Source organism: Chrysoperla carnea, chromosome 2 (assembly GCF_905475395.1).
Source record: "Chrysoperla carnea chromosome 2, inChrCarn1.1, whole genome shotgun sequence".
Classification (NCBI taxonomy): Eukaryota; Metazoa; Arthropoda; class Insecta; order Neuroptera; family Chrysopidae; genus Chrysoperla; species Chrysoperla carnea.
The window spans coordinates 4506142-4558887 of NC_058338.1; the positions used below are offsets into that span (position 1 = coordinate 4506142).

General features: G+C 29.6%; 6 protein-coding genes across 6 annotated transcripts; 1 reads left to right on the forward strand and 5 right to left on the reverse strand.

The window, feature by feature from the left end:
• Window positions 1-14844: 14844 nt before the first annotated feature.
• LOC123293647 (defensin-like) lies at window positions 14845-15265 on the reverse strand. The gene has a single exon (XM_044874528.1). The coding sequence runs from the start codon at window positions 15189-15191 to the stop codon at window positions 14973-14975; it is 219 nt and encodes a 72-aa protein (XP_044730463.1). The 5' UTR covers window positions 15192-15265; the 3' UTR covers window positions 14845-14972.
• A 2223-nt stretch (window positions 15266-17488) lies between these two features.
• LOC123293644 (defensin-like) lies at window positions 17489-18036 on the reverse strand. The gene has a single exon (XM_044874525.1). The coding sequence runs from the start codon at window positions 17955-17957 to the stop codon at window positions 17730-17732; it is 228 nt and encodes a 75-aa protein (XP_044730460.1). The 5' UTR covers window positions 17958-18036; the 3' UTR covers window positions 17489-17729.
• Window positions 18037-23205: 5169 nt separating this feature from the next.
• Window positions 23206-23561, reverse strand: LOC123293645 (defensin ARD1-like). The gene has a single exon (XM_044874526.1). The coding sequence runs from the start codon at window positions 23515-23517 to the stop codon at window positions 23293-23295; it is 225 nt and encodes a 74-aa protein (XP_044730461.1). The 5' UTR covers window positions 23518-23561; the 3' UTR covers window positions 23206-23292.
• A 2293-nt stretch (window positions 23562-25854) lies between these two features.
• LOC123293646 (defensin) lies at window positions 25855-26397 on the reverse strand. The gene has a single exon (XM_044874527.1). The coding sequence runs from the start codon at window positions 26254-26256 to the stop codon at window positions 26035-26037; it is 222 nt and encodes a 73-aa protein (XP_044730462.1). The 5' UTR covers window positions 26257-26397; the 3' UTR covers window positions 25855-26034.
• A 2685-nt stretch (window positions 26398-29082) lies between these two features.
• On the reverse strand, window positions 29083-34911 carry LOC123294249 (bromodomain-containing protein DDB_G0280777-like). Its single transcript, XM_044875368.1, has 2 exons — window positions 34879-34911; window positions 29083-30381 (listed from the first exon to the last, which is right to left on the reverse strand). Exons 1-2 carry the CDS (start codon window positions 34909-34911, stop codon window positions 29083-29085), a joined length of 1332 nt encoding a protein of 443 aa, XP_044731303.1.
• A 10258-nt stretch (window positions 34912-45169) lies between these two features.
• Window positions 45170-47668, forward strand: LOC123293640. The gene is made up of 4 exons (XM_044874520.1): window positions 45170-45236; window positions 45724-45873; window positions 46589-46750; window positions 47318-47668. Exons 1-4 carry the CDS (start codon window positions 45174-45176, stop codon window positions 47486-47488), a joined length of 546 nt encoding a protein of 181 aa, XP_044730455.1. The 5' UTR covers window positions 45170-45173; the 3' UTR covers window positions 47489-47668.
• The last annotated feature ends 5078 nt before the right edge of the window (window positions 47669-52746 follow it).

A 52746-nucleotide genomic window follows, 5' to 3' on the forward strand; every position in this document is an offset into this window, starting at 1 on the left:
TATTGTGGTAATTCATCTTTCACTTATTACTTACTTGCCATACACAATATTTCAAAAGTAACTGGACCATTTTTCAATGTCAATTAATTTTTTTTTATACCCTGTCTATGTAATATATATCAAGGTATACTAAGTTTAGTCCCGACGCTTAAAAACGTTGATGACACGAACTTAATTTTGGTATAGGTGTGCATAAAATCATTATTAATCCATTTTCGGTTGTCCGTCTATCCGTTTGTCTATGATCACGATAACTCAAAAACTAAAAGAGATACACTGTGGCACTGGTCACGCTGGTCAACTGGGTCTTGGGTTTGTAAGACCCATCTTGTAAACCGTTAGAGTAAACAGTTTGGCAACCATCTCGTTAACCATTTAAAATATATGAAGTAAGAACAGTTTTTATGGACGTTCTTATGTATAAGACAAAGAAAGTGTCTTCTAATAATGTCCGTAATCATATCATTTGATCTGTGTATACATGAACACTGCAAGTCAGTCTCGTGACTTGTATATCACTTGAAGTTACTTGAATACGATACAGTATTCATATATTTTAAATGGCTAACGAGATGGTTGCCGAACTGTATATAAAATATATCAAGGTATACTAAGTTTAGACTCAAGTTTGTAACGCTTAAAAATATTGATGCTGTGGGCAAAATTTTCTTATATGTGTTCCTAAAATCACGTAAAAAGTTCATTGCACTTAAAATCAAATCCCTGGTAGAAATGATTTGGAGCATCTGATAGGGTTTCGTTGAATTTGCCCGGTTTGATATTAGGGCCTGACTAACCAACCCGGCTATTTCCCTGACCAGAATGTAATGCGTTTTGGGATGGTCTTAGCTTAAATGACCGACCGGGGAAACTGCCGGGAAACAATTCAAACACCCGACCTGGCGGTTGTTCGTGTTCATGATCGGGAAGGAGCAAGAAATCCGACCGGGTAGTTAAATAATTACCTCGGCTGTTTACTCGAACAGAATGTAATGTGTTTTGAGAGGGTCTTAGCTCAAATGCCCGATCGGGAAAATAGTCAGAAAAAAATTCGAAGACCCGAACTGGTGGTTGTTCGGCTGCAGGATCAGCAAATGTACATGAGCCCAGACTAGGTTATTTAAAATTACCCTGGCTGTTTGCCCGACCAGATAACATATGTTATCAATAATAAATTCCAATTTTGAAGATTTCGTGAATCAATCTTAAAATGATTCCATGACTTTTGAGATACCTTGTGTAAAATGTACTCTGTGATGGTAAGGTAAACTTTACCTCAGCAGCATCTTTTTCAATTGTAATTTCATTTTATATAATTTTTACATGAAAAAAACCATATGGTACGTGAAAACTGTTTTATTTATACGCATATTAATTATATGTTTTAAATATTTTTATCTGTTTTGCAAAAATTATAAAAAAATTGTTTTTAAGACTTTCTTAATCTATGCAAAAAAATTAACCGCCTACGAAGTGGTTAATTAATAAATGTCTTTTAAAAATGTATTCTTCCATTATTCTTCTTAACGCTACTGGTAAAAATTTTTAAGTTTTCTTGCTCACCTATGGGGAAACTATCTTTTTCGGACGTCTCATAATTGATTTTTCGCCCGAAGAAAAACTTACATCGTTGTGACGTAATAATTATTTACGTATGTATTATATTTATACATAGGCTTTTATATTTTAACATTTCTACGTCAAGAACATAGCATACTTGGCCTTAATAACATTTGTAATCTATGAATTCCTTTTAAAATTGTATTCATTTTAATTAATTTACATTTAAGGAGATATGCAAGGATTGAATAATATTAGGGATTTCAATAAAACTTTATAAATACATTTTTTGATTAACAAAGTTTCCAAAAATCACAAAAAATTCCTAGGTCACTGGACTTTTTATTATTGTTTTACCATTCAAAGTTGGCTGAAAAAATGATGAATCATATATATTATCCTTTTCAATTGGATATTTCTATATCAAAAAAATCTAGAGAGTGTGATAAAAAAACTATCTAAAATATTTACACAATCTTGTAGTTTATAATAATACCATAAAAATATATGGTGGCCGATGATATAACAACAAAATTTTAATTTAATTATGAGTTCATGGAAGATCCATCATTTGATGAACAGAGACGACTATAGTTAGAGTATTGTTGATTGAAGAGCGATATCTATATTATCAAATTTATAAGCATTACTTGCACATAATATATCATATATTTTTGTAGTTGCGTGGTATTGTAAAGCTAAAAATAACTCATTACTTGACTACAAAACATGTATTTGATTCATATGTATGTACCGTGCAATAAACCAAAACTTATAACAATACTACTTTAGACGTTTATTTTAGACGTCGACAGTGTTGGTAGATTCTGGATTCTAGAAGATCTATTTGTAACTAATTTTTAAATAAAATAGAATACGCAGGAAATTGAAAGGTCGTGTGAGTGAAACATCAGATATATTACAATGAAACATGAAAAGAAAAAAAAAAAGTAAAAATATCACAGACAATCGGAAACATTTGAACAGAAGAAATACATCAATTTTATAATTTAAATTTTTTTCTCACAAGTCACATGGAGTAACAAAGACCGTGGGCTCAGAATGAAGCCAAAATTCGATTATTTTTTATGTTCCACTGGGAGGAGTAATAAGAACAAAGAAAAATGAGAATTTAATCGGCATTTGAGGGTCGCAAATATAGAACAGATTGATATTTTTTGTTGTCTGCCAAAAAATGGCAGGGTATTTACATTCTACTATTGTTTTAGGTATTGTGTTGTCAATAGGTTAGGTTAGGTTACAGTGGCTGTCCTGGTGTGGTACACACTAAGACCATGGGGTGCGTTGTGATACCAAAAAAGGGTTGGTCCATCCCCGGCCACTACTCTTTGAACCATTTTGAGCTGTTTATGAACAGCAAAAGTGCTTTGACGACAATGGACTTCAGCTCAGAGAGATCGTCAAAGAGAGGCTGGCTCAAATAAGTCCATCTCCTCGTGGCAAAAGCTGAACAGTGACAGAGAAGATGAGCAATCGTCTCCTCCTCCTTGACACTGTGCCAGCTCCTGCAATAGTCGTGATGCATTGTTAGGTTCAGGCATTCTATAACTTTCTTTCAAAAAAATATCTTTAAAAAAAAAAAAACATTTGAATAAATTTGACAATCGAGTCACGATTAAAAATCTCAATTTCAATTTCAATAGAGTTTCGATAATCGAAAAGCACATTGAAAAATTCTCTAGGCGGTTCATTAATTATTTTCAACTATAAGTTTGATAAAAGTCTTGTTATGACTGTTTGTCTTGCGCAAATAGATCTTGCTCTTGCAGAGTAAGATCCTGGTCGTGCAGAGTCGGATCTTGGTCCTAATTCATATAGATAGGGTCTTGGAATTAGTCTTGTCGAAGTGATACTGGGATTTTATCTTGAGAAACTCCCATGACCAATAAATAAATCACTAAAAATATCATCGAAATTTTGTTTCCTGATGGACTCACGGTTTTAAGTTCCCTTCTCAGCTAAATGTAAGCACTTTTTTTTTCAATTTGCAAATCATTAATTACAGAATTGATCCATATTTAAATACAAATATTATTGTATTCTTTATCATCATTATTATAATTATTAATGATGTTCGTCAAAGTATAATAATGGAGTTATGCTAATTATAAAATAATAAACTTAATAACATGCAGTGTTTTATTTTGAAAGTTTTTTTTTTAAACATTTTTTTTGTAAATTTATTTTATAACAAGTGAAAACTAACAATTGACTGAGTTAATTGTTGAAATACCATGCTGATGACCCAATCGTTCACTAATTCACTCTTAGATAGCCACATACATGTTTCTGATATTACCATATTAATACATACTAAAAAATGTACACCTAATTTGCGCCCTCGCGGGTAAACAGTGACGTTTACGAAAAAATGTTAAAAACAAAAGTTGTTCACTTTTTTATAAGAAACATTTTTTACATTTACACTTTTGTTCTATTTCTAACGGTTTACAAGATGGGGTAAAATTTCAACTTGATATCTCTTTTCGTTTTTTGAGTTATCGTGTTGACAGACAGACGGACAGATACCAAACACCTGTACCAAAATTTTGTTGGTAACATCAATATTTTCTAGCGTTACAATCTTGGGACTAAACATAATATACCTTGATATATTTCATATATTCGAATGGACCTTAAGGGTCGCACCAGACTCTGTCCACGGCTTATTTGCTTACATTTTGGCAGTAATTGGACTAATTTGGTTGTGTGATATTATATAAATGATGATGGTATAAACGGCGTAAAGACCAATTAAGTTAAACGTAGCATAATCATTTTTGAACGTCTTAAATTTTTCCTTTTGTAAAATTAATATTAATAAAAGTGCTAATTAATTTACTATCTAAATTATTTATAACATATTTTTTTAGAAATTTTATTTTTAACTACGAATTTTTAAATGTTCAAAATATTTGATCATATTAATTAAACTTTTATTTTATTTTAATGAGGGTAGACAATATTTGAAATTCAAAAATTGTAAAATAAATTAAGTTTTAGGATTAAAAAAATAAATTCTATAAAATTTTAAATTATTTCGCAAACCGTCTCATTTTTAGGATACTAACTGTACATATACGTTTACACTCATACAAAGCCGGATTCTTTAACTTTATGACTTATTAGAATCCGAAAAATATCATTTTGCTATATCACATCCAAAATTTTTCTCCAAGTATGTAATCCTACTAACTAGTCATTCTTTTCAAATTTGTGACCAAAATCAATCTAGATCTTATAGGTTTCAAGAGTGTGGAGTCCTGGTCCCGTAATGAAGCAAAAAAGTGATAGCTAGCGAAAAATTAACATCACAGCTGAAAATAATGACTCAAGATTAGTGGGTTTCAAAAAAATTCCAAAATGATCGGATCAAATTTGCTTGTATTACCAAAAAAATCAAATGTTGTCGAGCCTCCTTTGCAACGCCCTAGTTACGAACCTGCATGGACCCTTTGGAGATCATCGTGTCCATATGGGTCTATTTGGGAATCACAAGTCAAAGGCTACTTGAGTTAAGTCATATCATCAACCAGACAGTAATAATTTTCTCTTTATTCGCTCCGTGCGTGAGTTTCGTTTCCATGGTAACGTTACACTACTTTAATTATAGAATTGTATGGATGCATATATGTATATAATTGTATGGATTGCATTTAAGACTTACATTGAAAATTTAATATTATTGTCTCACAAATTTAAATAAATAATTATGATAATTTACATTTGAAAAATAATATTTGTGCAATTTGATTTCTTATTTTCACAATTTTGAATGCATTAAGTTTAATTAATTTGTGTTTTACAATATTTTTAATTTGACATTTCTATAACATTAACATGTAAAGAACTGCAAATTAGTAATAACAGCCCCTTTTAACGCCAAAATTTTTCACTGGAAGCGCTGGCATCGATTTTATTGTCCCTACCATGACTACGCACACAACGAATAGTATAAGTAATGAATCTTATAAACATTAAATAAAATATATCAAACTATAAATATTATAAAAGAATTATTCTATTACTATAATATCATCAATATAATATAAATTACATCATATCTATCTATATATAATACATTAATATATAAATTGTTATTTCATCAAATTGCGGAAGAATGTTTATTAAACTTATTTATTTTATATCTATTGTTTTATTTTTATTTTTTTAAATAAAACAAAAAATCAACAACATCATATTTATCACCAAGAAAACAATAGCAATCATCATCAATTCTATCAATCAGTAACATCATTTCTGTTTTATTTTATTTAATGTTCAATTTCTGAATAAATGAATGGGAAAATATCTTTCATTTATTTATCTTGTCTTTATACTTTTAATAATAGAATTGAAAAATTATATCACTTATCAATAATGTAGATATATTTATACCATACTAGAGTGATACCCACCCGCTTCGCTGGGTTTAAAAATAAAGATTGATAAAGATTGCTAAAAGTTACTTTAATATTCTGATTTCGAGTCATAAAAGCACATTTTTCTTTTAAAATATTAAAATTAAAAATCGTAATTTTTAAACTGTATATCACGTGATCTAAAACGCGGGCAAGCTTTGCTGTGATGTCATATCGGTATGATCCATAGACCATCAGTTAGTTCAGTGTAGACAGCTGGGTATAATATATCCATAGATAATAAGTATTTATATTTATTATAATCAGATGTCTATGAATATATCTGTCAAACTTATTTGTGTTATTTCGTATAATGATACCGATAATACGTCATCAAATTGGATGCCCACGTTTTTGACAGTTTAAAATTTAATTTAAGTTTTTGGCAAGAAAGCGTGTCTATTTTTCCGAAATAAATTTTTGGTGGCTTTTTATTAGCAAAATCAACATTTTGAGGTACTTTTTCAAGTGTTCGAAGTCATTTAATTTAAGTGATTTTGTTCCAATCTTAGGGATTTTAGGTGACCTCTTAGACTGTTTAGGAGAAAGTGGATGAGTCTATCTGGAAAGTGGATGAATCATTTCTGCTTTTTTATAATAGACAGTACACCAAATAAAGATTCTTTCACGGTTCTGAAAAGAATTTAGCCTTGAGAATATCAGAACACAAATTATTTTTTCTTAAAAATTTTTTCATAGAAGAAAATAATAAAAAAAAAGAGTTACTTTCACTCACACTAAGTTTAACTCGCCTATAATTTGTTTTTAAAGTGGACAATGTAAGACAAATTATATATAAAAAGGTATTATCAATACTTGTACGTGTAATTTACACGTATTTACAATATTTTTTTTTACATAACAGATGTTTGATAAATTTACAATAATCATTTAATAATGTTAAATTTTATTTCAAACAATTCAATATTACTAGATATTATAGAAAAAGTACAGTCTATTCCGTGAATAGAATGGTATAGATCAAATATTATAACGAAGACAAAAAAAAATTCGATAATCTTTCTTGTGGTTTGTTAAAAAAAAAAGCCTTCGACTACATAGTACATGCAAAAATGGCAGAAAGTTAACAAATGTCGAAAAAATATATTTATTTTTTGGATTTATGTTCCTTATAGCACGTTATCATGTTTTTTGCTGGTCGTTGGGAAGTAAAACTAGGAAACTAAAACCTTTTTTTAATCGACTCTGTCAATTTAGATTTTTTATCCAAAGTTTATGTTTTTCATTCAAAAAAATAAGTTGCGAGTTATCAGAAGAAGTTAGACAAAATAGACATAATTTAAAGTAAGAACAAGGAAATTTTATGTTATGTCATATTATATATCTTGATCAAGCCAAATGAAGGTAATGTACGCACATATTGGGTTGACTTCTAAATCAGAAGTATGTCTTTTTTAAACTAATATTACAATTAATTCATAAAGTATAGAGTTAAAGTAACTTTCATATTTAATTCTTGAAACAAGAAAACAAGTATTGGACTTCTTAAATTAATACTTTTCAGAATTACCAATGCAAACAGTATCGTGAGAGAAAAAATGAAAATATTTAACCTTAAATTGCCAATGCATAGAAACGCACAGAGACAGACGAACAGCAAATCGAAAACGGACTCATAAGGTGATTTGATTAACACCTGTAGCAAAATTTTGTTGTAGTATCAATATTTTCAAGAGCTACAAACTTAGTATACGAACTAAACTTAGTATACCTTGATATATTTCATATACATAGTATAAAAATTTACTGATGAGGAAGGCTCATTCATAATGTTTAACTAGTATGATTATTATATCAAATAATAAGTAATTTTTTTTTTAATATAAATTTTTACCAAAATAATATTTATAAGAGTACTATACGTAGTTGATGGGAAGCGACGTGGACCATGATTTAAATAAATTACTAAATTGGGGAAAAAATATTAGAAATTAACATGTTAAAATTATTTATTAAATAAATGGGTACATTATTTATAAAAAAAAAAGATAAATTATAAAAATAAATTACTTTTGAAATGGATTTCCGTAACTTTTGCCATTAATTTATGAAAAATTCTTACTTTTCTGATAACTCCGCTCACATCAATTGTAAAATTTGGCCTCTGTTATTGGCGTTTGTCAGAAAAACGGAGGTTAAACCCCATTATTTATTATTATTATAAAAAATTTTCAATCTAATCCGGTAATTCACATTCATATGAATAAAAAATAAAAAAAAAATATTAAATGATATGATTGCATGTGCAATACACATTTCCTCTTTGTTTTATACATAAGAACGTCCATAAAAACTCTTCTTACTTCATATATTATAAATGGTTAACGAGATAGTTTCCAAGTTGTATATAAGAAGTTTTGGAAACACAGTATTGATATATGAAACAGTTATGTAGTATAGTATTAAATAAAAATTATACCTCATTTCACTACAATACTTTTAGAGCGCATATAATCCAATTTTTTTTGATAATATCGTCACAAGACAATGTTCTTCCATGCAAACTACCATTTAATTCTATTGAGGAAAAGATATTAGCATAAAGAACTTCACGCTAGCTTCTTTAATATAACTAGTTCTTATATAAAACTCTGTGATAGTAAAAGTTTATTAAGAATTAAAATAATCGGATATTTGGACATTTTTTCCCATACGAAAAATTGTCAACCCAGATAAATAAGTATATATATAAAATTTATGAACAAAATATTAAATTAATTGAATTTTTTTTTTTAATATCAATAAATCAAAATCTCAAATCAACAAATAATGATTAAGTACTAATTAAAAACATATAAATATAATAATTACAAGGTATCAAATTACCTACTACGAAAAACATGTATATAGTGTTTCAAACAGACCCTCCTAAAATTTTTTTAGACCTGTTGATCTGTAGAACACACTGAAATCCATAAAAATTTAATCAGCTTATTTTAATTATACCATGTATATATGAAATATACATAGTATATTAAGTTTAGTCCCAAGTTTGTAACGCTTAAAAATAATGATGCTAGGAAAAAAATTTTGTCATAGGTGTTCATAAAATCACCTAATTAGTCCATTTCCGGTTGTCCGTCCGGCCGTCCGTCCGTCTGTGGACACGATAACTCAAATACGAAAAAAGATATCAAGCTGAAATTTTTACAACGTACTCAGGACGTAAAAAGTGAGGTCAAGTTCGTAAATGAGCATTATAGGTCAATTGGGTCTTGGGTCTGTAGGACCCATCTTGTAAACCGTTAGAGATAGAACAAAAGTTTAAATGTAAAAAATATTCCTTATAAAAAATTAAACAACTTTTGTTTGAAACATTTTTTCGTAAATATCACTGTTTACCCGTGAGGGCGCCAATTAGGCGAAAATTTTATAATATGTACTATACTTGATTATCAGTTATGTATGTGTCACATGTTTGTATGTGTAATGTGATAAAGAAATCAACACTGACTATGCATGGTATTTCAACAATTAACGAGTCAATTGTTTGTTTTCACTTGTTTTAATTTAATTATCAGTTCAACTTCTTTTGAATAAAAGTGTCTCTATTTGAATAAAAAATATATTGATAATTACATAGAATCATAATAAGATATTAAAATAATATAAACAAAAAAATTAAAATATATCATGACAGACAGACCCGCATGCAGAGAGGCGGTTATCATGTTTGTAAAGTGATTTTAATATTCACACATTATATTATTTGATAATTTAAAAATATAATTTGCATAAATAATATTTTTAAATATAAATAAAGAAAAAGTTTTATAATTTTTTTTTATATCATTTTCATATTATTACGGCAGCTACTGCGTTTTTTTTTAAACACAATACAGTAGAATTCTTTAAAATTAATAAAAAAGCAATTGACGGAGATAATTGTTGAAATATCCTGTATAGAAAGTGTTGAATATCAGAGCTTGCATTATCTATATAACTGTTATAAATGCGAAAGTAACTCTGTCTGTCTTCTGTTACGCAATCACGCCTAAACTACTGAACCAATCTAAATGAAATTTGGAAGAAAGATAGTCTAGAATCTAAAAAGGACATAGGCTACTAATGCGACAAAAGGGCTGTAACGGGATGAAATGGGGGTTGAACGGGTTGTCCTTCAAAAACTTAAGAAGTTCTGCATCGATTAAGCTCAAATTTTGACAAGATATACAACCAGCCTCAAAGATAGCTTTTATCTATTTTTAACCTTATAATATTTTCAAATACACTGCTATTTGCTTTGGTATTCCATCACTAAGGTCAGTTTTGTCCCTCAAAACGTGCGTCTTATTTATGCTTTTTTGAAATGGGCTCTCATCAGGGGATTAGTGATGATTGATGATTATCGAACTCTGTTGACAAGAGTGACAACGTGTTAATGACATCGATCTTTTTACCGAAAATATTAAATTATTTGAGACTCAACTGTAATATGTATATTTAACAATATAATTAACAATTTATAAATTATTATCGAATATAATAATTTAATTTACTTTCTACGGATGTGAGAATCTCAACTTTTAAGTTATTACACCATCCATCGTAAGTGGCATCTCTTATAGAGTTTAGCTTCGGTTCCGATTAAATAACTTTCGTTATTTCATTTATTTTATACGATTTCATGGAACACAACCACTTGGTTTTTTCATTAAGACTGTGTAATGACGCTATGAAAATCTTGTTCCTTGTACAAAATACAGCAAGTATTTGAATCGAGAGTGTTGAGATTTCAATAGAAATATCCATTATCCATTTGATTTCCTGTGAATTTTCGAAAATTTTTGGAACTAATTTGATTTGAACTAGTCTTATTTTTACTCTCTAAGTCCCAAGTTTGTGACACTTAAAAATATACATGCTACAAACAAAATTTTGGTTTAAGTGTTCATTGAACCACCTAATTAGTCCATTTCCAATTGTCCGTCTGTCCGCCTGTCTGTCCGTCTGTCTGTGATAAATTGTCACTGTCGTATCAGTCATAAATTTAATTATCTACACAAAAGACTATTACCATTTTTGATCTAAACGGTTGTGGAGCTATAGCCTAAAACGGTTTTCCTAAAAATGAAGGCACTTCCCCTGCCAACTCTTGTAAGGATTTTGTGCATTAGTACGTGATACTGAACCTATTTAAATAAAAAAAATAACTCACGTAATTTAATACAGAGAACAATTCTCTGTAGTCTGAAGTAATTAAATTTTTGAAGTAATATTTAATTTTATTGATCATGTTATAATCAATAATATTCGACGACATAGGTAGGTATGTGATAGAATTATATGATATTGTGTTATAATTTGAAAAGAAATTTGATTCTTTAAAAATATTTTTTAATTATAAATAAAATATTTTAAATATAAATTAATTACACTTTAAATTTAATAACGACAAAAAAAAAAAAAAATTATTCTGATCTTATTTAATAAAGTTAAAAAAATTCCACTTTCGATTTCATTAGAAACACATTCACAGCGCGCAGCGCACCGTTATAAACATAGATGTATATACAGAATGATCGATTTACATCTAGGCATATAAATATCATGAGTATGACAGAATACATGCCTTAAGCAATGCATCTAAGTGAGAGGTATTATATACATGTGTTGAAGCTTCGAAATGCGTTGAGATAGTTGTAAGACGCTTGGAGATTGGGAGTTTCTTAGTTAAAGAGATGAACTACAACAGATAAGCCACGATACAAGTCACTTTTGCAATTTCATATAACACCTATAATACCTCTTACTTAGATACATTGCTTAACGCATGTACTCTGTCATACTCGTGATATTTATATGCCTAGATGTAAATCGAACATTCTGTATATTTATTAATACAGTAAAAGATGTTACAAAAATTGGCTAAAAAAAGGAAATTAAAGAAACCGCTTGAATTTGACTAAAACATCATGGAGTGTGGTGCTTCATAGGTGTCAAATATCATTAGTAACGCATGAGTTAGTGGCGTAAATGTTTCTATTTTTTTTTTTTTGCTAGGTGAGATTCGCTATCTAATGTTTTTATTAACATCTATGATAAATAATTAATTAAGTAAATAATTTTAATATGAAAAATATCGATTAATTGGTAATAAGCAAAGTGATGTAATCTATTTTTTAATATAAGAAACATTTTAATTGAATTCAAAATCTTTCACTTTGATTGAAATAAATTGAATAATTAGATACTTTATAATTTTATAAACGGAATTCTTAAGGTTTTCGCTCAATAATTTAAACCCGTCAGTACTAGCGCTATAAGAGCATTTTGCTCAAACTCGATCATTTAAGGATGTACGAGCACCAGGGTGTCTTAAATGATCGAGTTTGAGCAAAAAATGCTCATAGCGCATTCATTATTTATAGGAATATCGATTTTAAATTTTGGCACAGTCATACAGCGTGTCACATTATTTAAGATACTTAATCGAAATCGGAATTTTAAACTCGAGTAAAGACTAAAATAATGTGAAAATTATAAATATCAATTTTGTTATGAAAATGGGTATTCGCCATGGGAACTTTTTCTAATAGTTTTTTTCGACATCTTTAACCATCTCAATTTGTAGTTGGCTGAGCAACAAATGGACCGCAACAAATGTAAATGCACATCACACGTGCAGTTCAAGACAATTACTCAGCAAAACCATATTTTCCAAAAACTAAAAAAAAAATTTGTTAAACTATTTTATTTACAAAAAATAAATCAATAATTTAAAGTTCATTAAACGTTATTGAAGTTTTTTATACGATCATTGATCTTGATTGAGGTGTGGAATCAAATCAATATTAGTTATTTCTTGTTTTTATTTCTTATTTTTTTTATTCATGGCCACCACGTGAAAGTGAATATCACAAGCTAATAAATGTATAGATTCATATAAATATTACGGGAACTACGAAATTTCCATGAAAGTGAAATTATGCAGTATAGAGTACAATATATAAAAAATAATGAAGCTATGCTGTATCTTTGGTATAAATCAATTCAAAATAAAGGAAACCAATGTGAAGTAATCTTTAGTATAGTGTTTTAAGGCGCCCTATAAGCTCAGTTCGTTAAGGCGTAGCCAATTCCACCCGAGGTATGCTTAGGGTAGCGGGTTCGAGTCGCCGTCGCAACAAAATTAATTTAATTAATAGTTTTGAAGGGCTGGTGTAGTGCATGGTATATGCATGAAGATGGTGCACTCAGCCTCTCAAATTGAGGAGCTGATAAATGAAATTATCAGCGGAAAGGTGGTAAAACACATATATGGTATCACAATCGGCTCTATAGCCTAAGTGTGTCCTTTATGGACGGACAATGTAACCTACCCTAACACTTTTAAGTGTTTTAAAATTTTCCATATTTCATTTTTATTTGCTTGTAACTGTAGAGAAGCTCCTGAAATAATCGTGATGCATCGATAGACCCAGCCAACGATTTTGTTCCTTTGTAGCGATCTTTAGAATGTTTACGATTATACTCAGACTATATCTGCCTTGTAGCAACGCAAAAGTGATTCTTCCCTCCATCAAAGATTGTCCTTTCTTAAGATCAGAACCAGTTTGCTAACGGAACTCCCGAATACCTATTGGTCCTTGTATCCGACAGCCTTATGCCTTTTTTAACCCCCAAATTAAAAAAGGGGTGTTATAAGTTTGACCGCTATGTGTGTGTCTGTGTGTTTGTTTGTCTGTGGCATCGTAGCGCTTAAACGGATGAACCAATTTTAATATTTTTGGCTTCTTTTGAAAGGTATTTTAACGGAGAGTGTTCTTAGTGAGAGTTTAGGATTTCGTACCCGAAAAAAACTAAAAAAATTGGGTATGATCTTCATAATCGATTCAGTTTGAAAAAGGCATGACATACAATTTTAACATATAAATAATTACTATTAAAATGAATGGTGAAATAAAAATAGCTCCATTCATTTCGGAATGAAGTGTACTCAGACTATGTCTGTCTTATGGTACTGCAAGTTTGATTCCTCCCTCCATCAAAGCATGTCATTTCTTAAGATCAGAACTAGTTTGCAGTTCGCTGAACGGAACTCCTGAATACCTATTGGTGCTTGTATCCGTTAGCCTTGTGCCTTTTCTATGAGACTCGTCGGCTTCACATTTCCCTGGAATGTCCCTGTGCCCCGTTCATAGTTAGGATGGGCTCTTTTGGTCAGCAGTGTACATGCATTTTTGTAAACAAAGGTTATACTAATGAAGCACTGAAAATAAAGAACAACATATTGTTAACTTACCAAACAAGTTTTTGATAGAAATAACATTTATTCTATTTCAACATTGATAAAAGTAAAGATAATTTCAATAATATGCATTTTATGGAAATTATTTATAATTATTCTAGCTTAATACCCACCAGCTTCACTGGGCTCAAAAGTAAAAACCATCGCTTTATAGCCTCCACATCTCTTGTTCTCATTTATCCGCTTTCTAGAACACTTGAAAGGATTGTTTTACGCAGATAAAAGATATGCATAGTTTTCAATTTTTTAATTTATAAAATAGTCATAATTCATTGAGTATATTAGTAAAGGTGGCTGTGAATTGTTTGACATATACTATTTTAAATTCTTACAGAAACCTTTAATTTATGGTTCAAAAAAGGATATATATGTAAAAGCTTTTAAAAGTTTTTGATATTTTAAATTTCAAGGACGCATGTATCTTAAACAAAACTTAGCCTATAAACAGATAATGGTGAATGAGCTTGCAGGTTAATCATAAAAAAATATAACCAATTTCTTGTGGCCAAAATGGTAAACAAATGTTTTTAATTAAACTCAAATACAATATTGTACAAAATTAAAATTATAAAATAATTAATTTTTTATTAAAAATATTAACAATTTCAATACTTCCAAAAATCTATCCAATTTAGATTATATTCAATATATGGAAGAAATATTCCGCCATCTTATGTTGTTCGGTGAAAAAAATCTTATCATTCACACCAACAATTAACATTCCAAAAGCTTCCACAATGTCCTCCTCTGTGACCACGTCTTTTACACTCACCGTTGCAATCAGAGACGTAGTTATTACCGCCCCATACACAGCTACCGATAAGAACATCCGCTTGGACACCATTTTGCGGAGACGAAACAATCACCAAAAATGAAAGGCAGACCAACAACAACATTGAACGATAGTTTTTCACCATTTTTAAGCAATTTTTTTTATCGTTAGGCTTCGGTTATTCTTGTATTAATAACTATACTGTTGCTTTAGTTTATAGAAACATCAAATGACAATTTTCGATGTCGTTGATTCTCTATTTATATTTTTGAAAACAATTGATTTATTTAGCAAAAACAATGCGTCATGACAGGACTTTACTAATAAATAAAGCATAACATTGGAAAATAAAAAAATCTGATGTCAGCCCAACGAAACTTCCATGTACACTTGGTAAATTAATCAAAATAAATTCAGAGTTATTCCAAAAAAACTTTTCTATTTTGAAAATCGCAAATTTTCGATATTGCTACGTACAAAAAAGTTTAAACTGGAAGGTACATAACTACCCTAAAGCCAAAAACTCCTTCTTTTTAAGGGCAAAGAAATGTATTAGAAAATACACTACTCCAATACACTCTAAAGCACTAAGTTGGGCGAGGCACAAAAATGTGGAAATGATACTTGCGGTCTCTCGAATGTCCTCGCTACGTCTTGGCCGACTCTGATATCCGAATCAAACCTTACCAATGTGATGTCTGTGTGTGTGTAGGTACGTATGTGCGTATGTTCGTTCGGGTTCTTTCGACTCGAATTATCTCGCGAACCAATTATGACATTAACACGTGATTGGGCTTATTCGACGCGTAATCGTGTATTTAAGAACTGGAAGAGTTTTCAGCAGAATTAGTTATACCGTTTTTTAATGGTAATACAAAAACTGGAAAAAACTAAATAAACAGAATCTGAAAAGTGGATAAAACACATCATTTATCTATGGAAATAATGATCGTTCCAGCATCAGCTGCAGTACATGTTCGAAGAATAATCTATGAAGGCTAACAAGACCTGTTTTTAATGTTTTTTCTCCCTCTGGGAAATTAGTCGTGTGGACTACAGGAGTCGCAGTCACACGACTTCAGTACCACACCGACTATGTACAGCCAATTTATTTTTCGATTGGATTTAGGAATGATAAAAATGGATATTTCCGTTGGATATTTTTCATGATTAAAGAAAAAAATTTTCTTAATTTACAGTACAAGGGAGTAAAAAGACCAATAACAAAACAATATAAACAAAATAACACTTGTGCTAATTTTACCATTTTTTGTATTTATACAATTGATTTGAAAAACGCAAATTATTACTATTACTATAAAGTAAATAAGTTAGATTCTTCATGGCCGTAACGAGGCTAGCTAAATTGAATGCAAGGTAAATGAATATAATGAGAAAGAATAATAATGGCGTACAAAAATATTGGCCGGTTTGGTGGCCCGATAATATCCGCGGTCGCTAATGACCTAGACGTTAAAAGCGACCTAAAGTAAAATGAATTAATTAATTAAATAATATGCATTCATTTCTGTTTGCAGCTAGGCAATTATTATTACACTTAAGATATTTATAAAGCATAAACATCACCCTATAAGGTAAAAGTTTTCGAAATAATTTTAAAAAAACTTAACTAACCATGCTGAATATACATTGACAAGTAAAAGTTATTCATTAGTTTAAGTTTTTGCGATATTTGACATTTTCCGAATTTAGTGTTTCTATTTTAATGTGGTCGGATTATTGCTTGACTGAACTAATCTTAATATTTATTAATTATTTTTGTATTCAGTTCGTGAAAATCAATTTAAAAAAATCTATTTGACATGAAGAATCCTTTTTTAAAGTCAAAATTTGTAGACCTGTGATATTTAAAGAATTAGCAATAATTTGTAAAGTATAACATTATTTCTTTAACTTTTTGTAATTAGGCAATTGTTAATACATAAAAGAAATATAAGAAGTATTTTCATTACAGTAAGACAGTTAGGCAAATGTTATGACATATAAGGTGATACTAAAGCCTAAACCATTAAGAGAACATTATAAAAATTACCTATTCATTCTAAAACGGTAATAATTATAACAATTCAACACATATTAAACAGGAAGTAGACCGCTTTTTCAGTGATCCCAATTTAGAGACCACCTGATTACTTACCATTTATCAATAATCAGGGTGAAAACGGAAACCAAAGGTAATGCTTGTTTACAAAGCAAAGTTGCATTTATCGAATGTATGATCAATAGAAACGCAATCACAATGTCGTTACAGGTTCTTAAAAATTACTAATTTCTTTATTTCATAGTGGCGGGACCAGAAGTTGGCAAAAAAGTAAGCAACCCAATTGATTTGAATAATTTCTATTAAAAATCTTTAAAATTTCTTACAAAAATTTTCTGGTAAAAATTCATTTGACCATAAACATAATGAGATGGGATTTAAATTTTTATTTAGAAGGAGGTTAGATTATAATGCTAAAACATGTCATATTATTATTAATCAGAGCTTAATTTATTGAAGTCACATCGTACATGGATTAACCTAAAGCATTGTTAAATATGTATTATCAATTTCAATTTATTAAATGAAGAATATTTCCAAAATCAGTCAATTCGAATGGTGTTATCAAATATATTGAATACATATTACCACCATCTTGTGTCCAGGTTAACAATAAATATCTTAGTCTTGGTCACACCAACAATTGACCCACCACCAGCTACCACAATGTCCTGATTTGTATCCAAGACCTTTACACTTTCGATCACAATTGTAGACGTAGTCCTTTGCGGTTGCTGGTGAGCAGCTGCCCACATAGATGTCCGCTTGAACACCATTTTGTGGAGATGAAACAATCACCAAAAATGATAAGCAGACCAACAACAACATTGAACGAGAGCTTTTCACCATTCTTACGACAAATTTTTCTGTCGTTGAGCGATAATAAGTAGATAGTTTTGATGCGTTAGTTATGAGACACAAACTTGAATTGTTTTCATTATATCTGACTCTTCGGCTTTTTATATCTTTGAAGTTGATTAGCAAACAAAAAAATTTTCGCGTAGGTACAGCGTAATCTAAGAAAATTCCCTCTTGCAGCACCGACGTATATTTAATAAAACATTTCAATTTTACAAAAATTTTTAAATACGGTTTTATCTGATTATCAAAAAATTTTCTAAAACCAAGAACGTTATCATTTAAATCGCTATCACTTTTATTGCGTCCAGAATTATATTCAAAATGCGATCATTACAGTACAAATACCAATAGGTTTTTTCTTGAAGAAAAAAATTGAAAAACACGCTATTAAAAATTTAAAAAATTTTGTACTTCAGCCTTAAATTTTCACATCAATTATATTAAGAATGTTAAAAATTCGAAAATATGTTAAAAATATTTCATAATTGATGAGCAATGGTTTATTTTTAGATACAGTTGCGTATTCGGAAATTTTTTAGGAAGTAATTGTACGAAATTATTAGAAAATTATTCTAGGTATACAAAGTTTTTGACTTTAATAAATCATTAACTTGTTAAGTTAGCGAGATATGTACCTACTCATAAAATTCAAATTATGTTTCCCCGTTTTCACTTGCGCCCGTGGTGGTTTAGCGAGGCGAAAGTTGACACTTTCCGCCCGAAGGGTAGAAAAAATAGATTTTATTTAATAACTAACTCTTCTTTAATTATTTTTACTAACTCTTCACCATTTGCAATTTTTTCAATTCTAATACAGAAAATGGTTAGTAAAAATAACAAAGTCTATAGATGAATTGAATATCTGAACGGATCCGATTTCAATAGAATTATAGAAAATTATTTATTTATTTTACTTCTCAAAATTTATTTTTTTCATAATATTCCGATTCTCTTTAATAACCTTTCATTTCCCGTTGGTATTGCATTTCGATCCTCAACACATCCTCGGCACATCGGCACATCCTCAACACTTATTGGCCCAACACGATTTCCAATCACATCCTCAACATTTATTGGCCCAACACGATTTCCAATGAAAACCTGCTGGACACCTATCACCAAACTCCAGTAGGACACATCATCAAGCAACGCAAATATGGTTAGATTGGTCACACACTCAGGCGAAACAACAGCATTGCCAAAGAAGCACTTGAGTGGAACTCCCAAGGAAAAAGAAGGGTGGGCCGACCTCGTCATACCTGACGAAGAACCCTGGAGCAAGAAATTACTGAGGAAGGCAAATCCTGGGGAGAAGTCAAGTCCATGGCACAGAATCGAGTTCGTTGGCGAGCATTTGTTGAGGCTCTACGTCCCCCTCGGGATCATAGGACATAAATATAAAAATATATTTTGGATTTCGATACAATGTCTTTGAATCAAGATATTTTATTTATTTATGAAGCTATTTTTTTAATAAAACTGCAAGCATTTTTATTGCAAGACCATAATTAGTACAAATAGGTAGTAGCTTTAATTATTAGTAGACATGTATCTATTTGTATGGAGAGAATGGAATGCTAAAACTATCACGGAAATATCTATTAAAAATGATTAAAATTTTTTACAAAAATTTTCTGGTAAAAATTCATTTGACCATAAATAAATGAATTGGAAGGAAGTTAGATCTATAATGATAAAACATGTCATATTATTATTAATCAGAGCTTAATTTATTGAAGTCACATCGTACATGGATTAACCTAAAGCATACTTAAATATGTATTATCAATTTCAATTTATTAAATGAAGAATATTTCCAAAATCAGTCAATTCGAATGGTGTTATCAAATATATTGAATACATATTACCGCCATCTTGTATCCAGGTTAACAATAAATATCTTAGTCTTGGTCACACCAACAATTGACCCACCAAAAGCTGCCACAATGTCCTGATTTATAACCAAGACCTTTACACTTTCGATCACAATTGTAGACGTAGTCAGATGCGGTTGCTGGTGAGCAGCTGCCTACATAAATGTCCGCTTGTACACCATTTTGTGGAGATGAAACAATCACCAAAAATGATAAGCAGACCAACAACAACATTGAACGAGAGCTTTTCACCATTCTTACGACAAATTTTTCTGTCGTTGAGCGATAATAAGTAGATAGTTTTGATGCGTTAGTTATGAGACACAAACTTGAATTGTTTTCATTATATCTGACTCTTCGGCTTTTTATATCGTTGAAGTTAATTAGCAAACAAAAAAATTTTCGCGTAGGTACAGCGTAATCTAAGAAAATTCCCTCTTGCAGCACCGACGTATATTTAATAAAACATTTCAATTTTACAAAAATTTTTAAAGACGGTTTTATCTGATTATCAAAAAACTTTCTAAAACCAAGAACGTTATCATTTAAATCGCTATCACTTTTATTGCGTCCAGAATTATATTCAAAATGCGATCATTACAGTACAAATACCAATAGGTTTTTTCTTGAAGAAAAAAATTGAAAAACATGCCATTAAAAATTTAAAAAATTTATACTTCGGCCTTAATTTTTCGGATCAATTATATTAAGAATTTAAAAATTCGAAAATATGTTAAAAATATTTCATAATTGACGAGCAATGGTTTATTTTTAGATACAAAGTTGCGTATTCGGAAATTTTCTAAGAAGTAAGTGTACGAAATTTTTAGAAATTTATAGTATACAAAGTTTTTGACTTTAATAAATCATTAACTTGTTAAGTTAGCGAGATATGTACCTACTCTTAAAATTTAAATTCTGTTTCCCCGTTTTCACTTGCTCCCGTGGTGGTTTAGCGGGGCGAAAGTTGACACTTTTCGTCTCAACATTTATTGGCCCAACACGATTTTCAATGAAAACCTGCAGAACACCTGTCACAAACTCCAGTAGGACACACCATCAAGCAACGCAAATATGGTTGGATTGGTCACACACTCAGGCGAAACAACAGCATTGCCAAAGAAGCACTTGAGTGGAACCCCCAAGGAAAAAGAAAGGTGGGCCGACCTCGTCATACCTGGCGAAGAACTCGGGAGCAAGAAATTACCGAGGAAGGCAAATCCTGGGGAGAAGTCAAGTCCATGGCACAGAATCGAGTTCGTTGGCGAGCATTTGTTGAGGCCCTATGTCTCCCTCGGGATCATAGGACATAAATATATAAATATATATTGCATTTCGATACAATGTCTTTGAATGCATTTTTATTGCAAGATCAAAATTTGTACAAATAGGTAGTAGCTTTAATTATCAGTAAACATGTATCTATTTGTATGTAGAGAATGGAATGCTAAAACTGTCACGGAAAGCGCCGCAAATTCTTAGAAGGTGAATCAAATTTTTCGACTTTAAAAAATCATTAATTTATAAAGTGAAAACTCTCGGATTTTTCTAGGCCATAGAAAGTTTTATAGGTTGGGCATTTTTTTTTACCACTCTTCCCTATAAAAAAGCAAGGGTGGGACCATTTACCGCCCTTGCGTCTCCCTAGTTACGTCAATGATCATAAATACCCATGTAGTTGTTATTATTGGCTAAATAATGATACCGATCAATTAACATAATCAGGAAAGGAATAATGTCGAAGGTGAAATTTTTTTTGATAAGAAAACATTTGCGCACTAATTTCATTAAATTACTAAATTATTAAATTTCCATACTTGCCATGTACATAATTATGTTAAATAGAAATCGATGGGAATGTTAATGGTCGTATAATAATTGTAGACCATTTAGAACAAGTAGAAGGGAAACGATTCAAGGAATCACTCCTATAATATGTAGGAGTGTACTTAATTAAACCATTTTGTAAAAAAAACAATTACATGTATGGAACGTGAAGGTGGATACGTTGAGGCAAAAACGAACTGTTTTTACTTACGTCAAGTTATAAATGTTTCAAATTAGCAAATAAACATTTTAAGTATGATGACTGGTTCATTTTGGATACCAGATAACGTGTTTTATAAGTAGGATTTTCAAAATTTAATTTACATTCCTTTCATGCATTACATCAATATAATACTCCAGCGTGATCCGATTCGAGGACACTGCCAGGCGGGGAGTTTGACTGGGGCGGTACATCTGTCAAAGAATCATAACGCAGCATAAAAGCTGGCTTGATCCCGATGCTCAGTATACATGGGGACTGCGAAAGCACGGTCTATCGATCCTTTTGGCTTGAAGAGTTTTCAGCAAGAGGTGTCAGAAAAGTTACCACAGGGATAACTGGCTTGTGGCGGCCAAGCGTTCATAGCAACGTCGATTTTTGATCCTTCAATGTCGGCTCTTCCTATCATTTCGAAGCAAAATTCGCCAAGTGTCAGATTGTTCACCTGCCAATAGGGAACGTGAGCTGGGTTTAGACCGTCGTGAGACAGGTTAGTTTTACCCTACTGATGACTCGTCGTTGCGATAGTAATCCTGGTCAGTACGAGAGGAATCGCAGGTTCGGACATTTGGTTGACGCGATTGGTCGAGCGGCCAATGGTGCGAAGCTACCATCCGTGGGATTATGCCTGAACGCCTCTAAGGCCGTATCCTGTCTAGTCAAAGTTGGCAACGATAAACCTAGGAGTCCAGTATCAGTCGAAAGGCTCAAATCAATGTGATTTTATTAGGTTATAAACTTATTATCGCACGAGCCCTTTATTTGCCGTATATGATTATAGAATGACGGCCAGATAGCATGTAGACAACAATTCATTCCTATAAACAGTTTTTTACCAAATTATTGAAATACACTCCTGCATATTTCGGGAGTGATTTCTTAGACCATTTCCCCTTATTCTCTGTTCAAAATGGTCAACATTTCTAAGCAATCATTAACATTCCTATCGAACTTTTTCAATTTGTGGACATCCTGCAAATTCGATGTCGAAAGTGATTAGCTGAATGTTAACAGTTTTGAAAGCAGAGCTTTTTATAAAGAATAAATTTTTTTTGTAAACCTTATAATAAAAAAGTTTTCCATGTATAAGCAATTTAGCTAAACACCCTGTATATTTTCTATATACACGGTGTAAACTATTACAGTCGCATTTTCTCATTACCAATTTGTTCAAAAAACTTAATGGATTGAAGGGTAGTTAATGATAAAGCAGTTCGTTTAATTAATAATCAAAGCTGTATTTATTGAAATCACATCGAACAAAATTAAAATAAAGCATACTTAATAGTCATTAAAAATGTTTCCAAAAAGATGAATATTTCCAAAATCAGCCCATTCGGGTGGTTTTCAATATAGTGAATTTATATGGCCGCCATCTTGTGTCCAGTGAAAAATTAATATGTTATTGTTGTTCGCACCAACAATTGACATTAAAAGCGCTGCCACAATGCCCACCTGAGTAACCACGTCTTATACACTCAGCATTACAATTCGAAGTGTAGTCAACAGCGCCCCATACACAGCTGCCGATTTGAACATCCGCTTGGACACCATTTTGTGGCGATGAAACAATCACCAAAAATGATAAGTAGACCAATAACAACATTGAACGAGAGCTTTTCACCATTTTTAAGCAAATTTAACAAGTAGATAGTATTGATACTTCAATTATCAGAGACAAACTTGAATTGTTTTCGAAACCATTCTCGGGGTTTTTATATCTTTGGAGTTGATTAACAAAAAAATTTCTCTTCCAGGGACTGAATAATCTAAGAGAATTCTCTCTTACAGCTTATATTTGAAAAACATAACATTAAAAACAAATTTTTATATCTAGCCATTCGAAAAACGTTATCATTTAATCGGAATCACATTAGGTTCCGATGGGACCACAATTTTGAGTGCCTAAAGCGTCTAAAATTATTTTCAAAATTCATCAGCACTGGTACAAATATCAATAGCTTTTTTCCTGAAGAAACAAATTAGGAAAAACACGGCAGTAAAAATTTTAAAATTTTAAAAATTTATGGCTAATGTTTTTCGCATCCTGTGTATAAAAAATTTGTTAATAATCACACGTTATGAGAGAAATGTGCATTTAATAATGGATACGAAGTGTCGTATTTAGGGATTTTCTAAGGGAGGAGAGGTTTCTAAAAAATAATTATTGACTATTTATCAAAAACTTAAACTTTATAATACTGTGAATAAGCCGAAAAAGTGTCGGTAGTGAAAAAGTTGGAAAACAGCACCGATTTTAATGAAACTTTCTGTAACATGTTTGTAGGACCCCAAGGAACATTTCGCCAACTTAACCTAGTCTTGAGAAGGTATAAGGACCCAGCGGGTAGCAGATGTAGTAAATTTTTTTGAAATGCTTATTTTAACTTAAAATTATTATCTGGTAGGTATTTTCGATAGCTGAATACGAATCCGATGTCAGATTACACGAATTCTGCCATGTATTCCAAAAACCGTACCATTTCTGGCATAGAATTTCACTTTTTTGACAAAAAAACGGCACGAAAAAACACACACACATACAAAATATTGAATATTGACGTTGGAAATATTAACGTTTACATGACCCAGCAAGTTTATTAGATACTGCCAATAATGGCACGATTTACGGAAGACATGGCAGAATTTGTGTAATCCGACATCGGATTTCTAATCAGTCACCAAAAATTGCTACTAGATGGCGATTTTCAGCCAAAATATGAATTTCAAAAAAATTTTCGCTGCATATTCACTCCGCTGAGACCCTATGCTCCCCCATAACTAGGTTAAGTTGGCTGAATGATGTAAAATCGTTACAAAAATTTTATTAAAATCGGAGCTGTTTGACTTTGCTCCCTGGCTTATTATTTTTTCAAACTCCCGATTTTTCTAAGGTGGGTATTTTCCACCCTTACCTCGCTCTAATTACGTCAATGTTCTGAACATTATGTTCATAAATAAATTTGGATTATTATTGGTAAAATAATTGTATGTATTAAAATAATAAAGAATGGAATATTGTCGGGTTTTTTTTAGGAAAAAACCCAAATTTTCGCACTATTTTCATTCATAAAATATGTAATTAGATTTTTATATTTTCATACCTTGCATATAATTACATTCCCTGTCCTACCGTAAATGATAATTAATTCAAATAGGAAAAACAACGCAAGGTTTATCGGTATGCCAAGTATGCCCGGTCTTATAGCGGGCATACTAAGAGCGGCTAAATTCTAGAAATATTGAATATAATCGAAGAAGTTTTGTTCTGATTAGGCCAATAACAGACAAATTATTGGCCCAATTTTTGAAGGCAAGAGCTAAAAACTTAGTCACCCAATCAATCCCTCAGAAATTGATGACATATAACAAAAGCATGACATTGTTCGTTTCATCAAGACACGAAGATTACAGTGGTTTGGACACATTCAACGCATGGTCGACTCCCGGATGCCTAAAAAAGTGTTAAATGCTAAAGTCAGATGGACGGACAATGTCACGGATTATCTCCAAATCATGAATGTCGTAGGATGGGGTTCCAAGTCAAAAGATAAGACGCAATGGAGGTCGATTGTTGAGGGTGCCAAGGCCCACACATGGCTGTAGCGCTGTTTGATCGATCGATCAATCAACCCCTCTATAGTCAACAAACTCAAGCCAACCAACTCGTTATTACAAAAATACTTCGAACCTATAAGATTTTCTGTCTATTTTTCCGATTATATTGTTTTTAAAAACTAAGCCATCTTGTATTGACCATTTTAACTGCATAGCGCCTTTAAAAACGCCCATGAAAACTATGTAGTGTCGGCTCAACGAAAAGGTTCCTGGTTATCCTCTTCTGATATTTTTCAAAATAAAATTCTAAACAGTTCTCGAATTTGAACCTATATCAAAATTTATCCCCAAAACAAATAATGGTGATGGAGCTTGAATTAATAATGAAAAATACTAAGTTCTTGTGACAAAAAATGGTAAATTTTATTTATTAAATTCACATCGTACAAAGTTAAAATAAAAAATAATTAATTTTTCAATAAAAACATTAACAGTTTCATTACCTCCAAAAATTTACCCAAAGTAGATGATATGCAACATATTGAAGATATATTCCGCCATCTTAAGTTGTTCGGTGAAAAATATCTCATCCTTCACACCAACAATTGACATTCCAGAAGCTTCCACAATGTCCTCCTCGGTGACCACGTCGTTTACACTCAGAATTGCAATCTGAAGTGTAATTAACAGCGCCCCATACACAGCTACCGATAAGAACATCCGCTTGGACACCATTTTGTGGCGATGAAACAATCACCAAAAATGATAAGCAGACCAACAACAACATTGAACGATAGTTTTTCACCATTTTTAAGCAAATTTCTTGTCGTTAGAGCGTTAATAAGAAGATAGTATTGATGCTTCAGTTATGAGACACAAACGTGAATTGTTTTCGATACTGTATATTTTTAGGATTATGAAGAGCAGATTTCTTGTATTGCTTTAGTTTAGAAACACAAATGACAATTTTTGGTATCAGAGATTTCTGTATTTATATGTTTGAAGACAAAGGATTTGGTTAGCAAAAACAATGCGTCATGTAGGACCTTGTTAATGAATAGTAAATAACATCCAAAATAAACAAGTGAGAACAAACAAGTGACTGAGTTAATTGTTGAAATACCATGTATAGACAGTTTTGATTACTCTGTCACATTACACATACATACATGTCACACATACATAACTGATAGACACATATAATACACACTGTACAAATTGCGCATAGTTTGCGTTCTCACGGGTAAACAGTTATGTTAACGAAAAAATATTTCAAACAAAAGTTGTTTATTTTTTTATAAGGAACATTTTTTACATTTAAAATTTTGTTCTATCTCTAACAGTTTACAAGATGGGTTGTACGGACCCAAGACCCAATTGACCTATCTTGCTCATTTACGAACTTGACCTCACTTTTAATCATAGCAGAAATCTGACAATCAATTCATTCGACGAATGATAAATCGATAATCATCGCGCAGGAACTGCATTAGCTAAGTTAATTTCTTTTTAAAAGAGTGGAAAAATTTATGATAATTCTTGATAACATGAAAAAAAATTTATGATAATTCTTGAAAAATTAAATAATCGAAGAATATTGCCTAAAGGTCTAGAGAACAAATCACAAGACTATATACTTTTTGCTGAATGAAACTGAAGAATAATTAACACATGAGCTATAATTTTTAATGGTATATTTAAAAAAAAAATTAAATTTCATCAGACATTTTACTACTCCATCAATGATCATCATTTTGAACCATAAATTAAAGATTTCTGTAAAAATTTAAAATAGTAAATGTCAAACAATTCATGGCTACCCTTTCTGATATACTCAATGAATTATGAATATTTTACTTTAAATTTAAGGAGGACTATTAACGATTATGGCTACTCTCCCCTTTATAAATTACTCCCCTAATTACTACGTATTTATTAAATAAATATTATTGGATAAATTATGGCAGATGTTTATAATAAATAATAATTTTATTTGTGCTATTTTCATCCATAAAATGCGTCTCAAATTGAAAAAATCTGAAAAATGTTTCAACCATATATACCTTGAATAAAAGCCATTTATGTTTTAAATCGAGCGTGATTAAAATGCTCATAACGCGAGTGCTGACGGGATAAAAGTAGGTTTAATTTTCGTAGCTAAATTTGACATATGACTCCTGCGAAAAATAAACAAAATTCCTGAATTATTTTCATTTTATATTTATTTAAAAAAAAATTAAATTACAAAAACTTTGTATAAAACTAAGATTGGAGGAATGACTTGAATTTTCTGATCTTCCAAGAAAATTCTAATCTTCCAAAAACTAAACAATAATTTTGGTAATAAAAACAATAATAACACATTATTTTTTGTACAAGATTTGATTCAAACATACTGAACAAGCCAAAAGATTTCCAAAAATTTGAAAACAATAAATAAATTTAAACAAATAAAAAATTTTGGATTCCACTTTTTTGATTTTGATACTATTCCATTCTTTTATTTTACTCTCCTTGAATATCCAGGAGCATTTACTTGTGGTTCTGGACAATGAATTCTTCTCGAATGTAGAGAAGCTTTCCGCTGTTCTTTTACAATCTTTTCCTGTGTTATGCAAGTGGATAATGGCAATCAAACAAGGCTATAAAAATTTTTTAATTTTTAATGTGTCTCAAATCTCAAAAGATTTAAAAATAATATTAAAATATAATCAACAATAATTATTAATATCTAGAAAAATTTATTTAATTAAACACCAACGAGACGTGTTTTCGAATTAGAATTTAGAAACAGTGAGCTATCGCGAAAGCAGTGAAATAGAACAAGATGCGAGGATGCCAATAAGAATTTCAGTAAATTTAAAAAACAAGTCCCGACTATTTCAGTCTTAAATTCAAAAATGACCTCATCAGAAAATTGATAAAATTTTTGGCAGGTTTCTGTTTCGGTCTCTAAATATATTTTTAAAAATTAATGCCAGTAAGATGGCAAATTGGCTCCCACTGAAGAAAAGCTTGCGAGGATGCCATGCAAAGAAGGTCTTAACAGATTAGGAGATAATCTGAAAAACCAACAATTAAAAGCATGGACCAGCTACGAAGGAGGGCGAATCGCCAAAAGCCTGTTGGGTGAAGGAAACTCGCTCGGTAACAGAGCCGAGGAGATCTTGAAACTAAACAGAGCTGATATTAGAGTCATCGTAGAGTTACTCACAGGGCATGATAACCTGAACAAGTTCCAACATCAGATTGGAAAAAGACAATCTCCCGCGTGTGACAGATGCGGAGAAAATTCAGAAGAAACATCGATCCACTTTCTCTGTTACTGCCCGGCGCTCAAACAGCAGCGAAGGAAATGGTCCGGCCATAGTCGAACCAGAAGAAATTAGGAAACTCAGCGCGAGGCAAATCCATCAGTTTCAGTACATCAGTTTGGCTAGGTGTTCTGAACCATTGCTTCGAGGCCCGATGCTACAGTAGTTAAAGATTATTATCATTTTTGGTCTGAAGTGCACGGTTACGGAGATATTGAGATACTCTTCCCTAACTTGTTTTTAATTTTTTGCTGTGTTTAATTAAATAAATCCAATAACTAAAAAAGACAAAAATATCACGCGTGCATACGCACGTAAATTTAATGCTCAGCATATCTTCCCAATCGATAATTTACAAAACTGGAGCTACCTCCACCATGCTGAATTGGGAAATAACTCTGATAAGCAAAACGTTTTGCACTGCTTGCTGATTTAAGGATTGGCGTAATATATTTTTGTTCTGGACTATACTCAATTGTATTTAATAAATGTCCCGAAGCACTACTGTGTTCTGCTATCGCATTTCCAGCATCACTTTGCGTTTGTTGGGATTGTTCTTGTAATTGTTTTAATTGTTCTTGTTGCTGTAATTGCTGTTGTTTTAGTTGTTGCTCCTTCAAATATTGCAATTGTAGTACAGATGGCACATATGAATCCAACAATGATTTTGGATAGGATTTAATTTGTTGCTGTTGGGGTTCTTGCGGCTGTGGTACAACAATATATTGCTCTGGCTGTGGAACTTGTGGTTTTGGTTTCAAGAGTAAAATTTGTTTCTCATGTGCTGCTGGGGCTTGGATTGTCATTAATCGTATTTCTGGTTGAATAACCAATTTACGTTGTGGCTGGAATCGAATCTCTTGTTGTTCGGGTTGGAATTGTTGGGGTTGAACACTAAACATTGGTGATTTACCTTGTTGCGTGTATAAACGTGGAAGAGCCGTTAAACTCATAATATGTGGGATTGCATTAAGATTTGGAATATGGGTTTGGGGGGCCAAAAAGGAAGCGGCCGCAGCGGGTTGTAAATACATTACATATTGGATTCCATCGGTTTTTTGTTGGTTATTGGAATATGGATTGTACGATAATTGTGGCAATAAAAAGAATTGTTGTAAATTTGGATGTTGAAGGCTTGGTTGTTGATTTTGATAATATTGTGGAATTTGTGCTGGAATTCGTTGTTGATTTGGCACAGGACCTAATTTCAAATGATTATCTGTAATATATTCAGCTAATTCTTGTGGTGAATATTGGGCTTGAGGAGAATATGTGGCTTGGGGTTGTGGTCTCCGATAATAATTCTCCTGTTGATGTGGCGAAGGAGGGGATATAAATTGTGGTGTTTGTTGAATGATTTCCTGTGGTCTAGAATAGTAATTTATTGGTGGTGGAGATGCTGGAATATATTGTTGTTGCTGGTGTGGAAGTGGCAGAAAAGTGGGAGGTTGAACATCTTGTGGTTGTTGTTGAGGTAATTGTTCTTGTTTTTGGGATGCTTCTTGATTGGCTGTTTGTTTCTCGCTTGCAAGATTATCACGTTCGATATCTTCTAAGTTGATTTGCCTTTCTGCAACGATTAGTGTACCAATAAAGCAGCTTATTAAAAGAAGTCGCTTCTGAAAAATAAAACAAAAAATTTGTAAAAATTAAATTTTCCAAAAATTAAGTATTTCAATTTATGGCCATCAAACATTTAATTCGGTTCTAACATTTATTTTATTTTGACAATTATCTTTATATCTAATAATTGATTATTTTATCTAATTTATTTGAATAAAATATATTTAATAACAGTTATTAAAAATGATTATTATAATTTTATTTAGATTTATTAAAGTTAAATAATCATATATAATCAATTTTGAATAAAGTATGTATTTAATTTTAATTTTTGCATATACTTCTAAGATTAATTAGATATAATTTATCGTTATTTCAAAGTTGATTATAGATATCTATTTGATGAAGCGGCCACTTATAAGTACTAAAAACTTAACACTGAATAATTTATTTTTTTTAAATTACACAAAATTAAATTATTTAAACAAAAATTACTATCAATCTATTTAAAAATAATATATTCTCAGTCTATTTTTCCTCAAATATCATCACGTTTTCATAGGTTCGTTTTCATGATCAGCGACCTAAAAAACCCCCGGGAGGAGATTTTCGAGGTGAAATTTTGATTTGTTTTCATTGTTACTATTTGGAGTGCTTTGGGGATGGGAAAATTACCCTAATTTTCTCAGTTTTTTTTTTGAAATGCCGAGGTTAGTACGGCAAAATGTTCCTGAAGGTCTTAGAAACACGTACACTAAAAATTTTTGAAATCAGAGCTGTTCTACCACATTTGATGGTATTTTCCGGCTTATTAAATATACTATTATAATAAACGGCATTCGCTTTTCCATAAAATTCATTTAAAGTTATGAAATGGATGACATTTGTGTGTTATTTCTTCTATAAGTGATTTTCTCTAAATCTTCCCATCAATAAAAAATTTTAGTCTTAATATTCGTTTAATTTTCCCAATTTCTAACAGAATTCACCCTCAAAGTCTGAAAGTCTCAAAATATATTCACATACCAATTTTTTTTGGGAAAATGAACGTTATTTATGGGCGTGAACTAGCGACTTTATATATCCACCTAGAGAATAATCCAGATCGTGCAATTTTGCGCAAGTTATACAATAAAAAAAATGTTTTATTAATGACCAAACTAGTCACTGCCTATAATTGTCTATCTAAGTCAAAAATAGATCACATAAATGAAAAATATTTGCTTTTTCTTAAATAAATAAACAATATTTCAAAATAACCAACTGGTATTTATGTTAAATTTATATACACAGGTGATAGATACCTATTCAGATATTTTTTACCATTTAAAATTAAAACACTTTCTTTCAATTTAATTAGATAATATCTGTTTTTAGATATAAATTAATTATACTTGTTATTATACAATTTTAAAAATAAAAAATAAATTAAAAAAAAAAAAAAGTAAATCTTAAAGATATTATGTTTTCTAATTTTAAGAAGAAATTTTGGAATTCAAAGTATGTTTCTCTTAAATCATCGTTATCAAAGTTCCAAAATAAAGTTAATTAGAATCATATTATTCTACCGTAAAAAAGCGTGCAGTGCTAGGTTTCAATTATTGTAAATATTCTTTGACAAATATTGGTAAAAGTAAAATCCACATAATATATTTTAAAAAGCACCTCACGCCTGTTTTTTTTTTTAAATAAAAGAAATTATTTTCTACGTTTTAGTTCAGCTAGCGACAAAAGCATATTTTTAGTTTTTTTTATGGAAAACTACAAACCCATGCTAAAATTTGTAAAATCGTGTGAAATGATCCACCAGGAATCAAATAGAAAAAGATGCTCCTATATGTAAAAGTAAGTTTAAGCATCATGCCGCCAGTTTTGCGCAGTACAGGTGAGTACAGGTAAGAATATGAATGTTACATTCCTTGGTGTCTCACCCTTACATCAGCAAATATGTACGGAGTTACATAAATGCCGTACAGAAATAAATCGGGTAGGGCTTCAGAAAACGACGGGAAAATTTAATTTTTTAAATTTCTGCACGCACTTTTTTTTTCCGGATTTATTTCTGCACGAAATTTATTAAATTCGCATCCAATACTAACGAAGAGCTAGTATCCAGCAACGCCGTGTATATTTTCTGGTTCAAGAATAATCGGTCCTTGATTAGTATGCGAAGTTTCAATTCAATTCGACGTTTTGAAGTGGATGAAAATCACGTTAAAAAACTCATTGTACAAAATTCTAGAAATTTGGGAAGTTCTCAAACTTGCTTTAAAAACACTACTTCTATTGCTGTTATTTCTAAAGTATAAATTTTGTTTGAAAGTCTCGATAAATCAAATAATTTTCTATTACAAAACAGATTTCTATCATATTTAGTAGAAAATATTTCTTCTGCCTTCCTCAACTCGCAAGAATCAAAGAACGTTATAAGAACTTTTTACAAAATAGCCTTAAGAATAATTTGCCTAATAAATTAAATTTAATTGTTTTTTATTAAATACTACACTAAACAAAGACTAAACTCGTGTTGACACCAAAAATAATTATTAGTTACAGTTAGAGGTATTATAAGAATATATATATTTAAAAATATATTAACCAAGCCTAGCCTAACACATTTGATATTGTTTAAAATTTTAACAATATAATAAAAAGAAAAAAGTACTTAATTTATTTTTAAATGTAGGTACACCTCTACAAACAATTTTATATAAAATTTAAAGTTTGAGTGATTTGAATGAAAACAGTGCAGTATTATAATTGAACAGTCACCACCAGACATTAATTAAGTATTCTACAAAATTTCACTCACTACACACATAATTACAAAATTTCTTGCAGCATGAAATACACCAACAAATGAGATTAATAATAATTTGTGTCTTCTCAATTATTTTTAGATCGAGAAATGTTTAAAAAAAACCACAAAAAATAAACGAAAAACAAGTAAAAACAAACAATTGACTGAGTTAATTGTTGAAATACCATACATAGTCAGTGTTGATTTCTTTATCACATTACACATACAAACATGTGACACATACATAATTGATAATCAAGTATAGTACATATTATAAAATTTCCGCCTAATTGGCGCCCTCACGGGTAAACAGTGATGTTTACGAAAAAATGTTTCAAACAAAAGTTGTTTAATTTTTGATAAGGAACATTTTTTACATTTAAACTTTTGTTCTATCTCTAACGATTTACAAGATGGGTTCTACGGACCCAAGACCCAATTGACCTATGATGCTCATTTACGAACTTGACCTCACTTTTTACGTCCTGAGTACGCTGTAAAAATTTCAGCTCGATATCTTTTTTCGTTTTTGAGTTATCGTGTCCACAGACGGATGGGCGGACGGACGGACGGTCGGACGGACGGACGGACGGACAACCGGAAATGGACTAATTAGGTGATTTTATGAAAACCTATGACAAAATTTTTTTCCTAGTTGTTTACTTTATTATAAAAAGCATTTTTCACAGAACAGTTTAACTTTTGGTCTATCTCTAATGGTTTACAAGATCGAACCTACAAACCCAGGACCTAATCGACCATTGAAGATTTATTCTAAGCACGCCACGTTCTTTTATTTGGTTAAATAGAATAACCAATAATTTTGAAATACTCTGTAAATAATTACAATCTTTCAAAATTATTTAAAAAAAATTATATCTTCCATTTTAAGTAATCGTCAATTTGACTTCTTTTTTTTGTATTTATAAATAATAAAAAGAAATTTTATGATTCAATTAATAAAATGTTATTAAAAATAAATTAGAATGTCCATAAATTTCTTATCTAATAATTATACAGAGTGACGCATACGTATATATAGAGTTATAAAAAATTGTGTTTTCTTTATTCAATCCATTTGTAAACATCTGCATAGGACTCAAAAATTTTCAAAAAGTAAAAAAACACTTTTTTCGTAGTGATAGTAATCGCGAGCTTAGCGGAGAAAAGTACATTTTTCTTTCATAGAATATTAGTTTGAAATATTAATAGTTTTATCAAAGAGGACATGGTCTTGTAGTTATGGTGAACGTTTCCCATAGGAACGGTTATCATGCTGTAACTTTGCTTTTTTTTAAATTTCACCAGATTATAGCGAACAGAAAATAGTTTCTTTCGGGTGTCCCACGTATCTCTCGCTCTTTTTGTATTTTCGATTATGGATTTCTCAACACCAGGTGTTTCTGTAAATCTCACAAGAAAACTTTTTAGGTATATATATTTATCCAATAATCAACAACCAATACTTAATAAACTTATACTTTTGTAATTGTATATCCACTAATTCCACACTCTGTATTACTCGATTTTAAATAAAAATACTGACCATAGTATACCATATTAAAAAAGAATCACTGTAATTTATTAATTATTATATCTTATTTTTATGTGATATTGCAAAGAAAAAATTATAACAATTCTAATAATTTAACTTCCGTCTTCTGCGCAAAAACTACAAATTGTTTTTTTTTAGCGAAACTTAGATAATAATATGTGCAGAAATTATTACGGAAGTGTTTATTTGTGTAATTACGTAAATTTTCTTAGTACCTAATTCGAAGTACATTATGAAAATTGATCTGAAGAATATTGTAAGCTATACTTTTAATTATATTTCTAGTCAATCAAAAGCTAGAACCTCATTTCTACTTAGGTCTCAACTACCTAACTAGGAAAAGTCACTAATCTCTAGTTAATTTCCGTCAATAAGCTCAAGAGATTTTTGTGAGTTTTGGAAACTTGGTTAATCAAAAAATGTATTTATAAAGTTTTATTAAAATCTCTAGTATTATTCAATCCTTTCATATCTCCTTAAGGATGTATGAGCATGACAATAATGTTTGATTTAAAGGCTCAAAATTTGTTTGTAGGTAGCCTTTTACTCAAAGAATATGTGGTTAATTTCAGCTTAGGTATCCGTGCAAATTTTTAAGAAAAAAGTCATTAAAAATCGATATAAAATACATTGGCTCTTATGGAGGAATCTCAAAAAACGACATATTTTGGAAGTTTTTGATAATTTTCATTTGGAATGAATGAAAACAAATTGAAAAAAAACTTTTTAATAGAAAGTAAACATATTAGCAATGAATTAGAAAAGAAAATAACTAAGTGTCACCGTCCATATAAGGGATGTAAGAGCAGGGTAGATTAAGGGTTGAAATTATTTTTATCTTATTTTCAACTTTGATGATGAATTTTGTTATAACTTCATGAATGTAGACGAAAAATAAGAATGAAATTTTTCGATATGTGTCTTGGTTTTCGAAATATCGAAAGCTAAATAATTAAACAAAATTTTCAATTTTCGATATTTTGAAAATTAAGCCAGATATCGAAAAATTTTATTCTTACTTTTCGTCTTATATAGTCAAGTAATAATATAAATTTATCATCAAAATTGAAAATATCTATTTTTAAATTTGTGCCCCCACTACCATGCTCATACATCCTTAAGATACTTAAGATACAGAAAGCTAAAAGTAAAGAACTACAGTGTTGGCACCATACAAAGTGTTTTTACCATCAATTTTTTTTCCAATTATAGTACACTTTTTCATGGAATCACCCAAATAATAAAAAATCAATAATCTACAACGCACAAATCTCTAAAATATGTATAATGTATAATTTTAGAAGACATATTAAATTTAATAAATCTTTGTATGTGTGTTTTTAAATTATTAATAAAATTTGTGAAACTGTAACTAAATATGAAATAATATCGCTTTCACGTAGGTACAAACGGTTCCATATGACAAACTTTATAAATTGATACATCAAAAGAAATAATATATATATATATAGTTACATGCAAAAAATTCAGTATCGTGACCTTTTAACCACAAAAAATGATTCATTTTATAATTCAATAATTCCATTTAACAAAATTTCTTTTATGAAGCACATAAGTCACAGCTAGCGAAAAATTGACATCACAGCTAAAAAGAATGACCCAAAATTAGTGGGTTTCAAAAAAAATTCCAATAAGATCGGATCAAATTTGCCTGTGTTATCAAAAAAATCGAATTTTTTAACTTTATGACGTCATTAGAATCAAAAAAATTTAATTTTGCTCTATCACATCCATATTTTATCCAATTTTGATAAACCAAGTATGTAATCCTACTAAATTTGGGTCATACTTTTCAAATTTGTGGTCAAAATTATCCTAGTTCTAATAGGTTACACGAATGTGGAATCCTGGTCCCTGAATTAATCACATAAGTGATAACTAGCAAAAAACCGACATCGCAGCTGCAAAAATGATCCAAAATTAGTGACTTTCAAAAAAAATTTCAATAAAATCGGATCAAATTTGCCCGTGATATCAAAAAAATCGAATTCTTTAACACTATGACTTTATGTAAATTAATGAGCGCCTTTTACATGATTCTTTAGTAACTTTTTGCTAACGTAAACACACGTTTTGTTACGGACCTGCAACTGTCTCCTGTTATTATTTTGAAATGAAAAGTGTTAATCATATCCCACGGCTATAGTTTTAGTAAAAAGATCACAGATATCATTTCAATTATAGACTTAAACTATTGTTTTAAATAAAACATGACAGTTGGATCGCTATCAATTTATTATAAATATATGTGACATTTACTATACCCACAACTATAATTACTGTCCACATTTCTCTCTATACTAAATCAAATACAATCAATATATTTATATTGACCATCGATAAAAAAACAAAACAAAACATATTATTATTAATATTATTGTAAAAGAAATGCTTTCTAAAATATTATTATCAGTTTAATATATTTAATAGATGTTATATTTAATCAGTGTAAAGTGAAAAACAAGTTTGATTAGTCTGCGATAATAAATAATCTTTTACAAAAAAACGGAAGAAATACTTTTACTATCAAACTTAAAACCAGTTAGATGGTATAAAAAAATTATTTTTATTCATTTTTAAATTTATTATAAAATTAATAATTCCATTGTATAAGTGCATACGTACTGCATGTTTCAGTGCACATATGACAGAAAAGGAATTCTTTCTACACAAAAATATACTAAAACCGGATGTCACATTCGAAATTTGTTCAAATAATTTGGCCAGGATTACGGGCTGCGTTACCAAATTTCCTGTTGAAGTATATCTACCGTGTTTTATTGAAATTGAAAGCAAAAATATTTTCATGATTTTTTGAAATTTTCTTAAGTACATTTCTCACAAAATATTTTATTTTTCGAATTTGATGAAACTTAAATTGCAGTGTATTTGTGACCCAAAAAAATATGTAAAAATCGGTTTCATTTCAAGATCAAGCCATTTCTATTATATCAGCTAAAATGCATCCGAGAAATCAGATTTTAGGCGATATCCCAGAAACAACTCAATCGTTATACGAACCTAATTTTTGATAATTCTTTTGGTCAAAATTACTTATGTATCTACTAAGTTTTATTGAAATTGGAAACAAAATTCTTTGAAAAAAAAATACCTTTTTTGTTTCCAAATTTTGTACACAAGACAAGTATATGGTCTAAGAAAACTTGAGTTCATTTGATGATTGGATGCGTACCTAGTTTTTTTTGGGCTCACTAGATTAATTTTAGGTGATTACTTCTAATTTATGAATTTCGAAGGACAAATAACTTGAAATTTTGTTACATTTGGATAGGTACTTGTTATTGCAGACAACACAAAAAGATGTCCAAGTCATTTGACAATTACTCAGCTGAAGATATCAATCGAAGCGTCAATATATGAAATACAATTTTGTGATTCGAAGAGAAGTTTTTTTTTAATGATATCGATTGAATTTCAAAATACCAAACACCGGTATCGAAATCGAAAAAATAATACAAAATGTGATTAAAAAGACATTTTATCCAAGGTCTTTGAACTCAAAAAATTTGGAAACATATTTTGAAACATTCTGTACTTTATCTTAATTTCCAATTAATAAATTAATAATTTTTTTATTAGTGCAAGTTTTATCAAACCAGAAGAAATTTATTTAAATCAAAATAATTAATTTGTGAAATTTCTTCTAAATATTTTTATAAAAAAAAAATTTATCATCAATATATTTTATTAGCTAATTTCTTTAATGATTTGATTATCGATTTTTTAATGAATTTATTGATATATAATCAGACTAAATTTTAAATTAATTTTATTATTATGCTAATTAATTAAATATATAAAATAATTCTATAATTATAGTTTTTTTTTTTTACTGTATTTAATTTATGCAAAAAAAAAATTAATTTTGTTGTTAATGTTTAAAACAATTCATTTTAATTTGTTTTTTCAAGTTTAATCTATTTCAGTAATTATTTCAGATTTTATTTTCTTGCATTTATTAATGAAAGTGTAATAAATTGCCAAGAATTAATTGTGAAAATAACTAATTTGTTAGACAAACTATAAGAAAGAAAGCATTTAATTATTCGCAGTTTTCACAAGTACTGGAATGAAAGCAAGAAATATAAATTATTAATTAATCACGCTTAATAAATGGCGTTAAAATTTTGAAATCATTAAGCCGAATATCAATTGCATTAAAATTGCTATTAAAGTTTTTAGCTGAGATTTTCATTTGAAAGAACTATTTTGAACAATTTCGAAAAAACTAAGAAATTGGATCAAAATTTTTACCTAAATTAGCTGTCTCTTTGCGAAAAATCATCGAATTTGAACCCGAAATAGTTCATTTGAAAACTTGTTCTTTGAATGGAGATTTGATACAGCGAAAAATGTTGTACAGATTATATATTGCATATAAATAACAGTTATGATTGTCAGTCAGTTATGTGTTACCACGAAAATCATAAATGATTCCAGTGTATTTATTGTTTATAAATTAGGGCTAACTGACCAGCTCTGTTCTAACATTTAACCTTCTATTATTTATATGCAATATGCAATCTGTATAACAATTTTCCGCAGTATGTGTGTGTACACAACTACTATTACCAATGCTCAAATTATTGGCTTTAGTAAGTTCAGCGAATTTTTTTTGGCCTGGCTCTTAATCCATTAGCAGTTTAGAAACAACATAAAAAATGATTTGGTATGTCGATTAACTGATTCTATAATCTAGATTTTATCAAAAAATTAGTTTAAAAGTTAATTGCAGTTATTTGGCACATCTATTCAATACAAATGCCAAACACACCTTTAAAATCAACAAGATAGATAGGTATATATTGTTTTTATTTTTATTTATTTATTTATCATTAATGCAAATTAACGCACGAAAAAAATATGTGATAAAAATAGAAACGATTATATTTTTTTATAAAAATATAACTGCATTTTTTATTTTGAAATAAAAATATGTAATAATTTTAAAAAAAAAGTATAATAACGGTAGATTTTTATTAAATAATAATTTTTATTAAATATTCCGAAGAAAATAGACGAAAAATTCGATCGTACTTAAAGCATTAGGCATTATTTTGATAAGAAATAAATTCCCAAAACGAAATAGAAAATACCCTTCTGGTGACAATTTAGAAGGTTATTGGTCTACAAAATATAATTCTTATTGTAAATTGCAAATCGGAGCTTTTTTAAACAATTCCATTAAGCTTTCAGTTCTTGGCTTGTCATATTGCTATAAATGCTTTCAGAAAAAGGGAAAGAGCTAGGGAACAAATTTCTGTAAGTTATTGGGAAAATCTCTATAGTTACGTCAAGCAGTTAATATGGTAGTCATTAGATTTGAACAGCTCTGTTGTAAATTACCATGGTTTCTTAATATCTATTTATATTTATGCAATGCCTTCTGAAGCCCAATTAAGGCCTATTATTGTAGTTCTATTCTAAGCTACCGGTTGTCCATGGCAAAATGAGTTTCTAAAAATTCATTCTTTCTAATATCTAGGGAAAAAAATTCTAAGCAAAATGGGAATCAAGATAATTCTAAAGACTCAACTTTATAACTGAAGTTGTATTTTGTGATTTATCGTTTGCAAGCGTTCAAGTTTTGTTTGTCTACGAATTATATGGAAAGCCGAAAAAAAGGCAATATATTTTGCTGTTTCCACAATCGACTAATTCCGCTTGTGAAGATTACAAAATTTAAAAGACAAATGCGGTTTTTTCTTTGTAGCACTCTAAAAACTGAACCGATTTTCTTGAAACATAGCTATATTTTTTAACTAAAAAGTAGAAAATAATTTGATCTATGAGTCACTCATACCCGACTATTTGTAAAAGCTTGAAGCGCTCAATTTAAATAATCAAATGTTAATTATTTTTCGATTCATTCGTGATATTAAGCGCCTCAAACTTTTAAAAATAGTCGGGTATGAGTGACTCATACATAAAATAATTGTCTACTTTTTAGTACAATAAAAGCTTTACTCTTAAAAAGTATTTTTTTATTAAAATTTTTAATAAAAGACTAAAAAAAATGTACATATATCAAAATATAGTTGGAAGCGATGGGAAAGTCATCCAAACTAAATGTGCATGCAAAATTTCAGCTCAATCGAAAACCGGGTAAAAGTTGATTAAATTTGACTTGCAAAATTTGATTACAAGCAGACAACGGGACAGGTGAAACTAAATAAAAGCTTGTACAAATATTTTAAGACACTATTACTTACCATTTTCAAAAATACGAAAACAAATTGCAAAAAACTAATAAGCCAAAAAAACCAAACACTTTAAGTTATAATTAATATATATAAAAAATAATTAAAATTTGCGCTTTGCGCTAACGGTGTAAATGTAACAAATGTCTTCTATAAAATGATAAATATTTGCTGATAATGTGGACATTTTGTAGGAGATGAAATTCCATTTATCCCTACTAATAAAAAATTGTTAAATGCAGTGCATACATATATGATATCTTTTTTTACATTTTTTGGGAAGTAAAAAGAAATGGTAAAAGAATGGAAGTGTAAGTAAAATGTGAATCACAGAGGAAAGAAAAGAAAAGAAACAAACAAAAGTGGTAATTGGTATTTTTACACAAAGTTAAATTGGCATGTACAACTTGTACACAAGCAAGCAGCAATATACTCGCTTCATAAAATTTTATACAATTAAAATAATGTAGTAGGTGATTTTTGTAAACCAAGCCTAATATTTACACGTTGGTTCATAAAAACCGTCCTTTGCCAAAAAAAAAACGCACGAACTATAAGGTTTTTACTCGAAGCCTACAAAAGGATATTTAATTTTTAATATATTATGGCTAACAGCTCATTTTGTAGTTAACCAATCAAGAAATAACTTGCGGAATAACTAACAAAAGTTGCAGAGTTTGATAGGGGACATCATGTTCTGACATCAGATAGAACCTAGTTCTTAGGGTTGCTTTAATAGTCAATTAAACCCTAAAAGGCAAGAAATTGAATGACAATTTAAATTAGAAAAACGATCCTCATAATAAGACAATCATTTTTTAGAAAATCGATAAGTTTCGGAGGAAATGCGATTTAAAAATATGTCATTATTACATTTAATCGAAAGAACGGTAGCTAATAATCAACTTTCTAATTTAAAGTGTTATTTTATCTCTTACCACTTAGAATCTAAATTGCATATTAAAGAAACTCGAAGAACTGGGTCCAATCTAATGTTAAAAATGACTTTCCCAAGCAAACTTTGCAACATTTGTTTAAGTTACTTTTTGATTGGCTAGTTACAAAACGAGCTTTTAGCCATAATATTAAAATGGTCCACTATGTTGAAAATAACATGGCCTAATGACGGATTAGATGAAAAAAAACTGTCAATTGCAAATACAGTAGAATCTCGAAAATGTAAAAAAAACTCTTTAAAATAATAAATTCTTTTTTACCTTCTCCTCAGAACTTTTAAAACCTTTTTTACTTACTTATGATTCGAATAATTTAGGCTTTGGACCTCAATAACTTTCAAGTAATGTTTTGGCAACCTTAATAACTTTAAGTATCTATATATTTTTATTCATAAAAGCCCTTTTGTGTATTAGCATAGTTGGTGGAGAGGATTGCTAAATTTGCAACCAATTATCATACGTTTTATTTAAAATGTGACTTATTTTCAATTGTTTACATGTAAATGGTATTGTAAATGTCAAATTAAATTTATCGAAAAATAAACTGCAAATACTATTACAAACCTTAAAATTTGACATGAAATTTTCCCAAACTACTGTTGTTGCTCCAAAAAAAGTCATTTGAAAGCTGCCGTTGTATTGTTTTGCTTTCTCGGAACCCTTCTACTAACACTTAAACTTTATGGTATGTTAAATTAAAGTTCAAATTGACTTTTAATTATTATTTCGAATCTTCTGAATGGGAATATAGAAAAGTGTTGTTTTTAGACTTTTTCAGACAAATTTTTAATTTTTCTCTCCGTAAGAATCATCCTCGTACTTCAAGGATTATTATAAAAAATAGAAGTAGCGTAATCGATTCCGCTAATTGTTTTTGTAGTGGATATTTGATTTGAACCATTGTTTTAAGTAACTTGTTGCTTGACTATGATAATAATCAGCATACAATGACCCTTTACTTATTAGTAATATAACATTTACAACAAAACATATTAAAATCGTCATTATTAAAAATTGTATTTAATATTATAATATTATTTATTTACAATCTAGATCTACTTTCTTCAGGTGTAAGTCAGGTAAGGTGTACTTAACTTAAGTCAGTTATAAATTAAAAAGAAGTATAGATGAACATAAAACTGACCATCACTTTTACAACTGCAGTTGTAAATGAGAAAGGTAAGTAAGTATTCGAAGCAGTATAAGATTTTAAGATGATATCAATGAAATATCAAATTTTATGTTTTTATTATTAAGGTGATTGAAAACCTACAGTATTGTAAAAAAAGTTTTGGTTTATTGTACGGTACATATATATAAACCATGCTTTGTAGTCAAATAATGTGTTATTTTTAGCTTTTCAAAATACCACGCATCTACAAAAATATATAATATATTGTGTGCAAGTGATACTTATAAATTTGATAATATAGATATCTCTCTTCAATCACCAATACTCTAACTAGAGTCGTCTCTGTTCATCAAATGATGGATCTTCGATGAACTCATAATTAAATTAAAATTTTGTTTCATCAATATCATCGACAATCTTATATTTTTATGGTATTATTATAAACTACAAGATTGTCTAAATATTTTAGATAGTTTTTTATCACACTCTTTAGATTTTTTGATATAGAAATATCCAATTGAAAAGGATAACCTATATATGATCCATCATTTTTAAAGCCAACTTTAAATGATAAAATAATAATAAAAAGCCCGATGATCTAGGAATTTTTTATGATTTTTGGAAACTTTGTTATTCAAAAATCATGTATTTATAAAGTTTTATTGAAATCCCTAGAACTATTCAATTCTTACAATTCAAGCTGAGTTTAAAGTTCAGATTTTGGTTAGATATCTTAAAAAATGATTGGTCAAATTTGCAAGTCAATCCATTGATTACTTTGCAAGTTTTGCGGTCATATACACACGGAAGCTAGCTAAATTTTTATATATAAGGATATTAAAAATAATGATTAAATAAACTTGTTAATCAGAAATTATCTTTTTAAGAATAAAAAAAATGTTAATATTAAATAAACAAGATACACAAGAAAATATAAAATCAAATTGTGGCGATGGGAAAATGATTAAGCTATCAAACAAGTGAAAACGTATATACAAAATTAGATTTTTATATCATGTATGTATGAAATATATCAAGGTATACTAAGTTTAGTCCTAAGTTCGAATCTTTTAAAAATATTGATGCTACCAACAAAATTTTGGTGTAGGTGTTCATATAAATTGACATAATTAGTCCATTTCCGGTTGTCCGTCTGTCTGTCGCTCTGCCAACACGATAACTTAAAAATGAAGAGAGAAGTCTAAGAAAAAAAGCCTTTATACACGAGATATAAACTTGAAATAATACCAAGGACGTTGATATCCTTGGTATGATCAACAAAGATCTACATGGAAGCTACAAATTTTTCCATAGTAGAAAAAAATTAGATTTAAAACAAGTGAAAACAAACAATTGACTGAATTAATTGTTGAAATATCATGTAAAGACAGTGTTGAATAGGTAATCGTTTTGTTTTTTTACGTCATATAAAGTCACTCTTACATACAAAGTTATAAGAGTATCTTTCTTCTCACTTCCTCAGTAGATATAGATTATAGTTTGGCTACAATAAACAAACAAATCCATAACATATGTAACATACATACTGTACATATGTTTCTAAACTAATTTGCGTCCTCAAGGGTAAACAGTGAAAAAATGTTTCAAACAAAAGTTGTTTACTTTATTATAAAAAGCTTTTTTCACAGAATACTTTAACATTTGGTCTATCTCTAATGGTTTACAAAATCGGACCAACGAACCCAAGACCCAATTGACCTCTGTTGCTCATTTACTCACTGACTCTCACTTTTTGCATCCTGAGTACTCTAAACAAAATTTCACCTTGATATCTCTTTTCGTTTTTAAGTTATTGTGTCGACAGACAAACGTACAGACAGCCGAAAATGAACTAATTAGGTGATTTTATGAACACCTATGCGAAACTTTTGTTCGTAGCATCAATATTTTAAAGGGTTATAAACTTCGGACTAAACTTAGTATACCTTGATATATTTCATATATACATAGTATAAAAATTTGCGTTAAATTTCATTAAAATGATTTTTCCATCGGAAATAAAATGTTTTACGACTAAAAATTTTGCAAAACATGCAAACATGACATGCAATTTTTTGTAAACAATTCAAGAATAATGAATTCTATAAAACCATTGAGCAATAAAATATTCGATCTATTTTATTTATTTTGCTGTTAGCTGAAATGAATTTTGCAAAATGTTTAATTTGTTTTTTTGGATTATGCTATTTTGGAAAAATTGTACGGGTGGTAAGTTTTCTTTGTTTACGAAAAATCGTAACATGAGTTATATATTTATTGTTCAAATTTGTTTAATTATTTCAGAGTCTTTTTAATCATAATTTTGTTAAATTCAACGTTTCGAAGCAAAATCCAAGTCAAAAGGTTTTAAACTGGAAGTCATTGTATCAAATGTTTCATTATATGGATTTTAAGGATGTTGCTCCACTATAATATTGTCAAAAAATTTTTGATTATGGGTACGGTAAGAGTAGATAAACTTGTAGTGAAATGTGGTACAATTTTTGAACATAATACTATAGTTGTTTCTGTTACAACCACAAAACTCTACTATAATTGTCTGGTTCATACAATTCATTCTCTGTCCCCTTCACAAAAATATATCTTCCAAAGGTATGATTATTTCTAACCCGTCAGCACTTGCAAATATATCTTATATCTTTATCAATTCTTCAAAAAATACGATCTATTGTACCATCTATATCTGTTTTAGGCTGGATATGATTTAAAATTAAAAGGCTACGAAATCGAGGGTAAGGATTATTTTGATTTATCAGGAATGAAAATGATTAAAATGGGGAAGAAACGGTTTGGATTTAATGGTACGATAATTGTACATCAAGATATTACCGACGATTTGCATGTAAGTTTGTGGCATTGAATTATTTCGAGCAACTTCTTGGGGGAGTTAAGTAAGAAAGATATTATCCAAAAAAAAACAAAATCTGTGGTCGATCTTTTTTAAAAAAACCTATTTATTGTTTGCCAATTCTAAGCAGAGCATACAATTTTTGAAATGAGATCCAACTATGCTAATTAGTTTTATATTATTCCAAAACTTGTGTTACTTGTAACTCCCAAGCAAAAAACAACTCAACTCGACAGAATGATCTTGATTCGACCTACGATCCTATTCAGTATAGATGTAAACGCTATGTTTGTTGTCACAACATGCTCGTCACTCTATTATTCTTAACCTATTTTGTCATTTTAATAAATATTGCTGGTATGCCAGAAGTATTGTGGATAACACCAGTCAGTATGTGCTTGACACCCATACTGACATCCGCTCATGCGCCTTAACATGTTGCTCATGTTCCGATATATTGATTGGTAAGATCACCTATGTTTAAAGTTTTATAGCAAATCAAAATCATCGAAATCATACAGTATTGTGTTCACTATGTAAGTAGTAATATCGGCAAAACATTTCTTACCGTGTAGATGGACTAAATCTGTGCAAGCTATCTATATCTAATCTGTCAATGTTTCGAGATGCGATTGTATCCAAAAAAGCCTCTGTGGGATTATTTCCCGTACATCTCGCGGACCAATATCCCAAAATTTTAATTTTAAAGGTTTCATGTGCAGCTTGTAAAAAAACTGGAAGTCATTATATAGAAACCTTAAGCATACATATTAAAGACATGATTTTTTGTAACATGTACGAGGAAGACCAATATATTTCCCAAGATTACAAACGAAGTATTCAAGCTCCAATGAAATGTCCTATAAAGAAGGTAAGATGTAAGGGGGTGGTCTACAAACTAAGGAAGAAAATGAGTCTGATTTCAGCTCAACATTTTTTGTATATTCTCAGAGGCATCAAACGACAGGAGACTCAGACTCTCTATCACAAACAATATTACAACCTAAACTTCTCAGGATTCTGGATAGTTCTGACTCCTGGAACCAGAATCATGATCCCTGTTTTAAATTACGTATTTAGAATATTCCAGAAAAATTAAACTTCAAATAAGTCTTCGTGGAAGCAACTTCCATATTTATTTATTTCGAAAAGTGAATATCTTACCAGAATTTTGAGAACTCAACTGGTTACGACGTGACTTGCCAGGCTGACTAAACAACACGCTAGGGGAAAAAGAGAGTTGGTATTCTTTGTCTCTTTCGTTTGGAAAATTGACTCAGTTGAACGATCACGCCGCTGAGCGTATAGGATACTTTTTCTAGAATATTTTCACCACGAATATTCCTTAATTTGTAGAACTACCCAAAAATGAATTTGGTGTTGTTGGGTAAATTCATAGAATGTGTTATCTTAACATATTTTTTGTTCTTTTTTTTAGGGAACCTACCATATAATCAATTATGAACCGGATCCAAAAAGCATACCACCAACTATTCCGGAAGGTGAATGGAGGGTTGTGAATGAATTTACAATTACTAAAGATGATAATAATCGTGAAATAATTGGTAAAACTATCATGTTTTTCCTTGTTGCAAGAGCCCACGATTAAAAAACATTTCTATGACAAAATTTTAAGCATGTAATTTTAATAATTCATTTTTAAGTAGGTACATTGTAATTTACTATTAATGAATTTATTATTTATGTAACTGTAATTCTGTATTATCACCGCAGAGCCTTGAAGAAGTCAGCAAATTTGATGAAACGTTGGCGATAAATAAAAAAGTTTTACATAGGATTTTTGTGTCCATATTTTCCATTCAACAAAAAGCAAATGTAATTTTAATTTTAAGGAATTTTTGTGAGCTCTCTAAATATATACTTTATAGCAAATATTTGTAAAAATTTATAATCCCATTTATACTTACAAGAGTAGTTTAAACTTAATGCTGATGGAACATTAAGGAGACCCACGAACGAATCCTTTTTTAACCCCTGAACTAAAAAAAGGGGTGTTATAAGTTTGACCGCTTTATGCGTGTGTCTGTGTTTTTGTCTGTCTGTGGCATCGTAGCGCCTAAACGGATGAACTGATTTTAATTTTTTTGGTTTCATTTGGAAGATAATTTAACGGAGAGTGTTCTTAGCTATCTATCTCTCATGTGCGAGTTTAGAGTTTTGTACCCGAAAAAACTAAAAAATTGGCGATGATCTTCAAAATCGATTCAGTTTGGAAAAGGCATGACATATAGTTTTAACATATAAATAATTACCATGGAAATGAATGATCAAATAAACCTGGCTTAATTCATTTCGAAAAGTGAAATGGTAAAATAATGAAGTATTCAAAACAATAATTCAAAAGAACAAACTCAACTCAAATATTTTAATTTCAATTAAAATATTTCCAAAAATTTGTCCCAAAAAATGATAGCTCTCCAAGAATCCTTTTCATCTCATTTGATATCCTTGATCATCACTTTGATATTGATTAAAGAAGGAGTGTTATAAGTTTAAAGTGTTTATCTGTGCGTCTGTGTGTTTAAAAGGTCGAACCGACTTGATTGAGAACATTTTATAGCTAAGATTCCAAAAATCGGTTTACAAAAAATGAATCGTATTTGTCGGGGATTTTTTAAATTTTGTAGATTTCACTTGTGGGTTATGGTGTGGTCGGACGGGCAGACAGGACGGAACTCCTATACCAAAATTCTGATTGTAGAATCAATAATTTTAAGCGTTACAAACTCGGGACTAAACTTATAATGCCTTGATTAATATTTCATATATACATGGTATCAAAAATTTAAATTGTAAATATGGAATCTTTAATTACACTAATTATTATTAATAATGTATCTATAACGTAAAAATATATTTAACAAGAATTTTAAATAAAAAATTGGATGCGATCTGTTGTTATAAATACATGTTTACCCAAGTTTATTGAACTGATAATAAATATACTAAAAAAAAAAAATGATTATTATTAAATATATGTCCGTCGGTCAGACGTTCTTCGCGTATCAGTAAAATAAAAAATGAGAGTAAAAGTTTCACTTGTTGCAATTCTAGTTTTTACTTTCATCTTGAAATCTATATAATACAAAAAAAAATGTTAAAAAATTTATGAAAAAATAAAGTACAAATTATATTTATATGTATCAAACTGTAGCCGATAGTTTTTTATTCATTTTTTATTAAAAGGTTTTTCATTAAAAATGATAGAAATTAAATTAAAACAATTTTTGTATGATAAATCCCAGCTTTGTCAAGATGGACGTATCCATAAAATATATTTGATTGAGGTCTGTCGCATAGATTCGATTCGGTATCATCAATTGAATTATTTTTGCTTTATTTTAAGGAGGCTCAATTCAATCTCGCGTTGACGATTACGTGTTTGTCTGATTAATCACTACATATTATAAAACAAAGTCGCTTTTTCTGCCCCTATGTCCCTATGTCCTTTGTACGCTTAAATCTTTGAAACTACGCAACGGATTTTGATGCGGTTTTTTTAATGGATAGAGTGATTCAAGAGGAAGGTTTTTATGTATAATACATCCATATTATAGTAGAGTAAGGGGTTGAAATAGGGGTTGAAAGGGATATGCTTCAAAAACTAAAAAAGTTGTGCATCGATTAAGCTCAAATATTGACACGATATACAACCAGCTTCAAAGATCTATTGTTTTTATCTACTTTTAACCTTCGGAGGGTAGAAAGGTGTAGCGAGAAAGTGGGAAGGAATTATCGAATATTTACAAATATACCTAAGTGGGGTATCAAATAAAAGAGCATGACGTGTACATTACAAAACTGTTATCCCACGCAAGGAAATGTGGAGGGAGGGGTGCAAGTGGGGATGTTGCCCAGCAAAGCGGGTAGTCCACAGCTAATTACTAATATAATACATTTGGCTTCAAATTTCTTATCAAACCATAGTAAGTAATTCGAACGTAACGTTCATTTGAATAAAAGAAAATTAAATTTTACATTTCAAATTTCTTCCGTAGAATTCTGCCGTAAGTATACCCAGAGGCGGATTTAGAGGCAGAATTTTACGTCCGTAGTCAGTTTATAGCAAATACGGGTAAAAATCTATCGAAAGAAATTTTTTTAGTTCTTCAGTTTCAAGTTCTTTATTTCTTAGAACCTGTAGAATCGCGTTGATTGTTCACGATTTGTAACTCTTCGGCTCAAACAATCGATGTTAAATAAGAACATAGATGGATGCATTCAACGAATATATTGGAATCCCGAAAATTGAAATGTAGTCTGCCAGTGAGCTCTCCGCCCCCACAACGATTTCTGAAGGAAAATTGCTGTTATTTTTTTTCTGTGTTAGCTCTTCTTTTTATCTAATTCGACTAGCGTAGGACTGAAATTTTTTTGCATAATACCTAACTACTTTTGGCTGATTTTACGAGTACTGGCTATGGTGTGATATTTCACACAATTTACAACAAGTATTTATATTTAAATTTATATCGTTTTAAATGGAAAACCCCTTTATTAATAGTAAAAATTAAAAGATATAAAAATAAAAATTAATAATCTTCACTTAAAAGGTAGGTATTAGATTATTATTAGACATATGTATGTAAAAAAAATGTAATACCTATTATATTTTATTGACGTATAAATTAATAATTTATTGCATATAAAAAAATAAATATTACTTAAGTATTATAAAAAAAACAAGAATTAATTATTTCTTTCGGAAATATAATTCATATAAATAGTCAATCTCTTTAAAAAATGAGAAATTTTCACGTAAATCATTTTCATATTTTTTCTTTAAACAACTCATAAACCTGGTCATTGATTTTTTTTGTACTCTAGTTATATACTAAGTCCATCCAGCTTTAAGGGCTTACATACACCCATAGGTATCGACAATAGGGGGCAATTAGGGGCACCTGCCCTCCTTAGAGATTCAAAGTCTACTCATTTGTTTTAAAAAAAGTAAAATTTGACTGAATTCAAAGTTTCATTCCATATTAAAACTTTCATTTTCATTAATCAAACTGCATTTTCAGGTAAGTTGGTCTAATTTTAAAACAACACCATTTATCATATTCAAAGCTTTTTGTTTATAATTTTTTAAGGCAATCGTCAAAAAAAGGAGCAAGCAGTTTTCCAGTGAAACTTTGTAACTTAATATAATCCCAAAATCATCTTTGGTGGAACAAAAAACTTAAAAAAATTTAAAAAGAAAGAGAAATAAGACCCTAAATTTGAAGACGAATATGACTAAACAAAAATTTTTGTATTATTGTCAAATAAAAGGTACTTTTGCATCTAAATAGTGTTTTTTTGAATCAATTTTGACCATAAACATTCCTTCATTGTATTTTATCCGAAAATTTGGAATAAATATAATATCTTCTACATAGGCGTTCAATTCACACTCGATCAGTTTATTTAAAACTATTTTCCCTAACACTCAGTATATATTTGTAATTTACTTAATTCAATAAAGTCTTTTTCATGGTAATATTTATTTTTTTAAATATAATTTTTAATAAATAATTATTGTTGATCTATTTGTAATGGTATATTTATAATTTTGTGGTTCAAAGTCAATAATAAAATACAATCCGTACTATCTATTATATGTATTTTTATTAATTATTGTGAAAGTTATTATATTAAATATATAAAAATTCGATTCATATCCATCACATATATAATTTAAATATTTTATATTTTATTATGAATAATCTCTTAAAAAATATCCATGTAAATTATTTTTGTGTTTAATTAAATAGAAAGAAAATTGTAATTTTTATATAAAAAGACCTCGCACAAATTAAATGTTATCTACATTTCCGTCAAATTTTAGGAAATGGTAGTTTAAGTCATTCTGAATAAAAGTTCCCATGGTCGCAAGTCATGAAAATGACAGGATTTCAAGTTATCGCTAAATTAAAGTTGGAAAATGTACTTATTTGTATAAAAAATTATTGTAATTTAACTGTCAAAAATCATGTACGTATATATGTAGATGAAAATATTGATCTTAACACTTCATATTATTGATCCAATGAATATTTAAGACTCCTTCTTCTTTGAATTTCGTAACATTCTTCAAAAAAACAAGAATTAAAAAATAACACCCTTTCATTAAAAAACACACGTATGCATGTAGTTAAACATATATCTGTATATGTATTTGCCTATACACACATAGGTATATATTATACAAATGAGTACATTTTCCAACTTTAATTTAGCTATAACATGAAATCCTGTCATTTTCATGACTTGTGACCATATGGGAACTTTTCTTTAGAATGGCTTAAACTATCATTTGCCAAAATTTGAAAAAATTTCAACTTTTATTTAAGTTATTTCTTAAATTGAAATCTGAAAATGTTCAGTATTGTTACGTAGCCGGGAGTATAAAAAAGTAATTCTAAGAATTAGAATAAAAATTTTTGAAATTCAAGTCAGTAAAATTCCACTAACTAGCGATAAAAATTTAGATTACCAGGTTACATACCATCTATACCTTCAATATTTTTACTTTACCATTACTAGAACAAGTTATCGAATAGTGATTCTTCGAACGAATCCACGTAAATACAAAATTATAAACATTTATATTCTTTAAAACAAAAATTAGTTAATTAGAAGAAATCGTGAATTTATCTAAAAATTTTTATTTTATTTATTTTAGCAAATAAATCGATCTTATTCAATTGAATTTATTGTTTTAATTTTTTTAGTTTATTTATTTAATTATTTTTAGAGTAATTAAATAATTCGTGATTCATTTAAAAAAAAAAAGTACAATTCGTGTACGATTGTGAGAAATTCTTTAGCTATAATAATAAATAAAATAATTCATTTGAAGAT

Coding starts and splice junctions, on each gene's coding strand:
- LOC123293647 (XM_044874528.1), bottom strand. CDS start 15,191: ATGGTGAAAAACTATCGTTCAATGTTGTTGTTGGTCTGCCTTTCATTT.
- LOC123293644 (XM_044874525.1), bottom strand. CDS start 17,957: ATGGTGAAAAGCTCTCGTTCAATGTTGTTGTTGGTCTGCTTATCATTT.
- LOC123293645 (XM_044874526.1), bottom strand. CDS start 23,517: ATGGTGAAAAGCTCTCGTTCAATGTTGTTATTGGTCTACTTATCATTT.
- LOC123293646 (XM_044874527.1), bottom strand. CDS start 26,256: ATGGTGAAAAACTATCGTTCAATGTTGTTGTTGGTCTGCTTATCATTT.
- LOC123294249 (XM_044875368.1), bottom strand. CDS start 34,911: ATGTACTTCGAATTAGGTACTAAGAAAATTTAC. Junction 30,382..34,878: donor TAGGTACTAAGAAAATTTAC/GTAATTACACAA, acceptor TTTATTTTTCAG/AAGCGACTTCTTTTAATAAG.
- LOC123293640 (XM_044874520.1), top strand. CDS start 45,174: ATGAATTTTGCAAAATGTTTAATTTGTTTTTTTGGATTATGCTATTTT. Junction 45,874..46,588: donor ATATTACCGACGATTTGCAT/GTAAGTTTGTGG, acceptor TTAATTTTAAAG/GTTTCATGTGCAGCTTGTAA. Junction 46,751..47,317: donor TGAAATGTCCTATAAAGAAG/GTAAGATGTAAG, acceptor TCTTTTTTTTAG/GGAACCTACCATATAATCAA.